This window comes from Erinaceus europaeus, chromosome 19 (assembly GCF_950295315.1).
Source record: "Erinaceus europaeus chromosome 19, mEriEur2.1, whole genome shotgun sequence".
In the NCBI taxonomy this organism is placed as follows: Eukaryota; Metazoa; Chordata; class Mammalia; order Eulipotyphla; family Erinaceidae; genus Erinaceus; species Erinaceus europaeus.
Genome location: NC_080180.1, coordinates 11,978,350 through 12,050,438, shown reverse-complemented (window position 1 = coordinate 12,050,438; position 72,089 = coordinate 11,978,350). Strand labels below are relative to the sequence as shown.

The following is a 72,089-nucleotide window of genomic DNA, read 5'->3' as shown; positions in this document are numbered from 1 at the left end:
CGTGAGGCTTTCTTCATCCATGTGGGGACCAGGTTCTTGAACCCGGGTCTTTGTGCACAGTAGTGTGTGTGCTACTACCTGCCCCCGCCCCCCCCCCCCCATTTTGTTTTTGTTTTTGGTGTTGGGATTGACTTGTGATTTACAGACTATTGAATACGTAGCAGAAGTATAAAAGAGTGAGTTACAGTATGCTTTCAAACTGTAGGAAAAAGTCTTAATGATGCTTAATGATACTTTGTTCCTAACGAATCATACAAAATGTTTTGAGAAACATAAAAGAAAATGCTAACAGATGTTTCTGTGAAGATTAAACTTGTAAAAAACATTCTTTCTTTCTTTTTTTTTTTTCTTTACCAGAGCACTGCTCAGCTCTAGTTCATGGTGGTGCAGGGGATTGAACCTGGGACTTTGGAGCCTCAGGCATGAGAGTCTCTTTGCATAGCCCATAACCACTATGTTATCTACTCCCTCAAAGCATTTCTTGTAAATATTGAATAGGTTGTTTATTTATTTATTTCCTTTTGTTTCCCTTGTTGTTTAATTGTAGTTATTGTTGTTGTTATTGATGTCGTTGTTGCTGGATAGGACAGAGGGAAATGGAGAAAGGAGGGGAAGAGAGAGAGGGGGAGAAAAAGATAGACACCTGCAGACCTATTTCACTGCTTGTGAAGCGACTCCCCTACAGGTGGGAAGCTAGGATTTAATAAAGTTAACGCAGTTTTAGTTAATATGTTGTAACCATAAAGCTATTTCCCCTCTTGAACTATATGTATGGCTATTAAGCAAGTGTCTAAAAGCAAAGATAGGTAGGTAGATAGATTAGATAACTAGATAGATGATAGATAGATGATAGATAGATAGATAGATAGATAGATAGATAGATAGATAGATAGATAGCTGTGGCTTCCTTTTACCCAGTCTGACAAAAACTGATGTCAGTTGCTTGTTTCCATCTATTATATTACTCTTGATACAACCAAGTCAGCTATTGCAGCATCATTAGTAACTGCCTTGTACTTCTCATGATGCTGTCTAAGGAATCAACAAGTCTTTTCTTATCTGATTCTAAACAGTTTTCCATTCCATGCATTTTTTTTCTGTGTGTACTATTAGTACAGTAGACCATTGCACCATTGTGTTTTCTAGATTAGTATTTTGATAATGTCTTTGCAACCTGCCCAAGTTTTCAGTAATTCATTTCTCTTAATGATAACTCTAGTGGTATTTCAAGGAAAAAGTATGGAATCATGCTAATTTCATAAATTATAAAACTTTAAATTGCTTTTACTGAGGAGTAGAATGAAATCTGGACTTCTTAGCATGAATTGTAAAACCAGAAGTACCTGAACTTGCTTATACCTCTCTTCTCATCACTTGGAATGCTCCTTCTTTCTTTTAACTCTTCAGTTTCTTTTCTTTCTTTCTTTATTTATTTATTTGCCTTTTTTGTTGCTCTTGTTTTTCTTATTGTTGTGGTTATTTATTATTGTTGTTATTGATGTTGTTGTTGCCGGGTAAGACAGAGAGAAATGAAGAAAGGAGGGGAAGACAGAGATGGGGAGAGAAAGATAGACACCTGCAGACCTGTTTCAACGCCTGTGAAGCGACCCCCCTGCAGGTGGGAAGCGGGGGCCTCAAACCCAGTTCGTTTTGCTGGTCCTCGAGTTTCACGCCATGTGTGCTTAACCCACTGTGTGCTTGACCCCCTCTTCTTTTTTCATATCTGAATTGTCCTGTCTTTGTTTATCTCTCTTTCATTTTACCACTTTCTTGAAGAAAATCTGAAATACATGACTCATTGTCTGTGGTGCTTTTTCACGCCTCCCCCAGATAGGTGCCACTAGCACCCCTTACTCTAAGATTCTTATCATACAAAATGTGTTTCAGTATTACTTTATGTTTGATTTTATGTCTTAAAACTTTTATACCCTGAGTATTCTAGCAATGATATGGTTGATGTCTGTATTATAATATTCAATTGCTTTTCAAGGCAAATTTAATATAAAACTTGGTATTAAAATTTTATTAAAAAGTTGTCATGTTTTTGTGTTAAAGGACTAATTGTACTTTCTGTAGGAAAGGGGATTTTTAAAAAGTAGATACTGTGTACTAGACAAATGAAGGAAGATATTTTTGTCTATGATCCAGTCTGCTTAATAATTTAGACCATTATATTTGTTGCTGCTTCAAAGCCTTAGATTCACTGCGACTATCTAAAACCTGCAAGCAGCAGCCTGCTTTCATCAGTTTACCATGTTTTTATTGTGCATCTTACTGTCCTCTTGATAGGATTAGTTTATAATGACTTTCCATTTTCACCTTGGATTTGAAATATTCAAACTTTTAAGCCAGATATAAAATAGGGTTGCTCTGAATGTGCATGTGTGCGCACGCACGCAAACACACACACACACACACACACACACACACACACACAATAAGTTTATGTTAAAACAAGTGGCACTAAATAGTTTATAGATTAAAGTAAACAGTTTTTATAAACTTTTCCCTTTAAAATTGTGAAGGCAAATAGTCAAACTTTTATTTTATAATTATCCCAATAGTTGAGCATATTTAGCAAATTTTATAATGATAACCTTATAATTGCACCATGTTATTCATTTCAGGTTTAATCCTTCTTAAATATTTTGTGGCGAAAACAAGCTTATATTAGATTAAAAATAAATTGATCTTCTTTGACTGAAAGATGAACTATTTTTCCTGCTGTTTATGCCTATTAGCATATTTGAAATGAAAGAAAACTATGCATTCCTGCCTTTGATATTGTAATAGGTAATTAGATTACTTGCTAAGAAATTACTTTTAGAGTTAACTGTCTGTGTGGTTATTTTTTCCCCCATCAGCATGACTTAACTGATTTAATGTGATCCGATACCTTTGGCAACCATATAAATATTCCATGCTGAGGTGAGTTAATGTTTGCACATGTAGAACACAAGAAATTATAGGGGCAGATATATGGATTTCTGAAAATTGAAATTTTATTTGAAGTCTTTCTCTTAAATTATCTTCTTGTTCATATAGTGCTGCTATTCTCTGTGTTGTGCAAAGATGTGAATTTCTATATGCTGGGGGGGTGTTTTTTTTTTTTTTTTTACTGTAAGATGTGCTGTTTATAGGTGCAGTCAGAGAACTCTGTTGATTTGTCTGTAGTAACAGTTAATCAGGGCAGATACTTTGTACTGAGTCATCTTGTTCTTCCTCTACAGAATCTTGGCCTCTTGGGAAATTGTGAGCATAAAATTTATACTTCTCAAATCTCAAATTGATATCAGATTTTTCTGTGACAAAGTAAATTACCAGTGTATCTTCATATCAAGTCATCTTGACTTGACTACTCTTTTCTGTCTCTTAGACATAGGAAATCCCTGAAAGAATCATACTATAAAAGAGTCTTTTATGTACCTAAGAACAAGTACAACCTTTGGGGATGTACTCTAACAGCTAAACTCAGCCGAGAGCTGACACAACCCATCCCTACTCAGATTTGAGATATTGGTAGAAGCTATCTAGATGTTCCTGAAAAATTGATGGTACTGAAGTGTTCAGTTGCCTTTATGAATGTATGAGTTTGGTTACTGTAGTAAAGTACTCTAAGCTGATAGTAGCAGGGCCTCTTCCTCAGAGCTGCCATCAGTCCTAAAAGAATATTGGTGTTCATGTCTACTGTGAATTAACAACTTGGCTTCCAGGTAAACATGATTATAAATATAGGTGGCTTCTTGTATAGGAGTTGTATTTTTTTTTCCTACTGTGCCCATTTCACTTTCTAACCTTCATCATAATTCAAAATACATTATGCTTGCTTGTGAAAGATTTTGTGGGTTTGGATAGAAGTAAGAAGTAAATCTTAGTGTTATTTACCTTCTCACTTTGGTAATTTTTTTACTGCCAAGCAAAGGTGTTGGTGACATTTGAAGTATAGTTAACTGATTTGGAAGAAGCTTCTTTTTACATAATTCTAGAAGCTTTTCAAAGTATGAGTGGCTTTGTACAGCAGGTGGTGAGTGACAGCTGCTTGAGCAGAATACAAATGAGAATATCAGACACCTCCACATTACAACATTTTCAAAAAAAATAACACAACAAAATATGTTGAGTCTAATATAACAATGCATATGAAATCACATATGACTTTTTTCTTTGTTTTTATTTTTTTAGATAGTTGCTAGACTTCCCTCTGTAGTTTTAATTTAATACTGAAATGTTTTAATATTTAATTTAAGATTGAATATTTTAGGTAGAATTTATAATTTGAAATAATCTTATAAATTTAGAATTTATAAGACTGAACTATTTTATAATTTGAAATAATCTTATAAATTTAGAATTTATAAGATTGAAATATTTTTGGTAGAATTTATGATTTGTTGTAAATCTCTAAGTCCTGTTATTAGCATGTTTATAGTTTTAAATTCTGGATTTCTTATCTGGAATATTGGTTAAGAAAGTAATAGGAAGGCAACACGGTAATTCAAAGCCCCTGAATTTGAGTTTGGATCTGACCTCTAATTCCATTTTAGTCACTATTTCCTTATTTGTTTGACTATTTTTCATCCTCTAGATCATACACATGCATGCATGGTTTCACTGCTTCCAGGTTTATTTTTTTCAGTAAGACAGAGAGAGAGATACAAAAATACCGTAGATTCTCCTGGTGCTAAGATTCCATGTGGTATCTGGAATGAACGTGGACCTTGCCGAAGGCAGTATATACACCCTACCAAGTAAGCTATCTCTTGACTCAGACTATAATCTTCAAACAGTTTAAACAGGTACACTGTTAGACAGTTTTATTTCAAAGTTTTGAAAATACTAGTTTCACTTGTCAGTGCATACATTTATTTCTTCAGTTAAATATTTTTTCAGCTTTCTATCTAGCATACCCTTTGTTGAATTCAAAGCTGAGAAAACCATAGTTAACATTAAAAAAATTCTTTTTGGGGGGCTTAATGGTTTATAGTTGACAGTAAAATACAATAGTTTGTACTTGCATAACATTTCCCAGTTTTCTACATAACAATTCAGCTCCCAGTAGATCTCCTCTGCTATCAAGATCCAGGGCATGAACCTCCCCCCCCCCCAACCCCAGAGTGTTTTACTTTGCTGCAATATACCAACTATAGTTACAAGTTCTGCTTAGCATTTTCCCTTCTGATCTTTTCTTTCAACTTCTATGAGTGAGATCATCCCATATTTATCCTTCTGTTCCTGACTTATCTCACTTAACATGATTTCTTCAAACTCCATCCAAGATGGGGTAAAGAAGGTCAATTCACCATTTTTAGTAGCTGAATAGTATTCCATTGTGTATATAGACCAAAACTTACATAGCTACTCATCTGTTGTTGGACACCTGGGTTGCTTCCAGGTTTTAGCTATTACAAACTTTGCTGCTATGAACATAGGTATATACAAGTCTTTTTGGATGAGTATGTTTGGTTCCTCAGGATATATCCCCAGGAGAGGAATTGCAAAGTCATACGGTAGGTCCACTTCTAGCCTTCTGAGAGTTCTCCAGACTGTTCTCCACAGAGGTTGGACCAATTGACATTCCCACCAGCAGTACAGGAGGATTCCTTTGTCTCCTCAACCTCTCCTGCATTTGTTGCTGCTACCTTTTCTGATGTATGACATTCTCACAGGAGTGAAGTGGTATCTCATTTTTGTCTTTATTTGCATTTCTCTGACAATCAGTGACTTGAAGCATTTTTTCATATGCTTTTTGGATCTCTTCTATGGAGAATATTCATGTTTATATCCTCTCCCCAGTTTTGAATGGGGTCATTTGTTTTCTTGTTGCTGAGCTTGATGAGCTGTTGATATGTTTTGATTATTAGCCTTTTGTCTGATGTATGGCATGTGAAGATCTTTTCCCATTCTGTGAGAGGTCTCTTTGTTGGGGTGGTGGTTTCTTTTGTTGTTCCATAGTTAATATTTTTAATGAGTCTTTTAAATAAGGAAGGTACAAGGATATGATGTAAATAACCATAAGTACATGGAGAGAATCATTACATCAGAATGTTATCAATGTGTTTCTAGAATTTAGAGCATGAGCAAATGTTAGTTGAAATGTGAAAAGAAAGAAATCACTGTACTAATCTTGAAGAATGTCTAATCTTTCTATAGAAATAAAGCGAAGGGAAGTCTGAGAGAATGATGAGTAAAAAAGCAGTCTTTAGGGGGCTGGGCAGTAGCTCAGTGGGTTAAGTGCACATGACACAAATGCAAGGACCAGCATAAAGATCCCGGTTCAAGCCCTTGGCTCCCCACCTGCAGGAGGGTCGCTTCATAAGTTGTGAAGCAGGTCTGCAGGTGTCTTTCTCTCTGCCTCTCTGTCTTGCCCTCCTCTCTCGATTACTCTCTGTCCTATCCAACAGCAGTAACAGCAACAAGGGAAACAAAAAAGGGAAAAATACACTTCAGGAGCAGTGGATTCATAGTGCAGGCACCAAGCTCCAGCAATAACCCTGGAGGCAAAAAGAAAAGAAAAGAAAAGAAAAGAAAAGAAAAGAAAAGAAAAGAAAAGAAAAGCAGTGTGTATATGTAGAGAACTGCACAATTCCAACTTCAGAAGCAGAGGGTATTTGACAGAACATAATGCTCAGATAAGGATAGAAAATAGTATGAAACATAGCACAGAGAAAATCAGGAGATGGAGTTGACCAAATGATATATTTGTAGTTAATAATTAAATAGAAGAGCTTTTTTTTTTTTTTCCCCTCCAGGGTTATTGCTGGGGTTGGTGCCTGCACCATGAATCCACCGCTCCTGGAGGCCATTTTTCCCCCTTTTTGTTGCCCTAGTTGTTGCAGCCTCGTTGCGGTTATTATTGCCATTGTTGACGTTGCTTTGTTGTTGGATAGGACAGAGAGAAATGGAGAGAGGAGGGGAAGACAGAGAGAGAGGGGAGAGAAAGATAGACACCTGCAGACCTGTTTCACCGCCCGTGAAGCGACTCCCCTGCAGGTGGGGAGCCGGGGGCTCGAACCGGGATCCTTACGCTGGTCCCTGTGCTTTGCGCCACGTGCGCTTAAACCAATGCGCCACCGCCCGACTCCCATAGAAGAGCTTTAATGTGCAAAAGTATCTCTGAGTCTTGAACACAGTGCTGTCAGACAAATATTAATTGTATTAATTTACTATCAATTTCTTGGGAACATCATGATAAAGTTTTCTGTTTTTATTTTATTTATTTATTTACTTATTTGCCTCCAGGGTAATTGCTGGGGCTTGGTGCCTGCACTACAAATCCACTGCTCCTGGAAGCCAATTTTCCCATTTTGTTGCCCTTGTTGTTGTCATTATTATTATTGTTGTCATTGCTGTTTTTGTTGGATAGGACAGAGAAGAAGGGAGACAGGAGGAGAGAAAGTCTCCTGCAGACCTGCTTCACTGCCAGTGAAGTGAGTCCCCTGCAGGTGGGGAGCTGGGGACTCAAACTGGGATCCTTACTTTGGTCCTTGAGCTTCGCGCCATGTGCACTTAACCTGCTGTGCTACTGCCCAACCCTCAGTTTCCTGTTTTTCTTTTTTTTTTAATTTATTTTATTTTATTTATTCCCTTTTGTTGCCCTTGTTGCTTTATTGTTCTAATTATTGATGTCGTTGTTGTTGGATAGGACAGAGAGAAATGGAGAGAGGAGGGGAAGACAGAGGGGGGGAGAGAAAGACAGACACCTGCAGACCTGCTTCACCGCCTGTGAAGGGACCTGCCTGCAGGTGGGGAGCCGGGGGCTCGAACCGGGATCCTGACGCCGGTCCTTGAGCTTAGCGCCACCTGCGCTTAACCTGCTGTGCTACAGCCCGACTCCCAGTTTCCTGTTTTTCTATGCAAAAATACTTCATGACTTTTCTGACAACTCACTATTTAATTTAGTTCTTCAAACAATTAGGTGCAGTAGGAATAATTATTTTCATTATTATTATTTGTCTCCAAGGCTATTGCTGGGGTTTTGGTGCCTGCAATAGGAAACCACTAATCCTGGAGGCCATTTTCCTCCTTTTGTTGCCCTTGTTGTCATTGTTGTTGTCTTGTTATTGTTGTTATTGCTGTTCTTGTTGTTGTTAGTTAGGGCAGAGAGAAACTGATAGAGGAGGGGAAGACAGAGGGGGAGAGAAAGACAGACACCCGCAGACCTGCTTCACTGCTTGTGAAGCCACCCCCCACCTCTGCAGCCTGGGGCTCGAACCAGGATCCTTACTGTGGTCCTTGCTCTTCATGCTATGTGACCTTAACTCATTGCACTACCACCCATGTTCCTATTTTCATTTTTTAAATTAATTTTAAATCTAGTTAACATTTTGAATCAACAGGTCTGCTGTTGCTATTCTAGCTGATAGTGCTGTAGTTTGTGGTAGGAATGGTGAGCTAGATAGGCAGCTGCAGCTGGCTAGAGTTCACATGTATAGAGAAAAAGTCTAATTGGATATTTCTGTAAAGAGTCCGACTCACCTGGTCTGTTTAATCTACTCTTGACTTGCCTGTTAGACTCTTTCTCCTCTAGGTATAAACCTATGAAGTTATCCTGCAGATTTTCAAATTGCAATGAAAAGTTAAAGTGAGATAATATGTGCCTGCATTGAAAATTTTAAATAACAATTATTACTACTAAAATAATGTAAACATATGTGCCATTTACACATGAGATAGTACCACAAATGAAATGTATAAGCATGTCAACATCTCAGTATATACAGACTAAAATACTCTTCTCCCAGTCTAGATTAGGTTCATTTAAACTCAGTTACCAAAAACTAAGTACAGAATGTATGTGATTCTGCTGTCACAGTTAAACTAAGTTAATATGTCAAGTAGAAGTAGGCATTATCTCAGGCTGCTTGAAGGACTATGATTAGAAAAATCTGTTTTTAATTCTAAACATTCAGTATACATGTGAACACCTAAAATGCAAGCCAATATAACACACTGCCACTAGGAAATAAAATTGTATTTCAGTAAATGTGTATTTCTAAATAAATATATATTCTCTGTATGTGTTCATGGAAATTGACAATTGTTTTGTTTGAGGGTCCTTATGTCAGGCACTATGTGATGAGTTATAACTGCTGGGCGTAGAAGAGTGAAGTTCATTACCTACTCCTCTAGGTTCTTCAGAGGCCAGACTGTCAAACAAGTAACCACCTCGCATAGACAGTTTGCTAAGAAAGAAAAAACAAACAAAAAAACATTATTATTGTTTGCTTGTACCATGTTTACCTGCTTAAACAAAGAAATCCAGTGAGGTTTAGTAGTTTGTCCACATGGTCTCAAGAACTCTCTGGAACAGCCAGACAAAATGAAAACACAGGAAGTTTGAGGCTAGTGAAATCGTTTACTGGCGTCCTGTGCTGCTTTATGATGTGCGCAACCCAGGTTCAAGCCTGTAGATAAATAAAATAAAAATAAAGCAGAGGAAGCTTGGCAGAGGGAAAGAGGAGTTAATTAGGAACTTCACCAAGGAAGCACAGTAACTAAAGATATGATTGCTATGTAGATTGAAGTTCTCCCTTCTCCATTGAGTAGAGATAAGGACAACTTCCAGGTGCAGCTAGGGAAATAGATTTTAAATGTATGTTTCCAAATGCCCCGCTTATGGAAAAAGCCTAGGGGGTGGGCGGTCTCGCACAGGGTTAATTGCACACAGTATGAAAAAAGCCTCTTAAAAAAGAAACTTTAAAGGGGCCATGTTTGCTTTCCTACAGTATTTTATCACTTTGTGTCCATTAGAATTTTTTCAAAATATCCCATTCTAGAACACCCCCCACTCCCAAACTACTTAAAAGCTTTAGAATGCAGCTCAGGCCAATTTAAATTCTTTAAGAAAGCCTTTGCCCCACCCCCTGCAACCTTCTGACCAGCTCTTCTTTGTCAGGCAGTCAACAGGCCTGTATCTGAAGCAGAATATTGCAGTCATGAGGGGTTACAGGCATAGAAGGTTTTTCTTGGAATGGTTAAGCAGTCATATTAACTTCAGACTAAGTAGTAAAAGAAAATAACAAATGTAATGGTGTATTTTTGGAGAATTGACATGAATGGAAATTATAAGTAAATAGGACAATGGGAATTCATTTTTCCTAAGTCTAAGGTACTGAGGCTTTAAGGAGAAAGAGTGGTACTTACCTGTTAAAACTAGTATTCTGTGACTGTCGTGTAGATAGTTAATCTCCACCAGCAAGGTTACTTTTGCATTTAACCTTAAGTCTGGTTAATTCCTCAATCTTCATTTTTCTGATAGTTAAAGGAGTGGTGATATTTTCTCTTTAGCGTGCAAGACCTCATCAGACTTAGGTTGGAATCTAAGAGACATGTTCTGGATATCTTGGGGTGGCCTGCCTTATAAGGACAAAGACACACACAAGAGGAAAAATGAGGCAGGCTAGTGAAATAGCTCACTTGGATAGTTTTCTGTTTTGCCATGTGTGTGATACAGGTTCAAGCTCAGCCCCACTGCACTGAGGGAAGCTTCAGTGCTATGGTTTCTTTCAACTCCTTCTGCCTTCCTGTCTCTAAAATGAAAGAAAAAAGAGAAAGAAAGAAAGAAAGAAAGAAAGAAAGAAAGAAAGAAAGAAAGAAAGAAAGAAAGAAAGAAAGAAAAGATGTAGAAAATACCTAACTCATAAATGTCATGCTGTATCACCAGACTAGCCCTTATTCTGCTTATTATGTAAGATAAGCCATTTTAAAGTTATTTTTAGCTTTTGACTAATAAAATCAATACACATATAGAAAGTGAAAGATTGGGGCCCGGCAGTGGTGTACCCAGTTGAGTGCACACAGTATAGTTTCAAGGACCCAGGTTCAAGCCCTCAATCCCCATTAGCATGGGTGAAGCTTCCCAGTAGTGAAATACAGCTGCATGTCTCTCTCTCTCTCTCTGCTTGCTTTTCCCCCTTCAATTTCTATCTGTCTCTAACATAAATAAATTATTCATTTATTTATTAAAACCTAAAAATCACAAAGTGAAAGAGTAGGATAAAACATGAAAATGAACACCTATAATGCTAATGTGTTTTTATACTTTCCAAATTTTATTCATACTATGGAGTTGCAACATAAATTTTTCTTTATATTTCTAAGTTCTTGTTTGAGACACTCTCAATTTATAAATAAAATAAAGAGTAATCAGAGAAAGACAAAAAGGTTTAATAGTATATTAACTCCTATATACATGAGTGCAGCCCAGGAAAACAACTCCCCCAAATGATCTAATCTGCCATCTTAAAAACCATCTTTACCTAATGATTAAAGAGGATATTGGAGGCAGTGGTCAGCTGTGAAAAGTTTTAAGGCAAATTATAGTAACTGAAAGTATGAGTATTATCCAGACCTAAGTTTCTGTCTTCTCCCCTGATAAGAGTTCTAGATATTCTCTTTGGTCATCCTCTACATGATGGTAAAGAAAAATTATTATGGAAAGTAAAGCGAAAGAAACAAAGGAAAACACATGGTAAAACACGGACACGGTGTGTGATCTGTTGTAGCAAATTCTGGGGCCCTGGGATTGGCGGGAAAACGTCAAGAGAGCATTGAGCTCCTAGTGCATAATGGTAGATGAGGAGTGTTGTGCAGACACCTATCATGAGAAGATAAGAAAATGTACTTTTGGGGTCAGGTGGTGGCACACCTGGTGGAGTGTACGTGTTACAGTGTAAAAGGACCCGACTTCAAGCATCCAATCTCTATCTATAGGGGGAGAAGTTTTTTGTTTTTTTTTCTCCCTCCAGGGTTATTGCTGGGCTCGGTGCCTGCACCATGAATCCACCGCTCCTGGAGGCCATTTTTCCCCCTTTTTGTTGCCCTTGTTGTTGTAGCTTCGTTGTGGTTATTATTATTGCCATTGTTGATGTTGTTCGTTGTTGCATAGGACAGAGAGAAATGGAGATAGGAGGGGAAGACAGAGAGAGAGGGGAGAGAAAGATAGACACCTGAAGACCTGCTTCACCACCCGTGAAGCGACTCCCCTGCAGGTGGGGAGCCGGGGGCTTGAACCGGGATCCTTACGCAGGTCCCTGCGCTTTGCGCCACATGCACTTAACCCACTGCGCCACTGCCTGACCCTCGGGGGAGAAGTTTTTACAAGTGTAGATGAAGTAGCATTGCAGGTCTGTGTGTCTCTCCTTCCTACCACCCCTTCCCTCTCAATTTCTCTCTCTATATATATCCAGTATAAATAATAAAAAATATATAAAAGATATTGTATTCATATGGCAACTGTCTTATAACTCATTATTTCCATAATAAAAGTTTTTAAAATAGAGATTGCTCCATACAGATGTAAATGTCTCTTACAAAAAAGTAACTTCTCTCATTTCCAAAGTTTTTCCTTTATTTGCTATTACTCTTTCTTTCTTTTTAAAATCTTTTTTATTGGATAGAGAGAGCTAGGAATCTAAAGGGAGGGGGTGATGGAGATGGAGAGAGACAGAGACACACTTGCAGCACAGCTTCACTACTTGTAAAGCTTTCCCCTGCAAGTGGGAACTGAGGGCTCAAACCCGGGTCCTTGAACATTGTAACATATACACTTAACCAGGTGCACCACCACCCGGCCCCATACTTTTTCTTTATAATAGTCAACCCAAATATGCACAATCTCTACGTCAAAGGGCCATATTTTGAGGGAGGGGAAGACTTTTGGCTTCCTTCAATATCCTTAAGGAACTCAGAAATTTCATAGAAGGGCTGCCAAATACCATTAGATTAATGGTATGTAATTATTACAAGCTTGGTAGTGTAGAGCAGGAAAGAAATAATCCTGTTCCCCTCTGAGTTCTTCACAGGCTAAACAAATAAACAAATAACCATGAAGCAGATTGATGAGAGAGAGAAAAATAAAGGGCATTTACTAATGACATTGAAACCTCCCATACATATGGAGAGACCCAGAAAAATCAGAGTTAACATCCTAGTTGACCCAAGACATGGTTTTCTGTATAGTTTTGCTAACACAGGGAACTTCTGAAGAAGAAAGTGTCAGTTGAGGCAGAATGCCATAGGCAGGCAAATGCAAGATCCTCCTTAGGAAGAGAGGGAGGGGAAACTAAGGAGGATGGTTATCAAAGAGGAGGCACAGTGGAAGCAGACATGTAAATTAAGACGTGAGCTCTCCAGAGGCCAGATCCTCCTTAGATGAGCTTCCTGGCCCCTCTATGAAGTCAACCTTTTGCCAAAGACATTTGTTGCATATCTGCCACAGGATTTCTTACTGGGCAAGACAAAATTACTGTTACAAAGAAATTTCCAAAATACTTAAAAAAAAAAAAAAGGTCTTTCTAAAGAAGACATATTAATAACTATAAAGAATTACCCAGAAATTCAAATGCATAGGATATTTCAAGCTGCTAATCAAACAACTTTTACTCAGTATCAGTCTTCAGACCACTATGACAGTAGGCATGTCTGTCAACTGCTTTTAAGTGTAGGCTCGCTCACTCTTTAACACTGGTAGTAGCTTCTTAGATGTTTTGCTGTTTTGCTTCAAGCTGAAGATAGATGGATGGTGTATGTGTTATATGAAAAGCAAGTTGTTTGTTTTTTATTTTATTGCCACCAGGCTTATTGCTGGAGCTTGGTGCTTGCATGATGAAACTTCTGCTCCTGGTGGCCACCCCCCACACCTGACCTCTTTTTTTGTTTTTTCTTTCTCTCTTTCTTTTTCTTTCACTTTCTTTGGACAAAGAGAAATTGAGAGTGGAGGGGAAGACAGAGTGGGAGGGAGAAAGAGATGCACTTGGAGCACTGCTTTTCCACTAGGAAGGTTCTCCTTGCTTGTTGAGTAGAGGCCCAAACCTAGCCCTGGGCACATGGTCACATGTGTTCAGCTGAGTGTATCACCACCCAGCCCCATGAAAAGCAAGGTTTTTGTTTGTTTGTCTATCAACATTCTTTTACAATTTAAGTCATAGTCAGATATCATTGGACCATTTACAAAAGATGAGTCTATTATTTATGTGTTTTTCCACATTCCTAACTTAAACCTACTTCCTAAAGTCTGAAGATATGGCAAGAGGTACTTAAATAGTAGAATTTCAGTATGACAGATGTCCCTTTGCAGGGTGATAGGAATTGTTGGCAAAGTAGTAAGAATAATTAGGTTGTACAGTATTTCAATTTGACTTACTTCCAGCTATTGAAATTAAGATTAAACTAATACTTGTTAAAATACGTTGTTCAGTGTCCAATTCTATCACTAATCATTACTTAACATATTTTTATATATGGGGAAGTTATTTGATCTGATAACTAAAATTAAATCTCTTCATAAATAAATAGGATATCATGATAATGCATTTGGATAAGGTTGAGTCTATACATAGGATCATAAAAATGCCTTTTGTTAATAATCTTTTCCATTTGAAAAAGTATCCTTTCAAGAGGCTTAAAGTGTTATCTTTTTAAAAATATCTTTGTACTGCTTCAAAGTAACTATCAAAAATGAAACAGAGATCCTCTTAAAAAATTCCATTGCAGAAAGGATTTTCTCTGTGGGAATAAATGACCTGAGATTGAATAAATAGCCTCCCAAAATCTATGGCTCCCTTTGTCTGCCTCAAAGTGTACAGTCAAATCAATGGTCCTATTGAACTTTACACTGGTCTGAAATCATCTGATGCATTTGATCAATTTGGGGTATAACATTTTGAAAGAAAGTAGTCAATCATGTCTAATTTATCAGTTCATGCATCCTTAGCACTGCTTAGAAATGAATGGCATATAATAGTTATTCAATAAATATTTAATGCTTGAATTAAAAGCCAAGTGATGGTTATATAAATATCATAAAACTGTACACAGTTTGGAGCTTTAAAGAAAGTTATTACTGTTTCTGTTGTTGCATAACAAGCTAGCACAAACTCAGGTAAGAACTGGGATAGGTCTCAAATTTCTGCTCTAAATGAAATCGAGGTAATTGTTTGGGTTACATGATGACGGGACCGATTCTCTCATTACAGTTTCTGTATACATAATATAACCTCACTAAAGGATTGATTACTTGTCATGTGTGCAGGCTTTGTCTACTCAAGGGTAGAAGGCTGTCGTAGGCCTGCATGCTAAGGAGTGAGGAACTCCAAAGTCTGGGAGGACAATTTAACTTGTAGCTACCACAGGAAATAACGATGTGCCTGTGAACACATACACACAGACATTTTAAAGGAAAACTATTATCTGAATAAAGTTAGTGTTTCTTTACTGTTGTTTCCTGTGACTAGGGATAAGGAAAGAAGATTGACAACTCTTTCCTGCCTATAGTGCAGCTATTTGGAAGTGGACCTGATAGTACCATGTATTGATTGCTTTTAAAATTATTTTTTAAATTCTCTATTTATTGGATAGAGACAGCCAGAAATTGAGAGGGAAGGTGGTGATAGTGACAGAAAGAGACAGAGAGACAACTGCAACCCTGTTTCACCACTTGTAAAGCTTTCCCCCTGCAGGTGGGGACCAGGGGCTCGAACCTGGGTCCTTGCATATTATAACATGTGCACTCAACTAGATGCACCACCACTAACCCCTATTGATTGTTTTTTATGTGTTCGTCTTACTTGAAACTAAGCTGTTTAGATATACTAGTTTATTTAATTCTTCAGAACCTCTGTAAGCAGAAACATTTTTATTTTTCTCATAAATTGGAAGAGGTTATGTTATTTTTCTAAATACCACTTAGTAGCGATGTTAGGATACTGTGTTTTTCTCCCAGTTAGTCTGGTAGTGAACTTGATAGGAATATTAGGAAAGAATAACATAGAAAAACCAAAAACACATGAACATGTTCATTTGCTTAACACCATTGCTATTTTATTAATATGTCAAAACTATTCTAGGGTAGTAACTTCAAAGTAACTTCTGTTTAGCTGTGTCTATATCTGTACTGATCCGCTTTTTCGTATATTGATAGGGAAAACCTAAACTCTTAACAAGACCATTAAAAATAAAACACAGTGGCACACTACTCTTGTGTAGGATCTTCATTATATTAAGGAAAGCGGACAACGACTAGTAAGCACTATACCCAAGTCTCATTTAGTGAGAAGATCTGACACTGGCCTGAAAACAAGCTAACTCAGATCCTGTAAGATGTTTGTCCCTATGAGGATTGACTTTGATTTTTCTAGTGGAATTCTGGACAATGTCCTCTCAAGTTCCCTTGATTTGGTTGTGAAGTAGTCATAGTACTTTTTTCCTTTTCTTCTTTCTGATCACCACATTCTCTGTTCTGATTGTCTCAGAGCAGACCAAAGCCTACGAAAACCACTAGGAATCTAGGTTTTGTGTCAGGGTTGCTCTAGAGGGTAGCAGTGACAGTGCAATGTGAAGAACTGCCAGAGAGAGAGAGAGAGAGAGAGAGAGAGAGAGACATTGTAGGAAGTTTCATATCCAAATGCTATAGGAATGAACTTGGAGTAGAACATGCTATGTGAAACCTTAAACAATATGGCAGTTCTAAGCCATAGAGAAACAGGATCATGTCTCTGCATGTATGCATATATGTCTGTATACAGACATACATATATACAGACATGCACATATATGCATGTGCATATGTAAGTATGTGTTGTTTTTTGTTGTTGTTGTTGTTGTTTTTTTTGCTCCAGGATTATCTCTTGGGCTTGATGCTAGCTCTACAAACCCACAGCTCCTGGCTGCCATCTTTCCCAGTTTATTGGATAGGACAGAGAGAAATTGAGAGGGGCGGGGGAGACGAGGGAGAGAGAAAGATAGGCATCTGCAGAACTGCTTCACTGCTTGTGTAACTTCTTCCCCTGCAGGTGGGGAGACGGGGGTTCAAACCCATATCCCTGTGTGAGTCCTTGTGCTTAGTACTATGTGTGCTTAACTGGGTGTGCCACCAAATGGCCCCTATATTTTGTTTAAAAACAAACAACAACAAAAAAACCCCTCTTTTGTAGGCTTACTCTAGGGCTCAAGAAAAATCTTTATCAAACAACATAGAATTGGTAATTCTGATTTGAATGAACTAGCTTAGATATCAGTCAAGTAGCCCTGAGAGATATTCTTATACTTTGTTATAATATAAATTTAAGTTAAAGAATGATGAATTAGCATGTCTGCCATGCTTCTGTTAATAGGAATGCTCTTTCAATACATAAACATGATATATAGTCAATAAGTAAATGTATGTTGGTTGCCACAGTTTAAAATACATAAGATTTTTAAAAGAATTTTTTAAAAATTATTATCTTATTTTAATTTATTTACTGTATAGAGACAGCCAGAAATTGAGAGGGAATGGGGTGATAGAGAGACAGAGAGACAACTGCAACACTGCTTCACCACTCGCAAAGCTTTCCCTCTGTAGGTGGGGACTGGGGGATTGAACCCAAGTCCTTGCACATTATAACATTTATACTCAACCAGGTGTGCCATCACCCAGCCCCTACAATACATTAGTTTAAGTTAGATGATGCAAGGAGATAATCAAGATAAATTGATATATTGATTTCAAATCATATGATTGGTAAAACTGCAAAGAGAATTGTGTTACGAGTTGACAGCAAGCTGTGGTGAGCATTTTCTAAAGCCAAAGAACACGAGAAGAAAATAATACAGAGGATTGCTAATTCCTAGAATTTATTAATTTCCAACAGAACTGCCTCTTTATGTTCTCAGGCTGAGAGTGTGTTAGTTGACGTCACCAAAAAAAAGTTTTCTGTAATTGTTGAGCCATTTCCTATGATAATTGCTTTCTTAGCCCTACGGTTGCTTTTGAAAGCTTGAATTATGAGTATTTCATACTATATTATTTTCATATTCCATGTGAATACCTCATGCAAATTAACATTCTTATAGCCTCCTACTGACCTTTACCTCATTGAAGGAAATTAAATTGTATAATGAATCTGCTTAGCAAGATCTTTTTCAGAAAATGCCTCTTCCTATATGGGATTGAGGTTGAAGATTGTCTCTAGCATTCTAGGTCATCAGTCTTATGACTGATGTAGCTGACAACCTTCATAATTGGTAAAAAATTAAGATGTTTTGTTTGCCTCAGGATAAAAATGAAATAACAATGCTTACAATATTAGAATACATCAGGAAAAGGATAAAATACCTGCAACAGTTAGCTTTTAATATTTTCACAATCTGAGGGTGTTTCTCATACCAAATACTTGCAAATTTGATATTTTTCTTGTGATGCTTGGTATTAGTAAAACACACAATAAGACAATATGTTTTAATTTTGTAAATATCTGAAAATGTTCACCTTGTATTTCTAATAATATGCTCATATTTTAAGAAGCAAAGCCCTTTAAATGCCTCGAAAACAAATGTGTAATAATGCAAATAATTACAAATAATAAACTATTTTCAATAGTTACAAATAGATTATTTTCTGTTTAATCTGAGAGTACATTTAAAGCATTTTCAGATTCATTATTATCTCAGGAAAATAAAAATGCAGGTTATGTATTTTGTGTTCAAAGACTTTCAGATGCCTCACAGAATTCACAAAAACAACCTTATAAAGTTTGATAGCACTGATGTATACTAAAGAAGGGGAAAGCCTTTGAGAATTCCATATGGCCTTCATTTGAAATTCACATTGCATCTTATTTTCAAAACTGAAATAATTTTACATGGACTTTAATCCTTTATATAAACATCCTGATTCAATTTTCCTATTAAAGTGTTTTTGAATGTAATATTATGCATGGAATTAAAAAATGTATTGCTGTTTATTCCCCTATTCAGAAATAGTTTTGTTTCTATAAGCTAAGTTTAAAGGGAACATGCCTATGAAGAAAGAGTTTATAGATTTTTAAAATAATTCCAGTAAACTACTATTTGATTGAGAAAGATAAATTCTAAGAGATAAAAGAACCAAGTCTATATAATCACAGGAGGCCCAATTGATTTTGCTGGAATCTTGATTCAAAAAGTAGTTGAATGAGTCACATAAGGAATGTCAGGTTGCTTTACTTCAGAATGTAAAACATCAACAAGAACAAAAATTATGGATTCAACAATTCTTTAATAAAATATATGATTTATTTAACATAGAACATAATGAATACATGTTCTTATTTCCTTCCCATTTCAGATAGCTTCATAGGGATCAATTCTCTGGTTCTTCCAGAGCCCAATCCTTTATTTATCCCACCCTGGATTTCTTCATGCATGATTCACTATTTTGCTGTGATTTTTAAAAAATATTTCCTTACTACAGATAGAATTGGGTTGTCGGAAAAGTCATGATGTATTTTTCTGTATTCTCCTATGCAAAAATCTGTCATTACTTTTCCAACAATCCAATATAACAAGAGCTTTTGAGACAGATTTATAAATCAGAAACTTGTAAGTGTATAAATGTGATTTTCTATTAGATATTTGAACATTTTTCTTCCTCAGAGAAGTCAAATTTAGTCTGCATTATCACACTTAAAGAAGCTTGAGCAAGCCATATGTATTTTTAATCTTTGCCAAAGACTGAGGACTGAGCCTTATACAAAAACAATAAAGTTAATCTCTATGATACAAATGTATACTTCTCATTTTTCATACTATTAACTTTAAGTAGGACTAGTCATTGCATCATGTATCTTTAAAATATTTATTTTATATAGAAAAAGAAATTTAGAGAGAAGGGGGAGCATAGAGAAGGGGAGAAACACTTGCTCACTGCTTCATTGCCAGTGAAACTTTTCCACTACAGGTCAGGACACTGGGCTTGAACCCAAGTCCTTGTGCACTATAAAGTGTCTGCACTATCAGATGCACCACCGCCAGGCCCCCAGAATATGTATTGTAAAACTGCAGTAGAATCATAGAATCCAGTATATGTAGCATATATAAAACAATAAAAAGAGAAAATAAGATGTTTTGTAAAAACGAAACAAAAACCAACAGCTCTAATTATTTTTTTTATCATTTATTTGGGGAGATTAATAGTTTACAGTGTTGACACATAAGTACTATTTCTCATCTTCCTAGGATAGATGTCTGCAAAATATTCTCTCATCTAAATTAGGTTCATTTTTCACCATCATACCTCTGAACCCCAAAGACCCTCCACCCGTACCCTACTTTCCATCTTCCCCCCCAGAGTCCTTTGTTCTTAAATAAATCTTTTAAAAAATATTTTATATATTTATTTATTTGTGGGTAGAAACAGGCATGAATGGAGGGAGGGAGGTAGAGAAGAGAGAAACTGCAGCAGTGATTCATCACTTCTTATAGATGGGAACCAGCACTTGAACTGGGACCCTTTCATACTGTAATGTGTACACTTAACCAGATACACCACCGCCTAACCCCTTTTAATTAAATCTTATGACAGTTAAACAAAAATCTAAGAATCAAGTTAACTTTCATTTTAAAATAAATTTAAGATATTAAATTATTTAACATATGACACAAATCCAGTAAAAGTCAAAGATAGGATTATCTAAACAGTATTTAGCAAGGAGCAATTATTAGTTAAATATGTAATTTTATTACACATTAAATATCTAACTGCTTACAAAAGTGTGGAAATTAGTAAATGTACCCTTATGCGACTAAATATTTAATGCTGTTATGAAGGATGATTAATAAATTTAGGTATACTTTACTTCATTTCTTCCATAAGACATAATTATTTGAATTACTAATGCTTCAAAGATTAGCACTCAATAAAATGCATAATAAATAAAACCATACTAATAATAGAAAGAGATCCTGATACTTTGGAACAAATGAATGATTGTCGATGGATAAATAAATCAGTGACTATGTTTGATTTTCTAATCTGTGTATTCAAGTTCCTCATTGTTGTTCCCATACATTTTAGAGAAGACTTCATTAGTTTGATTGATAAAATGTGAAAAGTTGGTGGAAAAGGAACTTTAAATTTGTTTCTAAACCTTATATTCAATGATAGAATAAACTTAAAGAAATCCACAGATTGTGTGAAGCAGATTCTGAGTATTGAAGTGGATGTTCTTTTATCAGAACAAGCACATGCCTCAATAGAAAAATTTCAAATTTAGCTAATTTTTTCTTATTTGAACATCTTATAGTGATTTATTTGTAGTGCGTATTGCCTTTTAGAAATCATTACTATAGCCTCCCTTTCTGATTTTTTTATTTCCTTCATGTTCGCTTATCCTTTATGTAATCCAATAATTATATTTTTGCATACTTTACCTACCTAGGACTTCTCTCAAATTTAAAATCACTTGTCATCTTTTTATAATCTGCTACATTCTAGTCCTGGCTCTATTTCTCTAGTTCACATTATTCTAAGTTTTCCTTCTTAAATTAAGAGAATTTTTCTTAACATTGATACTACTTCCAAAATTTATTTTTGTGATCAATAGAAAGAACTCTCTGATAATTAAAATTCATGTTTCTAATCCATTTTTTTTTTGCATGGTGAAATATTTCAGTAGATTTTTAAAATATTAGAAGGAAATATAGGCATGTACAATAATGAATATTTCTGGATTAAAAGATTAGATGCTTTCTCTCTTCATATAAGTGTCTTTTGGTCATAGAAGCTATAATTCAGATAATCATAGATGTTATTTTTCTACAATGAAGCATAACAAATGCTTATTGATTTACAAGGACCACTCTGTTTAATAAATAAAAATAAGTTTAGTGTATTTCAAACTATAAATTATTAAATGAATATATTGGGGCTGGGTGGTGACACACCTGGTTGAGCACACAGATTCCGATGTGCAAGGACCCAGGTCCAAGCCCCCAGTTCCCACCTGCAGAGGGAAAGTTACACAAATGGTGAAGCTGGTGTGCAGGTGTCTCTCTGTCTCTCTCTCCCTCTCTCTATCCCCCTTCCTCTTATTTCTGGCTGTCTCTATCAAATAAATAACAATAAAAATAATAAATCATTAAATGAATATATTGCTGGTGTCACCTGTATTAATTTGATGTAATTTGAATTTGTACTTCAACATTCCTTGTTCTGAAACAATATTTGGAAAATAATTGTTAGATTCCATGTATTGATGATATGTCCACATTTTTTATTCATTTATTTTTAATGAATTAAAAATATTTTTTAAGTTTATTTGTTTGTTTTGAGAGACATGCAGCCAGAGAAACACACAAAGAGAAACACCAGAGCACTGCTCAGCTCTGGCTTATGGTGGTGCAGGGGCTTGAACTGGGGACTTTGGAGCCTCAGGCATGAGAGGCCATTTGCATAACCATGATGCTATCTATTCCACCCTTTTATTTAATTCTTTAATCTGGTAAGTAAAGCCTACTTAAAATTTTTGTATTTTAGGTGCTCCAAACTTAGCAATTGTTTGTCATTGCTTTTCCCATAGCTATTACTTATTTTTTAATTTTTGAAATATACCAGAAATATGATATTAAACATACTACTGATATATATATGTATATATATATTTACTATTTTACAAATAAGAATACTTTGAATTTTTAGTCCTATGTAGCAAATAAAAATTGAAATTCAATATACTTAACTGAATTTCTATACTACTTCTGATAAGTGTTAGATCTAGTATTCAGATGAAAAACATGCTACATTTTAAGGCTTTATTCTGCTGAAATACTAACTGCCTGCTTCATAAGACTTCCTTTTTGATTTCACTGTAATTGTTGAGCTTCTTAGTATGAACAATATTTCACAGCCCAAGTATTGACTTTTGTCTGTGGGATTCATTATATCCCAAATTATCTAACCCAATACAACTATATATTTAAAGACATTCTGGTCTTATACATGTGACTGGTTAAGAAATAAGAGCTATATTGGTTATGATTTTTTAAATGTGGTGCTAGGTAACGAACCCAGGACCTCACTGTCATTTCTTTTCTTTCATATACTTTTGAGTCTCCTCCTAAAATCGTTCTCTCTTTATAAACTTTTATCACATATCAACTTCCAGTCTGCTGTTCTCCTTCATGAGTCATTTTACTTGCCACTTTCTGTGCAGGCATTAATCAAGTGATGCCCTGGAGACTGGCAGGTGATCTGCTTAGAATCAACAAATATGGGGATGCTAACAAAAATGGTGCAATTCCCAGTTCTTATCTCTGAAAATTGGGCTGAGAATGCTTAGAAGTGAAATTCGTATGGATTGGGAGAGGCATACGGGAAAGTGGGCCCTATCCAAGGGTTCCAGGACTGGGGGAAGTAGGGGCTCTATAGTGGAGATGTGAGGTTCCTGCTGTCTTAGGGTTCAAAAAGACAATCAATAGTTAATGTTATCATCACATTATTTGGTAATTGGGTTAACTTTGAAAAGTCCTTTTGTTAGGGTTTGCTGTACAGTACCCAGTATCTTGCATATAGCTGTGCTATTGGATGCTTCTAATCTACTTGGTCTAGGCTTTTGAGAGAGTCCGCATATCAAATACACAGCCTATATATTAAAAAGATTCAGTTATGGTTTTGTTCGTTAATCCTTTCTTAAATAAAAAATTTAAAAAAAAAAGAAATGAAATTCGTTTCTGAAGAGCAAACATCTACCTTCTGCAACCCACAGTGACCCTGGGTCCATGCTCCCAGAGGGCTAGAGAATGGGAAAGCTATCAGGGGAGGGGGTGGGAAATGGAGATTGGGTGGTGGGAATTGTATGGAATTGTACCCCTCCTACCCTACGGTTTTGTTAATTAATCCTTTCTTAAATAAAAAAATTAAAAAAAAATCTGGTGAGGAAGCCCTGGTGCTAAGATTCTCAGTGCAAGTTTCAGCATATATTTCCGCAGTTCCTTCACCAATGTCCAATATGGTCTGCATACTTTTACTGAGCTTCTTTCCTTCTCTAATTGGTTACTTTGTTTTCAGTATTTGGTCACATTGTCTCTTCTATAGAAATAAACTCCTTAAAATTAAACATTGACAGCACCACACAGTATGTTTTGAAGTATTTCATGGACTGTTTTATCCTTCAAACAAAAGACTGAATATTTCTGAAAAGCATTACAGGTGAAAAGAATGTATAGTCCATATTTGTGGTTCTAGAACAATACCAGTAGAATCTGTCGATATTATTTCCTCTTTCCTGTCTCCTCCCCTTTATACTTCCCTCCTTTTTTCGCTTGCCAAGAACTTATATATATATATGTAATACCAACATTTTGTTTGATTGTTTATTTAGATATGGAGAGGGAGAGAGAGACAGCATAACATCAGAGCTGCCCCAAGAGCTATGACGACACACCCAAGTGGATCCAAGACTCACACCTGAACTTTGCACATAACAGGGCAGGTGCCGGCCATCCCGACCATTGCCTACCATTGACTTATACTTCTCATCCCTGCCAATAACTTTTCTAGTGAGATTAGAGAATTTTTATCTTTACTCATTACAACTTTCTGGAAATATACTTCCATAGTGAGAGGGAAAAAAAAAGTAATCAAAAAACCACTTTCAGTTTCTTGAAATGCAAGATAACTTGTTTTCTTCCTTTTTTTTTTTGGCATCCATTTATACTTTGTTATTTATTTATTTATTTTAATTTTTTATTTATAAAAAGGAAACACTGACAAAATACCTTGTTTTCTTATATGCAAAAGTGTAAAAAGTTGATTAGCATTAAGAATAGCAACAACATAATTTAATTACCTTTTTTTTTTGCCTCCAGGATTATTGCTGAGGCTCGGTGCTGGCACTACCAATTCACTGCTCTTGGTGGCCATTTTTCAATTTTATTGGATGGGACAGAGAGAAATGGAGAGAGGAGGGGAAGATAGAGAGGGGGAGAGAAAGACAGACACCTGCAGACCTGCTTCACCACCTGTGAATCAACCTGCAGGTGGGGAACTGGAGGCTCAAACCATGATCCTTGCACAGGTCCTTTGTACTATGTGCACATAACCCAGTGTGCCACTGCCCAGCCCCCATATCATTTTATTTTTTAATTTAATATAGTTTTATTAGTGATTTTATAGTAATTTACAATATTATAGTTACCAGTCACCCAGTACCAAAGTCTTCTGTCCCCATAATAATTACCACCATCACCATAATTCTCATAAAGTTTTAAAACATAATTACTTCTTTTTTGTCTGTTTTTTTTTTTTTGCAAAATAATGTCTCAATTCTCTATATTTCGCTTGTGAGTGAAATCATATGGTAGTTCTATTTTTAGTTTGTTATTTGCAAGTTGGTACAGCCTCTATGGAAAACAGAATGGAGCATTCTTTAATAAAAATGAAATAACTTATAACCCAAAAATACCACTCCTAGGCATATATCCAAATAAAAACAAACATTAAATTGAAGGGACATGTGCAAAGCTGCATTATTTACAACAGCAAAGGGATAAAATGCAACCTAAATGTCCACTGACTGCATAAATTAGTTATGGGATATGTTTTCAATGGAACACTACATCATAATTTTAAAGATGATATTGTGCACTTCGGGACAAAATAGATTGAACTGGCGGTAACAATCCCAATGCCATTTTGAAGTTAGAAAATATACCTAGGTCTAATTTGATAACTTAAAAGGTACTCACTGATCAGTGCCAACACTTAGTAGTCAAATAGACATTAAATTATGGCTGAAGATATATAAAATATGTATTGCTATAGTGATAATGTATACTTCTTATTTTTCACATTTCAAGAAGCATAACACCAAAATCAAATATAAGGTATCTATAAATACAGTTATTCACATGCAATAATACAACACACAGCTAAAATTAAATACTTCCCTAAGACTGAGACATATAAGCTTATTCCTATAATCATATAACATTAAGTGATTTGGTGAGAGTTGGGATTAGAACATGATTAATGGTAGAACACATTTTGTGTTTAAGTCAGTGTGGCAGATGGATGTGTTCATAGGCTTTTTACTTTCTCTCATTTCTTTCCAATCATAAGAGTCCAAAAATCAACTCTGTTCCTTTTAGGATAAACCACCTCTGAGCATCATACAGACCGTTTAGTGGCTGACTACATTGTTACGCTGTTAGTGTTAGTAGCAGATCTTTTCCCAGATGATGTGTTGTTGTCGCTGCACATCGTATTTCTGTGACCATATACACCGTATCATTGTGTGAGTTCATACTCACTCAAGAAAAAACACAAATGTGAATACCCTTCTCAGTTATCAAAGTATGCTATGTGCAACCTCATGGTTTTGTAGAAGTGAATGTATTCTCCCCAAATTTCTTATTGCTTACTTAATAATAAAATGTTAGATATTGTTATTCTTGAGCTTGAGTTAGTAGTCCAAGGACAAATAATCATCATGTCGTATTACAGAGAATTGATTTTCAGAAAGAGAAAGAGAGAGAATTCATCATTATAGAAACTTGTCTGAATATGTATATATCTAAGAATTATGTTGTTTACATCTAGAAATAAGATTCAAAGTAGGCATTTGGTCAAATTTAAAATTTTGCAAAAAGAAAAAAGTAACATTTACTTAACATAAGAATATTGTAAAAAAGAGTATTACTTCAACTAAGTAATAGCATTTTCTGATTACCAATGGAAAAAGTTTTATATACTATGTTGGCAAATTCAGTATACATTCTTGAAATCAAGGTTTTGATGGGCATCTTTAAAATTCATTCACCTGATGTGTTTTATTTTTGAAGGATGTATCCCCTTATGACAGTAATATTCTGTGTCTTAAAAGAGGATCTGTAAGTTTGTCAACAAAATGAGCAACAGTAATTGCTTTATAACCAAATGGCAACATCTGATTTAACATCCTGGAATTCATTGTAGGTAAATGAGCGTGATCGTCTTCTAAGATTTGTTGGCCTCGGAGGTCTTCCTTCTATCAAGTCTAAGTAGATGTCAGATTTCAGAAAACGTGTGTAACTGTCTTGTTCCATAAGTTGGTACACTCTGCTCTGTGCAGCATCAAAACTATTGCGTGTGGGTTGGGTTATGCTCTTAGCAATGACTTCTTTGGTATGAAAATCAAGGTTAACCTGGATAATGAGAATAAAAAACATAACTATAACTATAATCAGTCTCATAAGTAAACACCTGTGTGAAGAAACAGGATGGGACTGTGTTAGTGTTGGAGGGGACATAGTGCATGTTAGTGCTTAGATGTTGCTCTTGTTAGGGATCTATGGAGCAACACATTTCCTGTGGATTGTTATTTCTTCTGGTTCTCTACTTCCTATGTGCCTGTTTCTTTTTGTTCTCTGTCCTCCCTTTTGAGAATAATTCAGTGTGAAAATGCTAGGTATCTGTGAGTTCATTCACTTAGATTCATTTTCAAAGCAGAAATTAAACTTCATAGAAGCTATTTGGGGTGAGGTCGAATAAGCTGATGACATATTTAGTATTTCAATGTGAGACTTTTGTTTTATCCTAGTGCTTTTTGCGATATACTATTATGCTACCTCTTTTGCAAGTATGTGCTGAAAACACTATCTGTTCAGGATATAAAATTGTAGTAATTCTTTTTTTTTTACTACAATGCTATTGATCTTTTTTTCTAATAGTGGTAAAATTTTCAGGTCAAAGGTTTTTTTTTTTTTCCCCTCATAGGTAAAGCCATACAAATATCCATCCTAAAAAAAAATCTCTTTTTATGGTTGGTATTGTGGGGCATTAATAATATGTTCAAACCCAGATCATATTCAGTTAAAGAAAAAGAATTATAATTTCAGGAAGAATACATACACAGACAATACTATCTCAGCAACAATACTTAAAATTTATAGTAAAACAATTAAAATATTATCTTTATTTATATATTGGATAGAGACAGAAATCGAGAGGAAAAGAAGAGATAGACAGGGAAAGAGGCAGAGAGACACCTGCAGCCCTGCTTCACCATTTGCAAAGCTTTCCCCTTGCAGGTGGGGACCTGGGGCTCGAACCGGGGCCCTTGTGTGTTATAACATGTGTGCTCAACCAGGTGTGCCAGCACCCAGCCCCATGAATCAGATTTTTTTAATAGTAAAACACAAACAATTTCAAATACAAAAGGTGTTTCAATGAAGAAAGAAACACTTTTCTACAAATGCAACAGGAATATGAAATCTCTTATCTGTACGTGAGAATACACATGTCTTCTACATTTTTAGACATTTTAGCAATTATTTTACACAGCTGTCGCAATCTGAGCTATCAGTAAAAGGAAAATCACAATAGTTTTCACTTGAATCATTACTAAGTGAGGTTTAATTTATCTCCCTATTATGAAATTTTCTTAAGTCTACTTCAAGGTGGAGGGATAATTATTTTAAGTCAAATAAAAGCTTTGTGTAGAGAAGTTAACATTATAATGGCACATGCTGTAACAATCTTGATTACTCTTCATCTCTTACACAAATTTTTTATTTTTTTTGCCTCCAGAGTTATTGCTGGGGCTCAGTGCCTGCACCATGAATCCACCGCTCCTGGAGGCTATTTTTTTCCTCTTTTGTTGCCCTTGTTGCTGTAGCCTTGTTGTGGTTATTATTGTTATTGTCGATGTCGTTCATTGTTGGATAGGACAGAGAAAAATGGAGAGAGGAGGGGAAGACAGAGATGGGGAGAGAAAGACAGACACCTGCAGACCTGCTTCACTGCCTGTGAAGTGATTCCCCTGCAGGTGGGGAGCTGGGGGCTCGAACTGGGATCCTTAAGCTGGTCCTTGTGCTTTGTGCCATGTGCGCTTAACCCACTACACCACTGCCCAACCCCCGAAAGCTTTTTTTTTTTTAAGAGACGGCTTGTGTTAATGTATTTAACATGATATATCAATGCATAATTAATTGTATTCACTCTAAGTCTAGAACAAAAATAGCCCTGAGCAGTGACTTTAATTATACCTATTCTGCTGAGTATGGTATGGAACTATATCACTCTAATTTTATAGTCATTTAAACCACTATTAAATCACCAGTAAAACATTTTTTAATAAAAAAAATCATGCCTGTCTTTACATGTCGTTGGCTTACAATGCAATCTTTTTGTACATAAAAATCTATATGATAGCCATTATTTTTGCTTCCACAAAATACTGGTCTTCCTGGTAGAATGCATAAAGCTAACAATTTGATGAAAAGAGATGTCCTTTGGGAGTCAGGCGGTAGCGCAGTGGGTTAAGCACAGGTGGCGCAAAGCACAAGAACCAGTGTAAGGATCCTGGTTTGAGCCCCCAGCTCCCCACCTGCAGGGGAGTCGCTTCACAAGCAGGGTGAAGCAGGTCTGTAGGTGTCTGTCTTTCTCTCCCCCTCTCTGTCTTCTTCTGTCCATCTCTCTCTGTCCTATCCAACACAACATCATCAATAACAACAACAACAACAACAACAACAACAACAACAGAAAAAAGATGTCCTTTAACTTTGTAAGAGCAGCCACATTTTTATGCCATAAATCACCGCAGTCAGCTTTACCTCTTGTGGAGCATCAGTCTGTATAAATCTTTCATATATTGCTTTTGCTTTCAGGATGATTTTTTGAGGGTCTTCACATTTCTTGAAATCTTCACAGGCTATCCAAAATTCAATGTTTTCCTCACTGAATTCAGTTTTAAGAAATCTGGTAAATGCTTTCAGCCCATCTACCAAGGAAAAAAAAGTGATGTTTACATTTTAAAATGTCTGCATTCATTTACTAATGAAAGAGAGGGAGAGAGGAGGGAGAGACTGTTAAGGAGGGGGTAGGAGAGGGGGAGACAGGGAAGAGAACACTCCTTAGCATCACTCAGTCTTACACAGCACCAGCAGTTGAACTCAGGCCTCATTCATGCCAGATCAGCACTCTGCACTTTGCTTAAACTTCAAGTGATATATTTTTAACTGTATATGCACTAAGAAAATATACTACTTGATATTAAAATATAGCTACATATATACTAACAAAACAGTCATATTTCTCTCTAACTCATTGGGTAGTAAGTATTCAGTTTGCACAGTGTATTTGAGGGACCACATATAAAATAACTGTAATCTACTTTATAATTTTGAGATATACGTACAATCCTTATTAGAATCAGGTTGGCATGATAGAAATGAAGAAGAGGAATTCCATCTGGATATCGCTTTGTGTCTCTTTCATCTGTGCCTCTCCCTGTGGTTGGGAAGAGGCTATTTTATAGAACTAAGTCATCCCATTAGAGACCCATCTGCTCCTCGTTACCCTTCTCCACCCCCATACATGTCTAGACATACTTCTGATTTCTAGACTTTGGCATCCCTTATCTAAGGGTTCTTTATTTATAGAGTTTACACTGGAAACTTTTCCTTAAATTCATTCACCAAGCCATACTGATGGCTTGTATGTCTTCAAGCCTGAATATGAACAAAATTTGAACTCATTGAACTCTCAGATTACAAAACCAAACTATGGTGGAAACAGAAGGTAGGAATTGCTTATAGGGAAGAATTATGAAGTCTAAGAACTTCAGACCTAATCTTAGGCAATCTTTAAATTCATACCAAGTTTTCCAAGTGGTTGTTTATAAGTCTTAAGCATTTAGACTGAGTATAGAATTGCTATTTTTACTTTTATCCTGATTCACTTAAATATGTGAGGGGTCGGTATTAAATCTTGTGAAAGTCGAAGGTTCAAATTTGTATTTATCTAGCAACCATATAGTTCTGAGTGACATTTCCTTTAATGCCTCTGATTCCAAGTATTTAAAAACTAAGGTAATGACTATATTTACCTAGTAGGGCTGTTTAAAGAACTAAATGTGTTAACATATACAAAGTGCTTAAACCAGTGACTGGCTCATGGTAAACTCTCTGAGTTTCATAGCTCTTGCCTTAGTTTTCTTTGTAATTGGATTTGTTTCATTGAAGATGTCTTTAAAATTTAGACAGAAAAGAGTTCTGCCAATATTTTCCTCTAAATATTTGATAGTTTCTGGTCTAACATCAAGTCCTTGATGATGGCCAATATTTTAATTCTTTATTTTTGAAAGGTGGGGGGAGGGAGAGACAAAAAGCAAAAAGAGAGACAAAAGCACTGCTCCATTGTCCATGGAGATCCCTCAGGGCCACCTGTAGTGCTCCGCTGTGGTGCCAGGACTTGAACCCAAGGAATTGAGCATGGATAGCTGCATACTCTACTGGGTGAACTCTTTCCTGACCCGGCTCCCTATCTGCAGGGGAGTCGCTTCACAAGTGGTGAAGCAAGTCTGCAGGTGTCTTTCTCTCCCCCTCTCTGTCTTCCCCTCCTCTCTCCATTTCTCTCTGTCCTATCCAACAACAACGACATCAATAATAACTACAACAATAAAACAAGGGCAACAAAAGGGAATAAATAAATAAATAAATAAATAACTCAGCAGAAAATTAAAACTGTGAAAACAATCAAGTCGATATTCTAGAATTGAATTGGAAATATCTGAAGTAAAAAAAAATCATTGAATGAGTGTCACATGATATTAAAGACTATAGAAATCTTGTGAATTTTGATTCTGTTCACTCATAAATTTATATAACATTTAGAATAACAATACATATATATGTATAATCCTGAACATTATATACAACTTAATCTAGCTGACTGTCATAAAATACTCTATTCAACATACCTATTTGAGTTCACAGGAAGATTACACAATATAGGATGTGAAATGAATTTAAATGATTTTCAAACAATTGATGTCTTTTAAAGAATTCTGTGTCCCAAAAAAAAAAAAAAAGAATTCTGTGTCCCATGATAATATTAACCAGAAATCAGTACTATTGATGATATCATAGCTATAAACTCACATATATCTATAATTAAGGTAATACACATAGATAATTCATTGGTCAAAGAAAAAATTATAGAAATTAGAAAATATTTGCAATTGAATTATAGTGAAATTAAGATGTCAAAAATTTGCATTATACTTAGACAATAGCGAAACATTGATTGCATGAAATGGTATACAAATAAAAATAGAAAGGTATGAAAAATAAGTTTTTACCTTAAGAAACTTGAAAAACAAGAGCATATTAACATCACAAATTTGACAAAAAATTAAAAGAACAGGAATATGTTTAAAAGAAAATGTATTATTGAGAAAGTTAACAAAGCTAACAGTTGGTTCTTTGCAAACATTAGTGCAATAAAAATCCTTTATAACACTATTTCATTATGGAAAGGAAATTAAGGATATCACTACAGGTATTATTAAGTGGTGATAAATGAGTATTATGAATGACATTATGCTAATAAGAAAAGTATGACAGAAGACCTAGTGGGGGTTGTATTGTTATGTGGAAAACTGAGAAATGTTGTGCATGCACCAACTATTGTATTTACTGTTGAATGTAAAAATTAATCCTCCAATAATGGAAAAAGTAAATTTAAAAAGTAATTTAAATAAAATGGGAAAATGCTTGAAAAACTAAAACCTATCCTAATGGCCAATACAGTAGGAGTAGGGTGGGGTTAAATAGCATAGCTGTTATGCAAAGAGACTCTCAAGTCTGAGGCTCTGAAGTCCTAGGTTTAATCACCCACCCCACCATAAACCAGAGATAAGCAGTGTTCTGGTAAAACATAACAAACACAGTAGGGAGGTTTTTAATTTGATTGGTTGCATAATAGAATAAAATAGCCTTCACAATCTTTGGGCCCATATCTGATGGGCATTTAAGGGGGGAAAAATTCTGGGAGTAGTGCAGTAGCACGGCAGGTTAAGCACACATGGCACAAAGCCCAATGACCAGAGTATGTCGAGCCACTTCACAAGCGGTGAAGCAGGTCTGCAGGTGTCTCTCTTTCTCTCCCCGTCACTGTCTTCCCCTCCTCTCTCCATTTCTCTCTGTCCTATCCAACAATGACACCAATAATAATAACTACAACAATAAAAAATCAAGGACTACAAAAGGGAATAAATAAATATATATTTAAAAATAAAATTAGGGAGTCGGGCTGTAGCGCAGCGGGTTAAGTGCAGGTGGCGCAAAGCACAAGGACCGGCATAAGAATCCCAGTTCGAACCCCGGCTCCCCACCTGCAGGGGAGTCGCTTCACAGGCGGTGAAGCAGGTCTGCAGGTGTCTATCTTTCTCTCCTCCTCTCTGTCTTCCCCTCCTCTCTCCATTTCTCTCTGTCCTATCCAACAATGACAACAACAATAATAACTACAATAATAAAAAACAACAAGGGCAACAAAAGGGAATAAATAAATAAAATAAATATTAATAATAATAATAGTAAAATAAATAAAATTTAAAAATTCTAATATTATACAACTTCCTCCAAAAATCAGTGGAGTAATGAATACTTTCCATTGCAGTTTAAGTCATTTAGGATAATTTTAGTAACAAAATCTGACAAAAGCACATAGGGAATAAATAAACAGGAGATTAAGAAAATCACAGAGGCAAATGTTTTGGACACAAGATTAAAGATAGCAATATATATATTTAGTTCTGCAATTTACAAAAATAAGCCAACAATTTAATACTGCAATTCAAAAACTGCGAAATGATATAGCCTTCTTTGTTCAACTCATTTTAGTGTATATCCATTTCTTTTATTCACTATTCTCTGGAGCTGTTACTCATAGTTAATGAATATATCTTATAAAGACAATTTCTGGGGCAGGGTGGTGTCATACCCAATAGAGCACAGGTTGCCATATACAAGGACCTACATTAAAATTCTTGGTCTCACCTGCAGGGGTAAAGTTTCATGAGTGATTAAACTGCTGGTTTAACCTCTCTCCCTCTCTATCCCCAACCCCTCTCAATTCTTTCTGTCCTATCAAATGAAAGAAAAACATCCATATTGAATTTTAAAAATTAAAAAAAAAGTCTTTGTAGAATTGTGACAGTAACTCCATTTTTGCGTTCATAAAATGGCTTCTTAGAGTTCTAGAATTCTTACATTCAGTCTTACAACACTTCTTAGATATGTCCTAGAAACTTTTTTTTTTCTAGTTCCTCTCCTCCCCTCCCCTCTTGGAACCTCTGGTAAGAAAGTCTTTGCATAACCATTATGCTATCCCTTCAGCCCCAGACTCATTTTCAAAATAAGGAAACTGAGTTTCAGTTAAATTCGGTTTTCTCAGATCTCACTTATCAAACAATAACTGAAGAAATGTAGACGTGTATCTTCCTCAGGAAGGCAGCACTTCCTGTGGAAGGCAGAGTACAGCTCTCCAAAGATGGATATGCCTTGATCCCCAGAAGCTATGAATATTGCTTTCCATGGTAAAAAGGAGCTTTGCTGATCTAACTGTGGTTAAGAACCTTGCGATTGAGAGATTGTCCTGTATTATTCAGGGGCAGTCAATCTAATCACATGAGTCCTTGAAAGTGGAAAAGGAAGGCAGAAGAGTGTGTGAAGAGATATAACAAGATAGTAACTGCTGTTCACTTTGAAGATAAAACAAGATGATCATGAACCAAAGAATGAGAGAATGTTTCTCAGGCTAGAGTGAGCAAGAGAATGGAGACCTTCGTTCAGAATAGGAGAGAACTACATCTCAAACGGGTATTCAAAAAGACTTTTTTTGGTATTATCTTTATTTATTGGATAGAGACAGCCAGAAATCAAGAGGGAAGGGGGTGATAGAGAGGGAGAGAGACAGAGAGAGACACCTGCAGCCCTGCTTCACCACTCATGAAGCTTTCCCACTGCAGGTGGGGACCGGGGGCTCGAACCCAGGTCCTTGCTCATTGTAATATGTGCACTCAACCAGCTATGCTACCACCCGGCCCCCTCAAAATGACTTTCATGCCTGAGACATCATCAAAGATCCCAACTACAATCCCCAGCACCACCATAAACTAGAGTTGAGCAGTTCTCTGGGAAACAAAACAAAACAAACACCAAAACAAACAAACAAACAAAAAAAAAACACCACCACCAAACTCCATTATGAGCAGGGAAGAAATTTTCCCATAGACCCTCTGAAAAGGGTTATAATACTGATTCTGTCAACACCTTGTTGATATATATATTTTTTCCTTATGAGATTTTTACTGTGTTTCTGACCTAAAGAATTTAAGATAAATGGTCCGGGAGGTAGCGCAGTAGATAGGGCATTGGACTCTCGAGCGTGAGGTCCTGATTTCCATCCCTGCAGTACATGTACCAGAGTGATATCTGGTTCTTTCTCTCTCTCCTTCGATCTTTCTCATTAGTAAATAAATAAAATATTTAATAAAAAATGAATTTAAGATAAGAAATTTGCATTATTTTAAGCCATTAAATGTGTACCAATTTTTAACAACAGGAAGAGAAAACTGATATAATCTTCAAGTTATGCTTTACATACTACCATTTATTTCCTCTATACATAACATTTGCTTTCTGTGTAGTGAAATGTCATTTCTTTAATATTGTAAGGGATTGTTTTAGTATTTAAGAGTTCCAGGAAATTGATATTTAAAGTCTCACTAGTTACAAAATTGATGTGACAAACCTACCTCCATTCTCCAAGTGTTAAAATATAGGTTAATTCCAGCCCCTACAGTGATGAAATTAGTTTATTTCTTCAAATCCACTGTTCCATTAGTTTTCTTTCACTAGAAAGAAATTGGAATGGAAGAGATTCCACCATTTCTTTTTTCTTAGTAAATGGGCCCTGAGCTCTAGATGATAGTAGTTAAATGTCCCAGGAGGGGTTGGGGGGGGTGGTGGAGATAAGGGCAAACTCAGCAAGAATCTGAGAACTTATCATAAAATGTACAAGCAGTTCACAACTTGTCACAGTGATTAAATGCTACTAAGATCTCCTCAAACATCATTGTAAGGAAATCTTAGTGCTAAGTGATTCATGAATGAGTCAACAAAAGAAACAAGAATGATGATTGTGGCTGACAATCACTTTTTTCTAGCTCAATTGATGTTTGGTTTTCAAGAACTCCTTAGTATGCAGAATAGTATGCTTTTCTCAGAATGTAGAAGGGAACTATCAATAGGCCATGACCCTTCAACAAAATTTTGATAACATTTTCCCAAATGCCTAAAACTATGTATTTTCAGAGTATAGTCAATAGTACATCTCTGCTTTTAAACCAAAATAGCTGAAAACTTGAATACTCAGATATGCCAGTTTTACCATGTTCACTAACCTAGTCTGTACTTCCTTTCACACTTTATATATCAATATCTAATCTTATAGGAAGCAATTTAAAGCATTACTTTTGCCTAGAATAATATCCTTTTGATCTTTGAAAAACTGTATTACAGTATCCTTATAAGACTTCTCATTAAGTTGGAGCCTTCAGCTGATGATTTTAGAAATTACACTGAATAAGCATTGTATAGCTACTAATTAACTATTTCTTGAAAATTTCTTCATTTTTAATTTATATGATTATAAAGATTGTATGATCTCTGGCTTTACTTTTTGTCTTTTTCTCCCTCCTATAATAATTTTGGAAGGAAACAATGAGAAAAAGGCAAAAATGTCTTTCCACTCCCTACATCAAAAGTACAGTAGTATTTGAAATGCAGACTATGTTTAAATCTGTAGAAGCAAAGTCACAACAAAAACAAAGATCTGTAGATAGACTTGTGTGAACCAAACTTGAGACAGTTGAGTATCATGTCCCAGTGTCTGGCTAGAACTGCCAGCAATATTCTTGAGGAGTTTCCCACTTATAAATATTTAATATAATATGATGTCACTGATAAAAGCCTATACTTCCTTCCTCTTTCAAGTTTCTAAAATATCTGTCTACTTTTTCCTAAGTTAACATCCATTTTTGTTGAGTTGAAATCTAAAAAAAAAAAAAAAAATCTCTTTGTGTCTAGTAACTATGTTCAGAACTGATAGTTTCTTTGTATTTTTAATCCTTTAAAAAAAGTAATATATATTACATATGAGACAGAGAGAGGCCGTACTATCTCTCTGATACATGTTGTACTGGGGATTGAACAAGGACCCACATGTGTGTAAGTTCAGTACTCTACCAATTGAGCTATTATGCCAGCCATTTCCTTGTAGTTCTAATAGAATCCTGATATTTCTTATTTGCTTGGTAGTTGTGACAGGGTACATTTCTGAAGAGAATTGTTTGGCTAAAGAATAGGAAATAATTGAAATCAAGACAACAAATTGATTTTGAGGACATTTTTAGGTAACTCTAAGAAACAAAAAGTAGTCATGTAGAAATACTCTGCTTATATTAAAAAGCATATAATTAGATTTGCTTATGACGTAGGTCCTGCCTCTTCCTCTTTCACAGAAAAGACATATTTTAGCTTATTATTATTATGATTTTACTGATTTTTACTTTTTAAATGAAAAAGTAAAGCAGAATTAGTGAAATAGAGTGTCTGCTACCTTATAATGGGAGAAAAGTCTGTCCTGGTCACATCTAGTTTGGAAAGAGGAACTAACTCCTTGGACCACTAGACTTATAAACAGCTACTTGATTTCAGTGAAGAGAAAAACACTTTTTATTTCAATTTATTTTATCTATATGTGTAGGCTAAACATGGATTAGTGATTTTTTAAAATTTTATGTTTTACAGACTTTTCTCCACTTTTTTATTTTTTCACCACCAAGGTTATATCCAGCACTACAGTTCCACTGCTCCTGGTGGCCACTTTTTCCTTTTTTTTTCCCTTTCCTTTCTGTTTTTATTTGCTAGAACAAAGAGAAGTTGAGAGGGTAGTGGGGAGGTTGAGAGGGAGAGAGTAAAACAGACACCTGCAGACTTGCTTCACTGCCCTAAAGCCTTCCCTTACAGGTGGGGAGCAAGGGAACCCAGATCCTTCTGCATTTTGCTTTGTGTGCCTAACCAGGTGTGCCACCACCTGGCTTGACATTGCTCTACTTTTATTTACCAGCAAAGTATGCTGTTTGAGTTGGTGGCATACAGAATGTTGCACTGATTTACACATGTTGTGGAATTATGCTATAGGTTCAACTAGCATCAATCTTCTAGTATAGACTAATCAAACACAAAAGAAAGACAAGGGGCCAGATGGTGGTGCACCTGGTTGAGCGCACATGTTACAACGCACAAGGTCCAGGTTTGAGCTTCAGGTCCCCACACACAGGGGGAAAGCGTTGTGAATGAGAAGTAGTTCTGCAGGTATCTCTCTGTCTCCCTCTCTATCTTCCCCTCCCCTCTCGATTTATGACTGTCTCTATCCAACACATAAAGATAATTAAAAAAAAAATAAAAAAAAGAAAGACAAGAAAAACAACTTCTACATGAAGCCTGATCAGATTTTAAAATACCACACTATTTGTAGAGTAAGTTAATAAGTATGTTATCATAACTTAGAAACATATGAGCATTAATTTTCCTATTAATAGAGTATAATTATAATAAAATGTCTTGTGCTGGCAGCTAACAGAAATCATCCATATGCCAGGCAAATGAAATTTTTATTGTTAAGAATAACTTCCTTCATTTGCCGTTTAATTATTTATAAAACACCTAGTAAGGGAGTCGGGCTGTAGCGCAGCGGGTTAAGCGCAGGTGGCGCAAAGCACAAGGACCGGCATAAAGATCCCGGTTCGAACCCCAGCTCTCCACCTGCAGGGGAGTCGCTTCACAGGCGGTGAAGCAGGTCTGCAGGTGTCTATCTTTCTCTCCCCCTCTCTGTCTTCCCCTCCTCTCTCCATTTCTCTCTGTCCTATCCAACAACGACAACAACAATAATAACTACAACAGTAAAACAACAAGGGCAACAAAAGGGAATAAATAAATAAAATAAATATTAAAAAAAAAACACCTAGTAAATCTAAGGACTACATTATATATTGAAAAAAAGGCAATGTCGTCTACATGCTGCTATGTCTTTTTTTTCTAAATATTTATTCCCTTTTTGTTTTATTGTTGTAGTTATTGTTATTGATGTTGTTGTTGTTGGATAGGACAGAGAGAAATGGAGAGAGGAGGGGAAGACAGAGAGGGAGAGAAAGATAGACACCTGCAGACCTGCTTCATCGCTTGTAAAGCGACTGCCCTGCAGGTGGGGAGCCCGGACTCAAACCGGGATCCTCATGCCGGTCCTTGCACTTTGCGCCACATGTGCTTAACCCATTGTGCTACCGCCCGACTCCTGTGCTATATGTCTTTTATTGGCACAGTTCCATTTAATTTCAGTGTCAGTCTTATGACATCATATTATCTCCATTTATACAGGTAAAGACGTTGAGGTTTATAGTTAATTTTCTGTAAATCTTATAGTAAAAATTATAATAAAACAATAATGGTTACTCTAACACTTGCTCTAAAACTGGCAATACAGGATTGAGCCTAGGTGGATCTCATTTAAAATGATATATGCTTTAGCACTCACTGCTGTGAAGGTAATAAAGTCCCATTGTGAGGAATATGGAGATTAATGTCAAGAAAGGCATATCACTTATTTGTTTAGAGTGATTGCATTCAGTTATCTGTGCTTTGTGCCATGTGTGCTTAACCCACTGTGCTACCGCCCAGCCCCCTTTGCATTCACTTATCTTTTGAGAGCAACACAGGAATATTAGCTTATATGGAATTCAAATAGAAGTTTCTCAGAATACAGCATGGACATTGCTTAAAATATAGTCTTTGATGAATTCATGAAGCACAAATGAATGTGCCAGTCACTGTGCTTGGGGAAACAAACCATGTAAAACCCACTGTTAGCATCATTAGTCTTACGGCAGATATAGACGTTCCAAACAAACTCACATCACTAATATAAGGAAACATCTAGTGTTCTGACAGTGTGCACAATGAGTTAACCATAGTGAATGGATTTTCTTGGCATAATGTGAATAGAGAAGAACAAATACTGATTCAAGAAATGAGTTCGTGGTGAATGAGAAAGTAGTTCGTGTATTTAACATTTTGAGTCAATTACTTTTTAAAACTAATATGCAGTGCTGTGTGAAATTATCCTAGCAGTTAGGTACTTCCTGTTCCTCTTAGTGCAGGGCCAGCTGCATTAAGTCAGGTCACAATGGAACCATTTCGCACAGAGAAGCAGTGACTTGCAAAACAGTTCTTTAGAAGGCAGCAGTGGTGACTGCAGCTGCCAAAAGTGCTTGATGGAACCTGGGATTAGAATTCACACTGGAAGAAGCTGGCTCAATGTGTCATACAAATATGAAATGCTTGTAATTGCATGTTTCTAAATCAAAACTCTGGCATCTGTTGGAGGATTTTTCTCATGCCAAGAAACCAAATGAAACAAAAAGTCAAGAAATCCTGAAGTTGAAAATCCAAGTAGAGTATAATATCCTAAGCACCAGGTTGCACTGTCTCTTTACTATCTGGCCTTCTAGCCCCTGCCTTGACAGAGACAGTGGCTATTTTTGCAGGGATAATTTATTTATGCAATCAACTTTTAATTTCAATTGTATTTTACTTGTTTTTATTCTCTGAAGAGATTAAGAACCTGAGTGTTTGTTATGGATCTGCTTGACTGAAAAGATCAACTTTGCAGAGTGTTGGAATCTCTTACCTAGCAGCAATTTAGTAACTAAAAATTGGGAAAGAAATATTGAAAGCCACAGGTGGAAAGTGTAAGAAGAAATATGCCTATTTCCTTCCCCAAAGAGAAGAACATATTTCCTTGCATATAACATATACACACTTAATTGTGTTTATATCCATGTATACATACTTCTGTATAAATAATAAAGTAAAATAGTACCTTAATAATATACAGTTATAAAAACAGGTAGTTTTAAAATTCTGTTGAACTTGTATAATGTTGATGTTAGAAATCATTAGATGAGGGTGGAAGGTAGATAGCATAATGGTTATGCAAACAGACTCTCATGCCTGAGGCTCCGAATTCCCAGGTTCAATCCTCCACACCACCATAAACCAGAACTGAACAGTGCTCTGGTACAAAAAAAATAAATAAATAAATAAAATAAAATAAAATATGTGTAAGATTCTAATAGGCAACACAGAGAAAATAATTTTGAGTGGATAAAAGGATTTAAAATGGAATAGAGAATTGAGAGAGTTTCGCTGTAATATTGGTAAACAAACTATGCTTTCATTAAGGGGAAGGGTAGTGAACAAACACATTAGAAAATCAAGTTGGGTGCAGACTTTGGAAGAGTTTGTATGCTAGATAACTCAAATCTTCAGGAGAAAAATTTAAAAGTATGCATGTAGTTATGAACTACCTATACAACACTGTTAAAAATAATCAGTGCTGTTTCACATGAAAATATGGAACTTCAGCGACCAAATATGTGCATGTATTATAAGTATGATAAGGAAGAAATAGGAGACAGAGAAACAATGAGTCAAATTCCTAGATTTTATTCCATAGGAATAACAACATAATGGTTTTTTTAAAGATGAGAAAAAGAAACTGAAGAATAATATCTGTGAAATGATAACAGGCTAGAATGTAAGTTTTTGTGGTTGCTAGTAAACTATATCATGAGTTTTACAGAGATTTGTAGACACACATCCAGAAGAATGGGAATTGGTTATAAATATTTTCTCACTATCTAACACAGTTGATGATTAAAGATTTGAAATAGAATGTTATTTCCAATAGTAGGAGCCTCTACCAATTAAAGCAAAACAAAAAAATTATCTTTGTCTAAATTCTAGCCTTGATTTCTGAGTCAATTTTTTTGTTTTGTTTCTCTGAGTCAGTATCAAAATTGAGAAGCAGAATATATTTTCACTTCAAGAAGCAAAGTTTTCAAGTTCTTGCACAAGTCTACAGAAATACAATTCTTGAATCAGTAAATTCAAAGATGCATAAACAGGTCACCGAGACCTCGTAGAGAGGTGGGCAGTGAAGGGGGTGAAAAATCCAGACAATAAGGGATGACAGGAAAAATGGGTGTCTCATCAAATGGAACACAGTACTTGAGGGTAAATTGCAAGTGCTACATTTCGGGCTTCCCCAGTAATAGGAAGTCTTTCTTCAAGTAGACAGCTTAGAATGTGAAAGCTACTCGCAGTGTTATAAACAGTGATCAGATGATCTGCCTGAGATGGACTGAAGACTAACAAGGAGGAGTGAATGTTTCAAGGCAAACAGGGAAGAAAGAAACAAAATTTGCGGTACAAATAGTAGCAATCAGCTTGAGGTAATTTGTGGCTATTTGGTAATGATAAACTTACTTCTTAAGCAGACTGCCTGGTTTGTGTAAAAAATTAATGAACCTTTTGGTTGTGTGACACTGTCTGCTCACTTCAGCTTGTCACTTTTGCTTCCTGAAATAAATCACTGAATAAAGACAAAATAAGCTTCTTCACCTGCATATTTGCTTCTAAAGGCTATATCCCTGGTAAGTGGCAGCTGAGGTAGTCTGTACTTTATTTTAACTCATCCCTTCTTGTTAGGAAGTTAAAGGAAACTTCATATTTGTCCTCCCAAATCATCTCATAAACAAACTTCCCCTTAAACATCTACCTGATCCCAACTCTTCTCTCAATTTATCTCCATAATTCTTTTTTAAAATAAATGAGTTGATATAAATATTAAAGTATTTTCAAAACTCCTTTTAGGTATTTTCATCTACATCTCCTGAATTTTCATAAAAAATCAACCTACTAATAGTAAAAATAATAAATAAATATAATATTAAAATGGTACAAATAACAGAATCTAGGATTCAGTAAAACCAAGGGTAACTTAAAAGTTAAAAAAAAAAGTGAAATTATATACCACTACACAAGGAAATTATATTTCAGTTGCCATAATTAATTCCCAAGAAAATGAGACTATTGAAAAAATACATTCATTTATTCACTTTGATGATTTACATAACACTGTGTTCATAACCCAATACTTTATGATAGCCCACTTTGTGTCATTATGTACATACTTAGTATCTTTCCATAAAAGGGATAAAGTCTTTGAAAAAAAAAAAAAAGAATGGCACTAACCTTTATGACAAAGCAATTTCTCAAAAGATTCACTCCATATCATTGCTTCTTCAGGGGAGATTCTGTTCAAAAACAAAATGTTCTATTATGGTGGTTATAGAAAGTTGACTTAGGAATCTGTCCTAATACAGGCTACTCTCCTATCAGATTTCTAAGGGCTCTCCATTGACTACTATTTAAGGAATTTATATTTACACTAGAACTTCAAAAGTACTGGTCAGTTTTCTTTTGGATTTTGCCTATCAACAGTATGCTAAAAAAATCAAGTAATTTCACATGCATGTATGAATTTCATATTTTAAGGGAAAATGACTGGTGTGTTAGGTCAGAAGACACATGTGATACACTAAGGAAAATCAAGTTGTTTATCTTCCTTGCTTCAGCAACTAGAAGATCCTAAACTGACAGTATCTTCCAAATATCATTTTTAACTGCAATTTCCTTGAGGCTCTTACCACAGTGTGTTGCAATTTTTTTTTTTTTTTTTTTTTTTTTAGATACAGGAAGTTTGACTAGTGAAATTTAAAAGGACAAGAAACATCTTTAATGCAACAGATGTTTTGGGTCTTTTACTGGCCATTATTAAAGTTTGGGGAAATTTGTATTATAAAGAAGTAGCTATAAATGACAAACTTCCCTTTTTCTGCTTTCCTTCCTAGTGTACCTAGGGCACTTTTTCTTTGAACTTCTGAGAATAGCTATTCTCTATGAAATCACTACATTGTGAAAACTCATACATTAATAAGTATTTCATCAGTTTAGAAAGCATGAACGATGTCACTTAAATTTGACAGGTATATAATTTTAAAAGAGTGCTTTTGAGGGTCGGGCAGTAGTGCAGTGGGTTAAGCACATGTAGTGCAAAGCGAAGGGATCCCAGTTTGAGACCCCTGCTGCCCACCTGCAGGGGAGTCACTTCACAAGCGGTGAAGCAGGTCTGCAGGTGTCTTTCTTTCCCCCTCCCTGTCTTCCCCTCCTCTCTCCATTTCTCTTTGTCCTATCCAACAACAACGACAATTATAATAATAACCACAACAATGGTAAAACAACCAGGGTAACAAAGGGGAAAAAATGGCCTCCAGGAGCTGTGGATTTGTGGTGCAGGCACTGAGCCCCGGCAATAACCCTTGAGGCAAAAAAAAAAGAGTGCTTTTGAATTTTAATAAGATCATTTAATTCAAGGTATTGAAGTAGTTTAATTTTATGAAATAATTCCAGTTTCTAAGACAAGATCACTTACCTTCCTTATACTAAATTGTAATTTAAAATGGGATAGAAATGCCTAATTTCCTCTTTTTAAAAAATCTTTAATGATAGAATTAGCAAAAATTTCCCCAAGTAAAGAAGTTACTCACCTTGTCTCTTTGGCCAAGTTCCCAGATCTACTGGCGTGGGTTTCTTCATGAAATTCAAGTTTTTGCACAAGAAGACTTAGTCTATTTCTTTTTTCCTTAGCTCTGTAATAAAAAGGTATGTGTTTCATGACAATTTGGATGATAATTAAAATCTCTCTTGAATATCAAGCCACTTATCCTGTACTCTTTCTCTCACACACAGTTATTTTTCTGAGGAAACCCTTACATGCTATGTTAATGGCAAATCAGGATACGTGAACTATGTACTTTTCCCACTGATGACTGTAAAGAATTTGAGATTATATATCAATAGATGTTATTAGCTTTCCCCTTATTAATAAAACAGTTGCATTTTTTAATACTTTAGGTTTAGCAACTTTCTCATAGTATCTTTTTACTTTAACACAAAATTTTATTTTTCACATGCTACATATTTCAACACAAGTCTTAGTTTTCATTATTAGTCATGTTTTATAAATGAAAGCTGATTTAAAAATTTATAGTTTTACCTGATTTTGGCTTCTTTGCTTGCTTCTTCTTTTCCCAAACCATGTACTAACTTGAAAAAAGTTTTTTCTTTTGATTCACCCATTCTTAATTGAGAAAATAAAACCAATGACATTTCCATCTTATTTTTCTAACATGAAAGAAAATCCAGTTTATTAGATCCTTCACTGGTTAGAGCTAGTCCTTGGATATACATGGTAGAATAAAAACTTCTCTCAATTCTTTCAGAAACACTTGGAGGAAAAAAAAATTCAGGAACTGAGTTTCTGTCTCTGTTAAAATATAGAACTGAGGAACTGAAGTATAGTTCAGCTGTGGGTTGTTTAAGGAAATGATACTACAAATTTGCAAAATGACTCTTGGTCTCTAAGATAAAGACTGGAGTGACCACAACTTCTCTTTCAAGTTTGTGCAACCAGATGATGCTTAGTAGACGCAAATGACAATGTCATTTCCCACAGTAACTTTAAAGAAAGTATTTTAATATGTATTATGTGCATTTAAAAGTGTTCTACAAAAATACTCCATCAAAAACCACGTGTTTTCCCTGTTCTCAAAGTACTTTATTAATTAATCAAATGATATTAAATTGATAACACACTACAGAATGTTTGTTGAATTTGCTTAATATATAGTATCAAAATTAGGATGCAGTGTACAGAGTTTCATAGTTGCAAGAGAGAGTGAAGAGCATTTAATCCAATCATTTTTAAGCACAGGAAATATTTTAAAGATTTATGAAATTGATATTCATCTATAGTAAAAATGAACCGAAGAAAGATAGTATGAGAGTGTGGAATTTTGTTTATTTATTTATCTATACTTTTTTCTTTTGCCATTGCCAGGGCCTGACTGCTCCAAGACTTTGTTTTTTCTCAGCTAGAAGCAAAGGCAGAGAGATGGAGAGAGGGAAAGATACCACAGCATGGAAACTTCCCCCAGTGTAATGGAGGGTCTGGCTTGAGCCTAAGTGGCATGCCTGACAATGTAAGAGCACTGATAAGATCCAATATCTTGAAGTCCTTTATGTATTCATGGAGTTTTAACATTAAGAACTTCCCATTTTGAATTCACCCTTCTGCCATTTTTTGGTTTTTGTTAAACAGTTCCTTTTTAATGAAAAAAAATAATTTAAAGCTGTATATTTTACATTATGGTTTATTCTATGTCCTTATTTTAAAAGAAATGTTGGTCACTCCAAGTTGGCTTAACCTCCAACTTCTTTTTTTTTTTTTTAATAAGATCCAAATGTCTAAGAAATACTGACCTTGTCCATATCTCACATTTCAGTGAGGAAGAAAGCAAGAATCACAGATATAAAATGATTCGTTCTTTTAGCATCCCAGAGATCACTTTAGAAGAGAAGACCTGGGATTATCAGAGCCTTTGATTACTAGTATGTGCTGTAGTCCTCTGAGACCTTTGATATTTAGCAGTAAATGCTAAAACTACATATTTTAGAAGTTATACAAATCCAAAAGAATTTTTTTGGCTTCATTGTTTTCAGATTATTGATTGCCAAGAAAATAGTTATCAGCATCACTAGTTAGAAGCTCAAAAATTGCTGAGTTAAAGCTTAAAAATATATTTAGCATATAGTTATGCATATATTTTGGCCCTATATGTTTCACATTTAATGTTTTTTTTAATATTAAAAATATTTTTATTTATTTATTTATTATTTTATTTTTTTATTATTTTTTTTGCTTGTCTTTCTTTCTTCTTTTTTTTTTAAAAATTTTTTATTTAAGAAAGGATTAACGAACAAAACCATAAGGTAGGAGGGGTACAACTCCACACAATTCCCACCACCCAATCTCCTTAACCCACCCCCTCCCATGATAGCTTTCCCATTCTCTAGCCCTCTGGGAGCATGGACCCAGGGTCACTGTGGGTTGCAGAAGGTAGAAGGTCTGGCTTCTGTAATTGCTTCCCCGCTGAACATGGGCATTGACTGGTTGGTCCATACTCCCAGTCTGCCTCTCTCTTTCCCTAGTAGGGTGGGTCTCTGGGGAAGCTGAGCTCCAGGACACATTGATGGGGTCTTCAATCCAGGGAAGCCTGGCCAGCATCCTGGTGGCATCTGGAACCTGGTGATTGAAAAGAGAGTTAACATACGAAGCCAAACAATTTGTTGAGCAATCATGGATCCCAAGCTTGGAATAGTGAAGAGGAAGTGTTAGGGAGGTACTCACTGCAAACTCTAGTGTACTTCTGCTTTCAGGTGTATATTTTGCAGTAGTTTATGGATACGTGTGAACATATGCTCTCTCTCACAGAAACTGCTGTATATCTAGGTTTTGGGACTTTATTAGAAAGTGAACCACCTGAGATGAAATTAGAGTGTACTATGAAAGGAAAGGTCTCACCCGAGTAATGAAGCTGAAGGGTTGTCATTCCACTCGTGAAGTCTCTGGACACAGTCTGAGGTGAAGCATGTTGAGGTGGCAATCGTTGCGTTGGTTAGGTTGTGATCGGTGGATGCAATATTATTTGGTATGGATTGGGAGACGCATACGGGAAAGTGGGCCCTATCCAAGGGTTCCAGGAATGGGGGAAGTAGGGGCTCTATAGTGGAGATGTGAGGTTCCTGCTGTCTTAGGGTTCAAAAAGACAATCGATAGTTAATGTTATCATCACATTATTTGGTAATTGGGTTAACTTTGAAAAGTCCTTTTGTTATGGCTTGCTGTACAGTACCCAGTATCTTGTATATAGCTGTGCTATTGGATGCTTCTAATCTACTTGGTCTAGGCTTTTGAGAGAGTCCGCATATCAAATACACAGCCTATATATTAAAAAGATTCAGTTTGTGTTTTGAGAAACTTTGAGACATACAACTGATTTTCCCCTTCTCATATTAATTAACTACTGATTTATATGTCTACATTTTGCTAGGAGTGTACATAAACACCATTCCCACCACCAAAAGACTGTGACCCATCCCTCCCACCCACTCCCACCCCCCACTGGCTCAGGAAGCTGCATGTCTACCCCTCACCACAGGGTTTTTACTTTGGTGCCCTACTTACAATTTGGTCAGGTCCTGCTTTTAGTTTCCCTTTCAGATCTTCTTACTCAACTTCTGTTGATGAGTGGGATCATCGCATACTCATCTTTATCTTTCTGACTTAGTTCACTTAACATAATTCCTTCTAGCTCTGTCCAAGATGGGTCAGAGAAGGTGGGTTCATTGTTCTTGATAGCTGCATAGTATTCCATTGTGTATATATACCACAGCTTTCTCAGCCACTCATCTGTTGTTGGCCACCTGGGTTGCTTCCAGGTTTTAGCTATTATGAATTGTGCTGCTATGAACATAGGAGTACACACCTCTTTTTGGTTGGGTGTTATGGAGTCCTTGGGGTATAACCCCAGGAGAGGAATTACTGGATCATATGGAAGGTCCATGTCTAGCCTTCTGAGAGTTTTCCACACTGCTCTCCACAGAGGATGGACCAATTTACATTCCCACCAGCAATGCAAAAGGGTTCCTCTGTCCCCACAACCTCTCCAGCATTTGTTGCTGCTGTCCTTTTTGATGTATGCCATTCTTACAGGAGTGAGGTGGTATCTTAGTGTTGTCTTAATTTGCATTTCTCTGACAATCAGTGACCTTGAGCAGTTTTTCATATGTTTGTTAGCCTTTTGGATCTCCTCTGAGGTGAATGTTTTGTTCATATCCTCTGCCCATTTTTGGATGGGGTCATTTGCTTTTTTGGTGCGAAGTTTGCTGAACTCTTTATATATTTTGGTGATTAGTTTCTTGTCTGATGTCTGGCATGTAAAGATCTTCTCCCATTCTGTGAGGGGTCTCTTTGTTTGTTTAATAGTTTCTTTGGATGTGCAGAAGCTTTTCAATTTGATGTAGTCTCATTGGTTTGTTTCTGCTTTAGTCTTCTTTGCAATTGGGTTTGATTCATCAAAGATGTCCTTGAGGTGTAGGTGGGAAACTGTTTTACCAATGTTTTCCTCTAAGTATTTGATTGTTTCTGGTCTGACATCTAGGTCTTTGATCCATTTGGAGTTGATTTTTGTTCCTGGTGAGATAAAGTGGTTCAATTTCATCCTTCTGCAAGTTTCAACCCAGTTTTCCCAGCACCATTTATTGAAGAGAGCCTCCTTCTTCCATTTAATCCTTTGGGCCCCCTTATCAAAGATTAGATGCCCATAGGTGTTGGGATTTATTTCTGGGTTTTCAATTCTGTTCCACTGGTCTGTGTGCCTATTTTTGTTCCAGTACCATGCTGTTTTGATGATGATGGCTTTATAATATAGTTTAAGGTCTGGGAGTGTGATGCCTCCATTTCTGTTTCTTTTCCTCAAGATGGTTTTGGCAATTCTAGGTGTTTTCAGGTTCCAGATAAATGATTGTAGTGTTTGTTCTATTCTCTTAAAGAAGCTTGGTGGAACTTTGATGGGTATTGCATTAAATTTGTATGTGGCTCTGGGGAGAATATTCATTTTGATGATATTTATTCTTCCAATCCATGAGCATGGGATATCTTTCCATTTCTTGGTATCAGTTTCTATCTCCTTGAGTAGCGACTCATAGTTTTCAGCATACAAGTCTTTCACTTCTTTGGTCAACTTTATTCCTAGGTATTTGATTGATTTTGCTGGAACAGTAAATGGGAGTGATTTCTGGATGTCTTCTTCTTCAGATTTAGTGTTTGCATAAAGAAATGCCACTGATTTTTGTACATTGATTTTGTAACCTGATACCTTGCTATATTGCCTAATAACTTCCAGTAATTTTCTACTGGATTCTTTAGGTCTTTCTATGTATACTATCATATCATCTGCAAATAGTGAGAGCTTGACTTCTTCCCTTCCAATCTGTATTACTTTGATTTCTTTCTCTTGCCTGATTGCTATGGCAAGAACTTCCAATACTATGTTGAAGAGTAATGGTGACAGTGGACAGCCCTGTCTAGTCCCCGATCAGAGGGGGAATGCTTTCAGCTTCTGTCCATTGAGTATGATGTTGGCTGTAGGTTTGCTATATATAGACTCCACTATCTTGAGGAATTTCCCATCGATTCCCATTTTTTGTAGAGTTTTGAGCATGAATGAGTGTTGGATTTTGTCAAAGGCTTTCTCTGCATCTATTGAGATAATCATGTGGTTTTTGGCTTTGCTTTTATTGATGTGGTGAATGACATTGATTGACTTACAGATGTTGAACCAGCCTTGCATTGCTGGGATGAATCCCACTTAGTCATGATGAACAATCTTTTTGATATGTTGCTGTATCCGGTTGGCCAAGATCTTGTTTAATATTTTGGCATCTATGTTCATCAGAGATATTGGTCTGTAGTTTTCCTTTTTTGTTCTGTCCCTATCAGCTTTTGGTATCAGGGTGATGTTGGCTCCATAGAAGGTGGAAGGGAGTATTCCTGTTTCTTCAATCTTATGGAATAGCTTCAGAAGTATTGGTATTAACTGTTTCCTGAAAGTTTTGTAGAATTCGTTTGTGAAGCCATCTGGTCCCGGACTTTTGTTGTTGGGGAGATTCTTAATAACGGTTTCAATTTCTTTGTCTGATTGGTGCATTTAGATTTTGTAGTTTTGGAAGTGCATAGGTTTCTAGGAATTGTTCCATTTCTTCTAGCTTGGTGGCATATAGTTCTTTATATTTAATGTGTTTTTAAATTTTACTTGACTGAAAATTGACTACTGAAATCACATATTGGAAGGGCTGCACTATAATTCAGATATGTAGAGCACATATCTGTCATGAGAGAGGACCTGGGTTCAAGCTACCACATGAGAGCACCTGCATGGGGGAGGCTTTATGAGTGCTGAGGTATCTCTCCTTCTTTCTCTTCCTCACTCAGCAGTCTTTCATTCTGTAGAAGAAAAAGGAGGAGGAGGAGAAGTTGGGAGAAAGAAAAAGAATGAATCTGGAGGTGTGCAATTATACGGTCACAAATGGTTGTTATGGTAGTAAAACAACAAACATACATTAGAGGACAGTTTATGACAAATATAGATGGGACCAGATGTCGACAGTCCAGATGACTCTGCACTGTGATGTCTCCTACAACCTAGTTGTCACCACTGTGTTAATATAAAACTTAGTTTTGTAAAGCTGAATAAGAGCAAAAAATAGGAGTCACATATATAGTCCATAGACTACATGTATATTCCTTTTTCTTTTCATTTTAGATAGAGGTAGGGGAGACGGATAGACAGAGAAACAGACAGAGAAAGAGAGAGAGAGAGACCCTGAGAGAGAACACAGCACTGAAGCTTCCCTAAGTGCAGTGAGGACAAGGCTCAAGCTTGGATTAATCACATGGACAAAGCAGCGCACTATCCAAGTGAGCCGTTTTGCCTGCCTATAATGCAAATTTCTAAATCAAGATGAGCAAGAGATAAACTTACTGAACTATTAGTCATAAGTATTACGGAATTGTTATGTGCAGGATATGCAATCCACAAGCTGATATTAAAAGTGAAACAGAATACAGACACAAGCATATTCCTTTTAAAGCCCATACAGAGGTCAGACATAGAACTGGGAGATGTATAGACCTCCTCTGTGAATGCAGACAGGTAGAGAGAGAGAAAAGGGTAGCTGTGGCTTGGTGACTTCAGCTAATAATTAGCTCTCTAGACAACTGTTTTCAAGCACTGAAAATAGACAGCATAAACTTGTAGTCCTTAAAAAAGGAGACAGAGAAGTTAAGCCCTACAGCTTTAGCAGCTTTCTTTAGACTGAGAAGTATGCAAGAACACTGCTAAAGTAGAGCACAAAGTAATTTTTAAGCTCAAGTAACAATGCTCTGGGTCTGTTGAGAGCAGTAGAAGTGCAGTTTTCAAGATAAAGTATTACGAAGAGACCACAAGTATTCTAAAAGTGTAGCTTGGTGTCTGATTAAAGGCTGAGTTCACATGCACGATGCAGCCCCTGTTCTGTTATTTTTCCAGTTTTCAGGTTATGTAAGAAATGTATGTATTGTGTTAGTTAACTCTCTGTGATTACAGACATCTTTTAACCTTAAAGTTCATAGTTGGATTCTTGATTCACTTTTCTTGGCATTAGAAGAAAGATAGCTCACTAGGGCTGGCAAATGAGCTCACTTGGATAGTGGGCTGCTTTGCCATGTTCCTTCACTTGATTTGAACATATCCCCCCACCCCCACCCCATGCGCTGAAGAAAGATCAGGTGCACAGTCACTTTCTCTCTCTCTGTCTCTGTCTACCTAAATAAATAGGCGAAGAAATAAAACTTACTGAAAAGGAGGTTGAGTTTCAGACTCATCCTTTGTTCATGTGTGCACATATATAATCATGCTCTTTTGTGTGGAGTCTCAATTTTTCTCTTATTTTCATGTGTGATAGTTTTTTTATTTTTATTTTGGACTTCTAGAATAAGCCGGTATTTGAGAATGTTTATCTAGCTTTAGTTTATTTTATTTCAGTAATGACAGTGGCGGCAGTGCTCATATTATTATTCTGAGAGTAACGACAATAAAAAGTAATTGATGTTCTTATTTATTATTTCCTGTGTTATTAAAATTAGATGGTCTAGTGCTCAGAAATCTAGATTCAATAGAGATAAGTTTAATTTGAATCTAGTTTTGTGGCCCAGGAGGTGATTTTGTGGATAAAGCATCGAACTCTCAAGCATGAGATCTTGAATTTGATCCTTGGCACCACATGTGCAATGCTCTGATTCACTCTCCTCTTTCTCTTTTTCATAAATACATAAATAATTTTTTCAACATAACTTTTTGCTTATCTGTTTCTCTCTACAGTCAATCTGAATTTCCCAAACATAAAAAAGCCCTTAAAATAAATAAAATGTAGTTTTGATGTTTGATCACAAGAATCAGTATAAACAGAGTATCACTTGTGTTGGTCATTGTTTCTGGTGCTTTATGGTGGACAGAGCTAGGACATACTTGTTTTTCTACATGAAAATATTTCCTACTTCCTTCTATTATGCCGGCCTTGAAACAGAGACTAGTGTGGTAGCACTGAGACCCACCCATGTTGTGTAGTTGGAATGTCACTCCTGACTAAAAAGCTCCTTGTTTCAGTGGAGATGTAACTGAGTCCAGGTCTGAGGTAGGAAATATACAAACTGTTTTTGGCAAAAGTTGATCTGTCAGTAATAAAGTTAGCAAATAATGGAGACAGTTCAAAATTATTCAATGGCTAACTTCCATTAACCAAAGCATTTAACTTTCAGTAATTTATATAGTTAGAATAAATTATGTATTTTAAGTTTACTTAAATGTGTGATTGAAAGTTGATATTAATGAATTGGTCTGTCCCCAGATGACTATAAAAATTAATACATTCGCCAAGCGCCAAGGACCAGCATAAGGATCTCGGTTCGAGCCTCTGGCTCCCCACCTGCAGGGGAGTTGTTTCACAGGTGGTGAAGCAGGTCTGCAGGTGTCTATCTTTCTCTCCCCCTCTCTGTCTTCCCCTCCTCTCTACATCTCTGTTCTATCTAACAACGATGACATCAATAACAACAACAATAAAAAACAAGGGCAACAAAAAAGGAAAAAAAAATATATAAAGAAATTAATCTATTATGTGGGATATAGAGACTTAAAATTGGGGCCAGGCATGGCACATCTAGTTAAGCACACACAATAGAGTGTGCAAGGACCTAGGTTCAAGTCCCTAGTCCCAACCTGCAGGGGTAAAACTTCATGAGTGGTGAAGCAGGGCTGCAGATGTTTCTCTGTCTCTCTCCCTTTTCACATCCACCCCCTCAATTTCTCTCTGTCTCTATACAATAATAAATAAATAAATAAATAAACAAACAAAATTTTAAAAAATTTAAAAAAGAGAGAGAATTAAAATCTGGGGACTGGGTGGTGGCACACCTGGTTGAGGGGACAAATTACCATGCACAAAGACCTTGGTTCAAGCCCCCTTAGCCCCGGTCCGCACCTACAGGGAGGCAGCTTTGTGTGCAGTGGATCTGTACTGCAGGTGTCTCTCTCTCTCTCTCCTATTTACTCCCTCCCTCTTGCTTTTTCTGTTTTTATCCAGCAAATAAATAAATACATAAATAAACATTAAAAATAAAACGAGGGGTCGGGCGGTGTGGCGCAGTGGGTTAAGCGCATGTGGCGCAAAGCGCAGGGACCTGCGTAAGGATCCCGGTTCGAGCCCCCGGCTCCCCACCTACAGGGGAGTCGCTTCACAGGCAGTGAAGCATGTCTGCAGGTGTCTATCTTTCTCTCCCCTTCTCTGTCTTCCCCTCCTCTCTCCATTTCTCTCTGTCCTATCCAACAACGAATTGCGTCAACAAGGGCAATAATAATAACCACAACGAAGCAACAACAAGGGCAACAAAAGGGGGAAAAAAATGGACTCCAGGAGTGGTGGATTCATGGTGCAGGCACCGAGCCCAGCAATAACCCTGGAGGAGAAAAAAAAAAAAAGATAAAAAAAAATAAAATAAAACGATTTAAAAGAGAGAGAATTGAAACCCATAAATTTGGAAAATATAAAACAAAAAACAGACAAACACAACTAAAGAGAAAGAAGTAGGCAAGCTGTCTCTAATACTTTCTGAGAACTGTGGTGGTTATCAATAAGGGGTGAGGGTAGGCTGGCAGAGCACTTTGCTAGTGGGTGGGATGTGGAGTCATACCCCTGTTATTTTATAAATCATTATTAAGTCACTAATAAGAATATATTAGATTTTAAAAATCAGTTCATTATTATGAAGATGGGTAATGTAGAGGAGACTAAGTTTTTTTTTTTCTACTAACTATAACATAGACAATTAAATTGCAGATAGGGAGAGATGTTTTTTCATCCTATAATCTTATTGTAATAAACAGCATGGGTAATAGCATTAGAATGTACACTTTTGTATCCACAGATAAATGATTAGATATAGATGCTGAGCTTTAATATTTGCTAAGACCACAGCTAGGCATGTGCTCCCTAAGAACCTCGCAGAAAAAGAACATGCTATACTTACCATTTTCCAAAGACCAAGGCTGAGTATGTTCCAGTCTCTGGACCCAGCTGGCAATTATCAGTGAAAACAGCAGCCAGGAAAATGTGTTGACCTACACTATGAATCAGCAATCAACAAGGTCCAGACTGTGGGAAACTGTCATAGTAAATGAAAATTTGAAAGTGTAAGGTCCTGAGTTCAAACGTCAGCACCTAATATGCCAAAGTGATACTGATTCTCTCTTTCTTCCCCATCTCTCTTTCTTCCTTGTTAATGAACAAATTACTATTTTAAGTGAACTCTGGAGAAACTTGAACCCAGTTCTTCAACAGGCAGACTGTAAGGTAAAGAAAGTGACTGATATAGGGGAATATATGGAATGCAACTATCTGTGGATTGAGTGAAAAGCAAATCTATAACCCAATTTTGTTGTCTCAGATACACTGCCTAATTCCTTAGTTAGTTCTACCTGAAAGTGTGGCTATTCCAGGAAACCCTATGTTCTGTTATCAATATAGGAGTCAAGATGAAAATATCATTTACTAGTCACTAGTCATGTTGAGAGTAAGCTATATAAACAGGATGAGGTAAAAAAAAATCTTAACAACTTGAAGAGAACTTCAAATCAAAACATGAATTAAAATTTCGTTTCCATAATTATCCTCAAACTACTCTCATTCATAGCAATTTGGTTACTTTTCAACACAATACAAGAGTTTAAACACTGAGTCACACTTGTTCTCCTAGAATCTGATGCTTATTTTAATTTGAAAATGAGATATTACTACTGCTAGCAGCAACAATAATAAAATAATGCCCATCTGCAGAGGAAAAGCTTTATTCATGGCAGAGAAGGTCTGCAGGTGGATCTCCTTTTCTCTCTCTCCATTAAAACAAAAACAAAAATGCATAAATTTAAATTGAATAATAAAAAATCAAACTAAAATTAGTTAACTACCTGTCATACAAAGGGGCCAAATGTACACAGTGAAAATGTGAAACATGGTTTAAAAGGATAGGTCCCTGGTCGGGCGGTGGCGCAGTGGGTTAAGCTCACGTGGCGCAAAGCGCAGGGACCAGCGTAAGGATGCCGGTTCGAGCCCCCGGCTCCCCACCTGCAGGGTCGTCGCTTCACAGGCGGTGAAGCGGGTCTGCAGGTGTCTATCTTTCTCTCCCATCTCTCTCTGTCTTCCCCTCCTCTCTCCATTTCTCTCTGTCCTATCCAACAACAAAGCAACGTCAACAATGGCAATAATAACCACAACGAGGCTGCAACAACTAGGGCAACAAAAAGGGGGAAAAAATGGCCTCCAGGAGCGGTGGATTCATGGTGCAGGCACCGAGCCCAGCAATAACCCTGGAGGGAAAAAAAAAAGGATAGGTCCCCCAGGATATCCAAAGTAGGTCTTCGTAAAATATGCCATCTGGGATACCTAGATTATTCTGAGCTGAAGTCAGGTGAGTCCCACTGGCTCAAGATAAACTTTTACCACTCCTTTAAATAACTAACATAATAAAAGATTAGGGTGTCACCCAGAGTTAAGACTATTACCAGAAATAACCTATGGGGAAAAACCCACATATATGGCAGGGTAAGCATCTAGTTATAGAGTATCATTTTTTTATCTTTATTTATTATTTTTTGGACAGAGACAGCCAGAAATTGAGAGGAAGGGGGAGACAGGGAGACAGAGAGACACCTGCAGCCCTGCTTCACCACTTGTGAAGCTTTCCCCCTGCAGGTGGGTACCAGAGGCTTGAACGTGGGTCCTTGTGCACTGTAACATGTGTGCTTAACCAGGTGCGCCACCTCCTGGCCCCACAGAGTATTATTTTTATGCAAAATTTCAGGGTTTTATTTTTACTTCTTATATTAGTGGGAGTCAATTTCAGGAACTTAAAAGTAAGCAAAAACACATTTCCTACCTCTTACCTGAACAAAAATACAATATAGTATTTTCTTTTTTTTCCCCCTTATTTTTTATTGTATTTATTATTGTTGTTGTTGTTATTGATGCCATCATTGTTGTATGGGACAGAGAGAAATGGAGAGAGAAGGGGAAGACAGAGGGGTAGAGAAAGATAGACACCTACAGACTTATGAAGCGACTGCCCTGCAGGTGGGGAGCTGGGGGCTGGAACCGGGTTCCTTAAGCTGGTCCTTGCACTTCGTGCCATGTGGGCTTAACCTGCTGTGCTACCACCCAACTCCCCAGTGTAGTATTTTCTGTTAACACATTCATCAGCCCTTCACTGGGATCTGTCTCTTTAGCATAGGAGGACTTTTCTTTCTCTCTGCATTATTTTTCCTCCTGAGTCAGGTAGTTCTACCAGCTGTTTTCTACCTTCTTTTTACATAAAATGAGAACTGTGCCAATCACAACATTTTTTTTTTTGAACTGTGTTCCACAAAGGTGGGTTTCAGGAGATTGTTCACAATCATTGAATAGTTTTTCCCATTTAGTGTCTTGATCAAGACTCAGGAGGTGGGGGGTGGGGTGGGACTTGAACCTCAGTTAAACTAATGGAGATTTTCACAGACTTATCTGACTGATCCAACCTGTAGTTATTGATCTTCACAGTATATCCTGTTGTAATGGAAGCCCACACAGCAGCTGGCTTTTTACTGTCAGGATCTTTCTTCTGTGGTTTCTGCTGCATCTTGTTTTTAATCTCTATTTAAGGCTTGGATTTATCTGCTGTAAGGGCATCACATACTATTTTTCTAGTGGCTTTTCCAGCAATATCTTTATCTCTTCTAGATCTCTCTGTAATTTCTTTGTCTCCACTATGGTCACAGGTCGGGCCACCACAGTACTAAAAGAAGAAAATACTGCCTGCTATCTGCACCATGTCTGAAACCTTCCTTGCAGTCCAGTTATAGAGTATCTTTACCTATATTTCCATCTCATTTCTCACCCATCATTTCTGTCCTTAAAAAAAAGACACTCATTTACTTACTTACTTGTCCAGAGAACTGTTTAACTCTGGCATAAGATGGTGTCTGTATTGAATTTGCAGCTTCTAGTGATTAAAGTGTACAAGATGGAGTTCTGACAGGTTGAGTTTTCTCTCTTTCTCCCCCACCCTCTCCCCTTTGTGTCTTTTTTGCTCTAGCGATATAGTCTTTTTATCATTCTTACAATAGGTCTCAGAGTTTCACAACACATAATCTTTTAATTATAATAGTTTTGGTCTTCGCTGGAGCTTCATTACCCCAAACTGACTTTTTCCATACAGAGAAAAGGATAGAGATGGAGAAAGAGGAAAGAAAGAGTAATAGGGGAAGTCGGGCGATAGCGCAGCGGGTTCAGCGCAGGTGGCGCCAAACACAAGGACCAGCGAGAGGATCCTGGTTCGAGCCCCCGGCTCCCCACCTGCAGGGGAGTCGCTTCACAGGTGGTGAAGCAGGTCTGCAGGTGTCTATCTTTCTCTCCTCTTCTCTGTCTTCCCCTCTCTCTCCATTTCTCTCTGTCCTATCCAACAACAATGACATTGATAATAACTACAACAATAAAACAACAAGGGCAACAGAAAGGGGATAAATAAATAAATAAATACAATTTTAAAAAGCTAAAAAAAAAGAAAGAAAGAGTAATAGGAAGAGGAAAAGGAAGAGCCAGACAGAGAGAGTCATTAGACAAATGCTTCCATCAAAATGAAGGATAGGGTCAAGGCTGAGTCATGCACCTGAGAAAGCAGCTCGCTATCTAACTGAGCTTTTTGTTCTTATTGTTGTTTTGCCAGTCCTCAAAGTCTAGTCTTTATACTATCAAAGAATATATTTGATAACTTTGAAATGGGAGAAGATCATTGAATGCCCTGTCTAATGTATCCTTTGAAATTATCTTGTTTATTTTCTTTGAGAAACCTAATCTAATTCTACAAATTGGTGACCACTGGTAGTAATCCACATACTTCTTGTTCATATAAATGCAGATTAAACTGGTGGAAAAGCTTTTGATTATTATATCAAATACATCCCTGAATTTTTAATCCACTCACCATTCCTGATGACCAATGTGATTATGTTGAATATCTTTCTTAACTGTCTGATTACTTACTTCATTACTAGTGAATTTAATAAAATCTTAGATATATATTTTATAAGTTATTATTTTACCTTTAAAAATGTCAGCTTATCAAAATAATTATCCCACACTCTCTAGATTGTTTCATTTCCTTGGCCAGTTGACAACAGTGATTCTTCAGTTTTAACTATTGAATTTAAACATGGCATAAGCACTCTCTACATAGAGTCCCATAACTTAGCAGTAAAACCGAGCACCAACCCACAGTACTCTACTGTATCCAGTGCTTAATTTCATAACAGGAGTTAGATTCTGTGTCTTCAAGATGGTTCACCTCCGTAGTGCACCTGTTTTGACCTGCATCTCCCTACCACACCGGGAGAGGTTCAGTGCTGTGGCGTCTCTCCTTCTGACTCACTGTCTCTTTCTCTTTATATCTGAAACAGTGAGCCCAGAACTGTGAAGTTCCAGAGATGACATCCATACATGAGTAAGTCCCTGAAGATCAAGAAATGAAGAGAGGGTGGAAGGGATGAAAGGAATTGCTAGAATCTATTGCGATCCTTTGGTTCGCTGTTTTCCTTTCCTATTTGATTCTAGTGTCTAACTATAGAAAAAGTTTCATATTCATGTTTTATAAAAGAAGCACGTGAAGATATTTTTAGCACATACAATACAGAGGAAACTCTAGAAAAACAGAGGCAAGTTTGCAGTTAATTTGAGCCTTTTCCTCACAACCACTACCCAGGTCAAAAGCCTCACCTAGGAGTGAGGCTAGTCCTCCATCCTTCACCTATAACTAGTATCCTGAGTTTCATAAGTTTTTTTTTTTTTTTTTTTTTTTTTGCCTCTGGGGTCATCTCTGGGGCTCGGTGCCTGATTCAATAAAATTAAGTTTTTATTTTAATGAAGTCAAACATATTGAATGTTTTGAATTATAATTAGGAAGAATTATATCCTCTGCCAGGTTTTAATTAAATTTGTGGATGCTTCCTTTTTTAATATTTAAAAAGTTTAATTTTTGATATTTAAATTTTTGGGACATTAAAATATATCACTTTATAAGTCACAAAGAAAAGATCTGTATTTATCTTTTTAAATAAATTGTTATCACGGGGAATAATATCATGGTGGCACACCTGGATAGCACACATGCCACCAGGTGCAAGAAAAGGGGTTTGAGACCCCACTCCCCACTTGCAGGGGATCCACTTCATGAGCAGTGAAGCAGGTCTGTAGGTGTCTTTCTTTCTCTCTCCTTCTCTAGCTTACCATCCTCTCTTAATTTTTCTCTGTCCTATCTAATAAAAACTAGAAAGAAAGGGTAGTAAAAAAAGGAATAAGTGGCTGCTGGAACCTGTGGATTCATAGTGCTGGAACAGAGCCCCAGAGATAACCCTGCTGGCAATAATAAAAAAAAGAAAATGTTATCAGTGCTGGGTGGTGGCACACCTGGTTGAGTGCACTTGTTACAATACACAAAGATCCAGGTTCGAGCCCCTGGTCCCCACCCTGCAGGGGGAAAGCTTTACCAGTGGTGAAACAGTGTTGCAAGTGTCTGTATCCTTCTCTTGTCTCTCCCTTTCCTCTCAATTTCTGGCTCCCGCTATCCAATAAATAAAGAAAGATAATTTAAAAAATTAAAAAGAAATGAAATTGTTATCCAAGCGCTGGAGATATAGCTTACTGAGTAGAATGCACACCTTGCCGTGTGTGCCTAGGCCCTAATCTTGGCACCATGCAATAGTAGTATGCATCAGAGGAGAAGTGCTGATGCTGTGGCTTCTCTCTGTCTGTCTGTCTCTTGCTCTCTCTGAATGAAAAAGTTGGCCAAGGAGCAGTGAAATTTTACACGCAGGAGGGTTTGGCTCTACAAAAAATAGGAAAAGCATCAAAATAGTTGTGCTACATTCTTATTGTATAGTCATATCCATTCTCTATTTATGTGAAATCATAATTTTCTTAGATACTGAATTTCTCTATTAAGACTATTTCTTTTTTTTTTTCTATTTTTATTTATAAAAAGGAAACACTGACAAAAACCATAGGATAAGAGGGGTACAATTCCACACAGTTCCCTCCACCAGAATTTCGTATCTCATCCCCTCCCCTGATAGCTTTCCTATTCTTTATCCCTCTGGGAGTATGGGCCCAGGGTCATTATGGGATGCAGAAGGTGGAAGGTCTGGCTTCTGTAATTGCTTCCCCACTGAACATGGGCATTGACAGATCGATCCATACTCCCAGCCTGTCTCTCTCTTTCCTTAGTAGGGCGGGACTCTGGGGAAGCAGACCTCCAGGACACATTGGTGGGGCCATCTGCCCAGGGAAGTCAGGCTGGCATCATGGTAGCATCTAGAACCTGGTGGCTGAAAGAAGAGTTAACATATAAAGCCTAACAAATTGCTGACTAACCATGTGCATAAAGGCTGGAATGGTTCAAATGATAAGTTGGGGGGGGTCCTCCATTTTTTAGATAACTAGTAGGCCTATTTTAGTTATATTTCAAAGGGCCCATGACTATACTAGTGTTTTTTTTTTTTTTCTGAGCCTGATATCTCATATGCAGATGGACCCAAGTTATTGTCTGGTGTGATGATGTCATGGCTGGAAAAAGGGCTAGAAAGCTGGATCAGGGAAGAGAGTAGCTCCCAAATATGGGAAAGGGATATACATATTGTTGATTATAAGCCCCATCAATTTGATCTGATCTGAGGCCCATATTCAGCTTAGGGGCCTATGTGACCTCTTCATCCCTGTAGATCTGAGCTCACATTCTGTGGTCATGAGTAGAAATGTTCCAAGCTGCCCCAATTTCAGGATCCATCTTCCTCAGGTGGAAGATGGATTATGTTGCCCAGCCTCCCTTTGGAGGATGAAACATTCTCTACAGTTGTTGATCCACATTGAGGGCAAGGTCCTATGGGTGCCCACAAAGGGGTCTATTGTGTTGTGCCTGATGGAGATAACTGGTAGTAATAGAAAAAGGAATCTAATTGAGGTCTAGGCCCATCATGTCTGTTTGGGAATCTCAGGACTCCCCAGCTAGTGCCCTGATGATGGGGTGGCCTGATAGTGACTAAAGAGTCATCGTTAAAGTCTGGCAGTCTCTTTCCCTTATTCAGCTTTTGTAGTCCTTTTTTGATAAGGTCAGCTTTGGGGTGACTGAGGAAATGTAATAGGAATTAGGTAAGGAGGGTATCGAAGTCTAAGTAGAAACTATTTCATTAGGAACTTTATGGTGTCTTTTTAGGTCTTTCCACTTGCTTGCTGCATATATTGACTTATTTAGACTATTTCTATACTTTGTATTTTATTCTACTGGACCGTAAAAATGTATTAAACAGCATTTTTTTAACTGTAGACATTTTTGCAATATGTCAAATATTTTGTAGGCTCCAGGTGTTATTATTACATGGTCCTCTTAACTATTCATATTTCTTCTTTGCTTCTGTGCTGTTTACATTAATTTCTGACAATGGGCTTCAGAGTTAGGAGCACTGTATCATTACTGAGATAGTAGGCAACTGATTTTTAATGTTTTTCAAATCAAAATTTACTTTCATGCTTTTCAGGAGAGTTTTAAAGTGAGCTATATACATTGATATATTAATTTTGTTTTATGTTACATTTTCAAAGAGAGGAATATAATTTTTTTCCCAAATCAACTCTACATGGGAATGTTGAAAAGTATATCACAATAAGAATGTGTGTATACAATTGTACATCAAAAATGAATTTGACTAATAGTAAAGAGGTAGAATTTCCTAACTCCCATTTTCCAAGAGTAAGCTGGAGGATGATCTGTTCTACCCATCAGAGAACAAGGCCAATGGTGAAGTATCACTCCAGATCTACAGAATGCCATGCACTCAGAAAGATGTAGCAACCAACATTACTTGTTTAGACTTAGAAGCTGTATGTTCTGAGTCGTAAACTGGTGGGAACACTCAAGTGACAAATAGGTGTCCTGATGAAGATTGAATGGAGGCTAGTGTGTGAGTAAGAAACTCCTGGAGGTCACAGCCTGAGGAGGATCCCACATTTTTGTGATTTTTTTTTTTCCATCCAGGAAGACTACCGTGTTTTCATGGTAAAGGCCAAGGTAATACCCTCCACACCCTTGACTGGAGATAATAGTAACCATAAGAAAAAAAAAAGTTGAAAGTTTTCCTTACAACAAAGACCTACTTTTCATGAGAAAGCATTTTGTCAAAGTCAAAATCTGAAATTTTTATTTTATCTAGAGAGAAGGAATTCCATTTTGCCTTCTTATCTTATTTGGAGGGTGAAAAAACATGGGTTTTTATGACTCAGGGCTTTTGCAAATTAATTGGAATAGCTACAACCAATGAAATGAAGACACTGAAGGCAAAGATAGTTGTATTGTTGGAGAAATAGTATTGAGGGTCATGCCATCAAGACACAAGTCCACGAAATGGTTGAAGTTTAATCAGAGATTCTTCCTCCCACCTGTTTACCACAGTAGTAGGTCTGTGTTATGATATACATGTACATGACTGAAAAAACTATCAAGTACAGATTCAGGGAGCGGACAGTACTTAGAGAAACCTAGGGCTAAGTGGGGAGATCAAATCAAGAACATTCAGAGAACTTGAACTTAGCATCTCAGACGACCTCATGATTTGAGACTGCAGATGTGACTTTTCTCCTCTACAGAACAATAGTTCTTTGTTGTATCATTTTGGTGTGCTTTGTTGTAAGAAATAATGTTAATAAAGCTATTTTAAGCCAAGATATGGTCAAGCAAACCAAGCAAGATTTCATATTATGAGAATTTACAAAGAAGCAGCAGATAGCCCAGAGGTCTAAAATCCTGATGGAAACAGAAACATATTTATTATTTCACCAGAATATCCATTTATATTTGTTAGTATGTCTTCCGGTAAAAGTACTTCATATTTACTATAAACTATGAATGAGTGACTAAACAGAAGAATCTATTAATGACTAAGCATATACTGTAGTTGTAGGTATCTCTGTTGGAAATTTTCACATAATTCTGTTGTTATTTTTAATTTTATGAACATTTCAGAGTCCTAGGGTGTTGCTATAATGAATTCCTCTCCCAACGCCACATGCATGAATTTTCTCACACCACTGGTTTTTAAATGTTTAATGTAAAGCTGTTTTGGTGATTTTTTTTTTAACATTTCCTTTGAGGTCTTCATTAAACATGCTGACTGACATTTTTCAGTGATTACCTATAGCCTCAATTTTCCCTCAGTGGTATCAGACCATATCAGGGAGTATATAAAAGAAATGATCTCTGATTAACAGTCTTAATGAAAACCATCTCTGGTCATAGTTGTGCTCTGTTCTTTGACTAGGAACATTTCCAACATATTCCTTAAGCATTAGTCTCAAAAGCTTTGTTTATTTGCCTGTTTCTATTTTAAGTACTGAAATACAGATGGCTAACGTGAGATATCTCTGACTAAAATGAGATACAGTGCTGATGTCAAGACGGAGAAGGAAATGAATAATAATCAAAACATGTTTGAGAAGAGGAGAGAGATTCTCCATAAATCTTACTATCTGAAATATTGTCTATAATTGGATTCCTAATGAAAATAAAATACTTTCACACTAAAGGTAACCAGATTTTATCCTTAAGATAGAAATACAGCTAAAAATGGCATATATAACAAATGCTATATTTTAGTATTTCAAACCAGTCTTCAAAACTTTGTGTTTAAGTAAGCTTCAAATGAAATTTGTAAAGATGATTTAAATACTAAATTTTGACATTTTTCTTCCAATTTATTCCAAGTCCTAGAAACTGAAAGAAATATTTCAAATTACATCTCTGTTCTGCTCACTGGAGAGTAGGACTTTTGAGTAAGAGAGAATTAGTTCATCAAGTTTTTCCAAGACCAGATAACATGTTCTTTCTGGTCCTCTAATTCTCTTGCTTTTATTGTCTGCCTATCAAAGTAATTCACCTTTCAAGCACCTCTGTTGCCTTGACACTAAGACAGATGTGCTCTTGACAGAAGATGGAGGGAAGAAGTACTCTGGTTTGGAACCATACATTTGGAGTCTGGTTTATTGCAAGACTCTTCAGTGTGATTGTAGAAGTCAGCTTTCCAGGGCCTAACTAGCTCAAACTGCACAGTGAAAATTGAAGACCTGACACATTGAGTGTCTGACACATTGAGTGTCAGATTGGATGCTGAAGTTACCTCACTACTTTCAAAATTAACTACTAATTTCCCTGTAAACTTTCTGTGTGTCTATTTGTTTCTTTTTTTTTTCTAAACAGGGTCTTCTTTTATGCTTTTCTCCTTAATTTGTCCTTTAAGAGTGACACAAACAAATGCAAGTCATATCAGTGACCCTTTTTGCCTTGAATATGCATTTTTTTAAATAATAAGAGTATAGATAGGAGTGTCTTTCCATAATAAACTTATACTTTTATGTTCTAACTTCATGGATTATCAAGAACTCAGTGGTTAAATGCAGCATAGATATATTATTTCACAATTCTGGGTGTCAGAACCCAGGATTTTGTGCGACGCAGTGTAAATGCTCTACTAGTTCTGTCACCAGCCATCTTTCTCCGCCAAAGCTTTTTTAAAGTCTTGGTGGGTCTTCTTTTCATGCAACGTAAAGGAGAAAGTTGGGTTTTTAGGGTTAACATAATGTGGCAGGTCCATTTTCAATGATGCATGCCTAAAACACATAGAATGGTATCACCTAGTGTTACTTCAATAAGCAATGCAGTAACTATAAGATTTTTGTTGTTCAGTACACACAGGTGTGGTTTCTTATATCCCCATGACAAATATCAGTATTTATCACCCTCTTGTCAGCTTGTCATCTTCCTCAACTATAAGACACTGGCATCACCTCTCCACCCCCCCACATACATCAGACCCTTAAATTTTTAAATATTCATCACATTAAAAAATAGACCTTGATGGGGGCCCAGCAGTGGCACACCTGGTTGAGCACACTTGTTACAAAAAATAGGCCATGATGGGGACCAGTGGCAGTGCACATGGCTAACTGCACATGCTATTATGTGCAAGGACCCAGGTTCAAGCCCTTGGCCTGCAACTGCAGGGTGAAACCTTCATGAGCAATAAAGTAGAGATACAAGTCTCTCTCTCTCTTTCTTCCCTCCCCTTCCTCATCGCTCTTAATTTCTCTCTGTCACATCAAAGTTAAAAAGTCTTTAAATATATATGTGTATATATAAATATATATACCATATGCTTATACATATGATATCTTCTTGAAATTTACTGGGAACAGAAAAATGTGGGGAATAAATCCTGTACCTAAAATAATAACATAGATGGTGCCAGAGAGATAACTCAGCAGATAGGGCATATGTTTTGGCAGATTCAAGCCCCAGTATCATGTGGGGGCACCAGCACTAGGGGAAGCTCTGGTGCTGTGGTGTCTCTCACTCTCTCTGTCTCTTATTCTCTATATAAATGAAAAATTTCTGGAGAACTAGAGTGATAGCATAATGGATATTCAAAACTATTTCCATGCCTGAGATTACCAGTGGTCTCAGGTTTCAGCACCACCATAAGCCAGAGCTGAGCAGTGCTCTCTGCATGGAAAAAAAAAAAAAGAAGAAGAAAGTTGACCAGGTATGTCGGCGTTCACACGGGGTGACACCAGCAGGAAGGCTAATCCGACCGGTTCTCTCTTGCTCAAGGGACGACACGAAGCAGAGACACCAGGGAGAAATGATGTGTTCTCAAATCTCAAATCTCCTTTATTGGCAGGTGGACATGAGTTTAAATAGAAAACCAAACAAAAAACATTATTCAAATATCTCAGAAATTACAGGTTTCTAAAAGGTCAGCTTGCCCCTATGGTAGGGGGCTGGTATGACAGAAATTGATGAGATACAAGACAGTTACTCTTCATGTCGCAAGCAACTTAATTATCCAAAGGTATCTGAGAGAAGCATAGGGGTTAAACCAGTAAGGTGAGACAGAAAGAAGATGGATATCAAAAGGCCATATAATTTGGAATTTCTCTTGTCTGGGGTCTGATGTGTACGATGGAGCGTGTGATAAGGTGTGTTCTCCTCTGTGATCAGAAGGTGAGGTGAACTTTAAGTAAATGAACCTTAAGGTAGGCGGCCATGTGGCCTGCGGTTAATGGAAAGAAGTAGTGAGGTTTCTGTGGGCTTGAGAGTCAAGAAGGGAAGAACTAAGTCTGAGAGATGTGGTTTCTCCCCTTTGCTCACCTCGGTTGAGAGAGACTATCAAGAGGGTATCTTCTCAGACCTCCATCCAAGGATGGGGGGAGTTCTCCCTAAGCTCTATCAAGCTTACACAGAGCCCCAACACAGGTAGTGATGAGGTTATTCACATGTGAGGTCTTGATGTTGTAATCAATCAAACAAAGAAAATCATCATAAAAGAAAATGCCTTCATTGAGATGTAACTGTTATTAATTCATTAATTAATTTATTTATTTCAGATAAAAACAGACGAAACCAGTGGGGGAGAAGGAATTAGGGAGACACCTGCAGCACTGCTTCACTGCTCTGAAAGCTTCCCCCCTGCAGGTAGGGATCTGTGTTCTTGTGCATGGTAATGTGTGTGCTTAACCAGATGCGCCACAACCCAGCTCCCAAGACTTAAGTGGTTTAAATCATAGAAAGAAAAAAAAAAGAAATTTAGATTTGTGACAAGCTAAGGTCAGTGTTATAGTAGATGGCTTGACTAGCAAATAACTATCTTTACCTGTTTCTATTATTGATATAGTGCTTTCACAAGTTTTTTTCTCAGTCAAAATTTGGCCAAGTACTCCTACAGGTTCCTCAAGATTATTATAGTGTAGTTATAGTTGTTTTTAAGAGAATGTGTTCATTATGATGGACTGTGGCTTTTTCTGATCATATGACTGTGGTTTATTGTTACTTTAAAACAACTCTTCATCTGGATTTAGAGTATCAGGAGCCTATGACTGCAGAAATGACATTAACAGTTTGTATTTCCACAATGGTTACAATGCCCTCAAATCTGATGGAGAAAAGAGATTATATAAGAAAAGTCACTGGCATTTTTCCATTGCTAAGGGCTAAGGACACAGAACATTTGCAGATTAAATAGTGCGTGAATTTGAGTTTATGTGCCTGTTATAGCCAGTGTGGCAGGAAACAGGATACACAGTGTGAACCATGACTTGCAGAGTCACTTGAGGCAAGTTCTCTCAAATTTACCAAGTCTACTGCCATTAACAGCATGTGCATTAAGAAACAAATAAGTTTACTTTTATGTATATAGCTGAACAATGGGTGTAGAATTGATCACTTGCTTTTCATGATTATTGAATCTTTTCTAAAATGAATATTAATCTCTAAGAAAATAAGTTGTTAACACATAGCGAAAACTCTCTTTTAGTCTAGAATGATCATTATCAAAATCATTGCTTGCAAAACATTTAACGTTGGTAGGTCATCGAGGTAGTTCCCCTGATTATATAGGTGCTTTGCCATGTGCATAAACCAGGTCTAGAAGAAATTTCCATGCTGTGGTGTCTTTCCACCTTTCCTTCTGTCTCTCTATCTCAACCTCTCACTATGTATGTAAAAAAAAAAAAAAGAAAAACAAACAAACAAACCTGACTTGGGGTGCTTAAGCCTCAACAACAACAACAACAAAAAAATGTTGTCTGTTAATTAAATGTCACTGTTTGATAGCTAATTCAGAAGAAGTAGTGGTGGGTATCTGGGAAAGACATAGTTTCTAGTCTCAGCCTTTTCTGGCCTCATAAACTGCTGTGTTACCTGCAGTTCCTGGAGCATCACTATGCTTCAGTGACCTTATTTATTTAAGGTGAGAATGATAGAACATATATTAAGAGGTTGTCTTTTGGATTAAAAGAGCTAATGTGATTAAAGCACTTAAAATACTGCCTGGCATAAGTGCATGGGGCAGGGGGAGGAATTAACTCCTTTTTTATTATTAGTGCTTATTAAGCTCCAGAATATGTTGGAATCTTAAAGGTGAGTAAATTGTGGTCCTTGACATACAATACATTAGGGGGGACTGGGACTCCCATAGTCCATCTCTTTATCATCACTAAGGTTAGAAAGGAAACCCCAGTTGCTTCCATTTCCTCAAGTTTAGCTTGACTCTAAACTCTTCAACTAGAATATCTGAAGGTGAACTAGAATATTCTTGAAGGTGTTATCTAGCTGAAGAAGCTGGGGAAGGGCACTGCATCTAGACAATGGAGTGAAGATGCTTGAAATAGATGTATGTGGGACATTTCTAGTGATTCTCTCAGGACATTTAATCAGAGGGTCCTACTCCTCTGGATATCTTCATCCTCATAGCTTAGACTATTTAAAATAAAATGTCTTTCTGGTAGTCACTGTTCTCCATATCATACACTTGTTTTATGGTTTTAATCGAGTGTAAAATATTCCCATTTCCATTTAAATCATTTTCTTAGACTATAAAATTAAAAATATCATCCCTTTCTGAAAAATAATAGAAATGATACCTATTTTGTTGAATATGGATTAAAGTGAATTTATCTCACAATTAACAACCTGGGTCTAAATAATAAATGAATGAGTACCTGCATATTTTTTAACCAGACCTAAGACTCAATTCTTGCTATTGTTGGTGCTTTAAGGCAGGAAGATGGAAAAGGCATTCTTTTGTTGATGGACACTTGGCTATTGTGAATAGTGCTCCAGTGTTCAAATATCTCTTCATGATACTTATTTCATTTACTTTGATAAGACTCAGAAGTGGAATTTCAGGCTCATAACCATAAAGTATTTTAGATGTAGACATAAAATTTGTCCTCTCCATAGTATTCATTCCTAGCATATTCCCATTTGCCCTCATTCAATAGACATACTGTAGATAAATGAATCAGACATATAATTTATAGTAGGGCTTGGAGGAAGCTCGCAAAGTGATCAATGAACCTTACTGTGTTTAGGGCCCTGTGTTTGAGCACCAGCACCACATGGGAGAATCATGACACGAGCTAAAGTGTCATGGCTGGTGCTGCAATTTTTTTTTCTTTCACCTTCTGCCAAGCTATCTCTTTCCTTCTCTGAAGGAAATTTAAAAAATTGAATCAAGAGCACCTGCCTGAAAATGATGGAATTTTTTATGTGTAAGATCCCAGTACATATAACAAACAAAACTTATTTCAGTTACAAGGCGTAATATTCATTTATGCCAGCAATTTTAGAGAAGTTTTGATGAGTAGTTAATCAATTTGGAAAGTTTTATGAGTGATAGAGTAGGCTATAGATGTCTGTCTCTCTATCTCTCTCCCTCTCTATCTTCCTCTCTCCTCTCACTTTCTCTGTCTGTATCTAATAAATAAAAATAAGTAAATACATAAAATATTTTAAACCCACTATAAATAACTGTGCTATTAAAATGGCATATAAATAAAAGTATGGATTTCAATGTCAATTTTATGCATGACATTTTAAAATTTAATCTCACTAAAGTAGTGATCACACACACAAAAAAACAAAAAGAAGGAAAGAAAATAAACAAGAAGGGAAAAGAGAGAAGAGAAAAGGTTTGCTTTCCGCTGCCGTTTTCTTTGCCTCACATTTTCTTAATAATGTTTTTTGTGTGAGATCCTAGTACTTTCTTTCTGATATCCCAGTGTAAATAATTTTCATTTTATAAGAAGTTGGAAATTTATATCAATATTAAGCTGGTATAGCGGTGTCTATTTTCACTTAGATCAGTACTTATGGAAGTTTTTACTTTGGTAATATTCTTGAGGTAATTCTATCCAACACCCCTAGAAAAGTCCAGTTATTGTTGAATACTGAAGATATAACTCAACTATCATCTTACTCATTATATGAAATGTATAGATATGTAATTTCACACACACATAATTATCATCTGTACATTTATTATTATTTTTTTTAGAACTCTGACCACTAGGATTGTCCCTTTTTCCCAGCAGGGCACCACCTCCCAGTCATGATACTGTCAAACAGAGATAACAGAAAACTTCTGGGATGGTTGGAAAGGGTCAGCAGGGACTCCTTTTCACTTATTGGCAGACCAAGTTAACCCTAAGTGACAAACAATTTTAGGTTTGATGAGACACACTTACCTTGCAGTTGGTTCAAGGTTGTACTGGGGAGAAAAAAAAAATTCTCCTTTCCCATTTGAAATCCCCAAGGCTCTCCTCACTCTTATGGTACCTTATGAGGCCAATTGCCTTTGACTAGAGGCTAAGAAAAAAGAATAAGGGCAGGGAGTCAGCATACTGGTTATGCAAAGAGGCTTTCATGCCTGAGGCTTCAAAGTCCCAGGTTCAATCTCATGCAGCACAAGCCAGAGCTAAGCAATATTCTGGTTATTAAAATTAATTAATTAATTAATTAATTTTAAAAAGTCAAATCCTAGAGACTTGTCAGAAGCATTAGGAGCCTTACAGTGTAATGGGAAAGAGAGGAGTTCCCTTGCGTTCTCTTTTTATATCAGTTGAGCAGACAGATAATAAGTTGATACGCAAATATTTATACATGTGGCAATATGTGTATATTATTTTATTTAATAAAAACAGCTCCGTAAAGAGAAGGAGCATCTGTTGTGCATCAACAATATGTCAATCATCTTGCATACATTTTCATATTTAATCTCCGAACATCATTGACGGGAAAGCACTGCAACATGGCCCCAGTTTTCAGGTGAACAGTACACCACCGATTGTTAATGAGGGAGGTAAACAGGGCCCAAATCAGCTGATAAGGAAAGGAAAGAGAATTCCCTCAAAAGTCTCCCTGGCTCATCTAATTCCTTGGGTTCAAACTCTAAAAAGATATTTTGAGGGGTAGATAAACTTAAAGTTATTACAATTTTCTTGTGTTATGAAAGTGTTATTTTCCTAAAGGCAATCATTTTAATTTTCTTTCTTGTCCCCAAATCCCACTCCATTCAGATCTATTTCATTTATACGAGTGAAATTACCAATATGACTTTGCTAGGCCAGCATGTTTAAATGCAAGTTAAATGACTTGGAATTAAAAGATATTCATGAACATTTCCTGAGGTATTTTAAAAATGCATACACTTTCAGTTCTTTAGGGGTTTGTGAGAAGGTATCAAATTCGCCAGGCAGTGCTCTGTTTGTAGTATATAAACAAAATCTCTTCTCTTGAAACTCTTCACATTAAAAATAAAAAAAGTAGAAGAATATTTCCTTAAGTCTACCATTGTCAGCTTATGTCCCACTTTTCCCAAGCTTTAGTAAAAAAGAAAAATGTTGAAGAAACAGTGACAGTACTTGTGTAATTTCTGTATATAGTAAATATGTATAAAACTGTTCAATTCCTTCTTATCACTCCAAGAAGGTCCTAGGGCTATAATTATTACTTTCTGACTACCACAAATTCTGACATAGACAAAATCATGCTCAAATAATTCATTCAATTCTAGAAATTCTACTTAAGTTTCTGATTTCTGTTAATTCCTTCATAAAGAACTACTTTCCATGGGATATAATTGAAGCCATCTTTAGAACAGACTTGT

At 36.5% G+C, this 72,089-nt stretch overlaps 1 protein-coding gene and 1 pseudogene across 1 annotated transcript; both read right to left on the bottom strand.

The window, feature by feature from the left end:
- Positions 1 to 26,217: 26,217 nt before the first annotated feature.
- On the bottom strand, positions 26,218 to 44,902 carry RGS18 (regulator of G protein signaling 18). The gene is made up of 5 exons (XM_007539750.3): positions 44,582 to 44,902; positions 44,073 to 44,174; positions 42,718 to 42,779; positions 29,329 to 29,495; positions 26,218 to 26,919 (listed from the first exon to the last, which is right to left on the bottom strand). Exons 1-5 carry the CDS (start codon positions 44,698 to 44,700, stop codon positions 26,662 to 26,664), a joined length of 708 nt encoding a protein of 235 aa, XP_007539812.1. The 5' UTR covers positions 44,701 to 44,902; the 3' UTR covers positions 26,218 to 26,661.
- Positions 44,903 to 56,055: 11,153 nt separating this feature from the next.
- LOC103128841 (calcyclin-binding protein-like) lies at positions 56,056 to 58,595 on the bottom strand (annotated as a pseudogene).
- Positions 58,596 to 72,089: the final 13,494 nt, after the last annotated feature.

Bases quoted from the DNA above. Each gene is read 5' to 3' on its own strand.
- RGS18 (XM_007539750.3), bottom strand. From the start codon at position 44,700: ATGGAAATGTCATTGGTTTTATTTTCTCAATTAAGAATGGGTGAATCA. The intron at 29,496-42,717 runs GTTAGTGCCATT...TTTCCTTGGTAG, and splicing joins GAAATTGCTTTGTCATAAAG to ATGGGCTGAAAGCATTTACC. The intron at 26,920-29,328 runs GTAAAGCTGACT...CTCATTATCCAG, and splicing joins AGACTGATGCTCCACAAGAG to GTTAACCTTGATTTTCATAC.